The sequence below is a fragment of the Meles meles genome, chromosome 8 (assembly GCF_922984935.1).
Source record: "Meles meles chromosome 8, mMelMel3.1 paternal haplotype, whole genome shotgun sequence".
Lineage (NCBI taxonomy): Eukaryota > Metazoa > Chordata > Mammalia > Carnivora > Mustelidae > Meles > Meles meles.
Genome location: NC_060073.1, coordinates 29,745,537 through 29,816,530, shown reverse-complemented (window position 1 = coordinate 29,816,530; position 70,994 = coordinate 29,745,537). Strand labels below are relative to the sequence as shown.

General features: G+C 48.2%; 1 protein-coding gene across 2 annotated transcripts; it reads left to right on the top strand.

Annotated features, from left to right (window-relative positions):
• The first annotated feature begins 25,259 nt into the window (after positions 1 to 25,259).
• Positions 25,260 to 67,171, top strand: EHF (ETS homologous factor). 2 transcript variants are annotated; one of them, XM_046016389.1, is made up of 9 exons: positions 25,260 to 25,412; positions 46,137 to 46,236; positions 49,919 to 50,164; positions 52,619 to 52,681; positions 55,369 to 55,437; positions 55,558 to 55,626; positions 61,032 to 61,091; positions 62,521 to 62,716; positions 62,807 to 67,171. In XM_046016389.1, the coding sequence occupies exons 2-9, from the start codon at positions 46,140 to 46,142 to the stop codon at positions 62,904 to 62,906; spliced, it is 900 nt and encodes a 299-aa protein (XP_045872345.1). In that variant the 5' UTR covers positions 25,260 to 25,412; positions 46,137 to 46,139; the 3' UTR covers positions 62,907 to 67,171. The 2 variants fall into 2 exon arrangements, with proteins under 2 accessions (XP_045872345.1, XP_045872344.1); XM_046016388.1 differs by having other exon boundaries at positions 61,029 to 61,091.
• The last annotated feature ends 3,823 nt before the right edge of the window (positions 67,172 to 70,994 follow it).

Genomic DNA, 70,994 nt, shown 5'->3' with positions numbered 1-70,994 from the left:
AATATAAGCTCTCTTTCTCTTGCCACATGTCCAACTTCACTAGCCCTCCTTCAATTACGTGCTTTCCCCTGGACCAGGCAAGAGCCTAAGATTGTGATAGGATAAGCAGAAGGGACATGGGCTGTGGGATGAGAGGTGGGCAGCTCCACAGAAGGGTACCCCATGGCAGGAAGTTGGGGGAGAGAGCTGAGAACCCTCAGGTCTCTGTGGGTGGGTTGTAGCATGACCAAGAAGAATCTGTCGCCATTCGTCATCCTTATGGAAATGCTCTCTACTGGGCTCCTCTGTCCCAAGAAATGGTGATTAAGAGAACCAAGGCTCTGTGTGGTTGCTTGTCTACTTCAATCACTCCGTAGGTCTCTACTGAGTTCCTACTGTGTGGCCTATGTCCTGCTGGATGGCTTGGGGTGGGGGTGGAAATAATACAGAGAAAACCTGTTTTCATGTCTGTAGTCACTTCACACAGAGCAGGAACTTAAGGGAGGAAAGGGACAAGAAAGCTTTGATCTTTGCAGAGAGAAATGTCTAAAAGAGAAACTGCTATGGGGAGGGGTCAGAGCTGTGTCCCTTAATGGCAGGAGAGGGGGCTGGATAGTCAGTAGGCCACAGGTGCTCAGAGGAAACACAGCATCTGGGAATGGAAGCTTCTTGATCACAGATTTTGCCTCTACTTGAAGTTTTTGTTTAGACCTGAAAAATGAAGTAGGTAGAGCGCCAAACGCAGTACATGGCACATAATAGGTGCTCAATAAAATCTTGTCTCCCTCTTCTCCTTGTTGTTTCTCTTTTCCTTTCTCTCTTATTTTTATTCCTTTCCCTTCCTCCACTCCTTCTTGAATCCAATTGGACTCCACCCCTTCCTCCCTTTTTAGTATTAGTTAGAGTAGAGGTGGACAAACTTCTTCTTTAAAGGCCCGGGCAACAAATACTTTAGGTTTTGCAGCCTGCGCAGTCTGTCACCATCATAGACACACTCCCGAGAACACATCAGTGGGTGATCGTGGCAGTGTTCCAATATGACCTCAGTCATGGACAATGTAATGTGCATTCCATATGTATTTCACGTGTTCCTAAGTATTACTATTCTTTTGATTTTCTTCCCCCATAAGAAAACATAAAACATAAACATAAAAAAAATTCTCAGCTTGTAGGTTGTCCAAAAACAGACCATAGATTTAATTTGCCTCGAAGGCTGTCATCTGCTGATCTCTGATGTAGAGCCATAGTTGTTAAATTTGGGGGTTTACAACCAACTGCTCTGAGAACCTGAGGACAGCTTCATGTCCATTTGTTCAGTCTACACACGGTTTGAACCCTAAGTGCTCCGCCAGCCACTGGAGTTACAGCAGTGAGAGTCGCAGAGTCCTGTCTTTGGGGAGCTTATATTCTGCACCCTCAACAAACAAGCAAAGCAAGACCTAGTCTGTGCTGTGGAGACATGGCGGGGGGCTGTGGGGAACTGAGGGTGGGGTGGGATGAGGCTTACTGGGTGAGAGCAGTCAGGGCATGCCTCTCTGAAGGTGAGATATTGACCCTGAACCTGAACTTTAAGAAGGGGCTGCCATAAAGATACAGATGTAGTGAAAAGAAGGGCCATTTGTACCCCAATGTTTATTGCAGCAATGGCTACGGTCGCCAAACTGTGGAAAGAACCAAGATGCCCTTCAACGGATGAATGGATAAGGAAGATGTGGTCCATATACACAATGGAGTATTATGCCTCCATCAGAAAGGATGAATACCCAACTTTTGTAGCAACATGGACGGGACTGGAAGAAATTATGCTGAGCGAAATAAGTCAAGCAGAGAGAGTCAAGTATCATATGGTCTCACTTATTTGTGGAGCATAACAAATAACATGGAGGACATGGGGAGATGGAGAGGAGAGGGAGTTGAGGGAAACTGGAAGGGGAGATGAACCATGAGAGACTATGGACTCTGAAAAACAACCAGAGGGTTATGAAGGGGCGGCGGGGGGGGTGGGGGGGGTGGGAGGTTGAGGAACCAGGTGGTGGGTAATAGGGAGGGCACGTACTGCATGGAGCACTGGGTGTGATGCCAAAACAATGAACACTGTTATGCTGTAAATAAACAAATAAAAATAAATATAAAAAAAAAAAAAAAAAAGAAGGGGCTGCCATGAGAAGAGCTGGAAGGGAGCTGGAGGCAGAGAGAGAGAGAACCACAAGGGCAAAGGCCAGGGGTCCGGGCAGAGAGGGAGCCAATGGGGCCTAAGCATCGTAATCCCAGGGTTCACAGGCGGGGTCCCCTATGTCAGGGGAAGGGTTTGCCCTCACTTGCAGTAAAAATGATGGAACAAACAGGAAGTGAGTAAAGGGTTTTAGGGTGAGATGTGATAAGGTCTGATTCATATCCCCTGGACTGAGTATAGAAGCCCTTTCCTAGAAAAATGTGCTTACACGTGTACTCCCGATCATTCTGCTTACTGTGTGTGTTAGGGCCTCCTAGATCTCCCTGCAAGTCCCTTTATGGAGGTACAACCTCAACTCAAAAGTCCTAGCATTAAAGAAAGGGAAAGGCAGAGGCAGGACCCACATTATGGAAAGGAATGGTCTTTGTGTCTTCTGGAAAGTTCTGGACAGTGCTCATCCAAATCAGCCTGGTCTCCCTGGTGGGTCATCTGAGGTGGGGCTGGCTAAAAAGGAGGGGAAAGTGGTGTGCTCCAAGCTTTGGGGATGTCTGCGAACGTATCTCCTTTCTGATAGATGCCCCACAGTCAAGGTTTATACTGAAAACTCCGGGGGTGGGCAAAGGCAAGGATGGCGGATGGTGAGAGAAAGACAGGTTGCTCTTTCCTGGGTCCTGGTTGTCATCCACCTTTCCCCCAAACACACACACAGAGCACCTGCAGACACGCCTCCCAGGTGCCCTTCCCAGCAACCCCTGTTAGGGCAGCACCAAACCTCTTGGCTTTGCCCCAGTGGGCCCATGACCCAGGGGCTGTGCCTCTGGGTCCTCCCTGTCTCTGGCAGGGAGAGCTGGGCCCTGAGTCAGGCTCTCTTGCTCCAACCCAGTGGCCACCTGTGCTCCCGGGGAACTCTGGAGGCTGGGAAACCTTCAAACAGCAGTTAATCACTAACTAGCTGGAGATAAGAGAGAATGAAACAATGGAGAAATGCCCAACCCAGAGCTGAGCGCTTCCCTGCCTGCACACGCTGGGACCTGGCCTCCCCGAGGAGCGGGGATCAAACCAAGGTGCTTCACGGGGGAGAAGTGGCAGGCCAGGCCCGGGGGTCTGAGAACGGCCGCTGCCCCTCCCTCACTGGACCCTCTCCCTTCAGCCAAGCCTCAGCCCTGAGGACAAATGTGGGCAGGGAGCCAGGGAAGGCTCTCTTTATCTTGAAGTTCAGGGTCTGGAATTCAGACTGGCCCATTTATTATGCCAGTCTCGCACAGGACACAGAGATCCAAGATCAATCAGACAGGGTCCCTGCCCTCGTTGAGGTCACGGTGAGAAATGGGGAAAAAGGGAACAGACACGAAAAGGACTTCCGGCCGTCCACCTGCGAAAATGGCAGAGTGGATGCCAGGCGGGGATCTAGGAGGGCAGGGTCAGCCCGAGCTGGGGAGGTCATATCCACGGTCGTTAATGGAGGGTGCCGGTCGCCGGCATGCTCCTCGGCACTTCCTGTGTGTTATCTCGAATCCCACAGCCTCTCTGCACGGGAGGAACTAGCCCCACTTGACGGACGAGGAACTTGGTGACTTGCCCAAGGACACACAGCTGGCAAATGCTGGAGCCTGATTCAAACTCAGGGCTTCCCTACCTCAAAACCACATCACTTTCCTTCCAACTGCCCCTTCCCTGTGGCTGACGTGGAAAACGTTCTTAGTGGAGTGTTTCTCCTTCAGCCGAAGACTTGGATTCCGGGGGAAAACAAAAGTCCAGACTTTCACTCAGGCGGCTGACAGCCATTCGTGCCTCTGTGCGCATGATGTGGATGGGAGGCGACTCGCTGGGGGACAGGAAAGCTGGGCGGGGGTGTGGTGGGGGTGTCAGGAGTGGAGATAAGGAATCCCCCAGCCAGAGAAAGAGCAACCAACCTCTGGGTACCTGGTCCCTAGTTTTTCCCAAGACCTTGCTGAGCCGAGGACCCCAAGGACTCTGAATTTATGCCTTCCGAGAACACCCCGGATAAGCACGCCCGCCTTCTTTTTGACGCTATCAGCAGGGTTCTGCAGAGCTACCGCATTGATCTCTGTTACCGGCTGGCTCTTCAGGATCTTGGAGATAAGAATGTTCCGCCTCCTGAAAGCTCGGAGAGGCTTTTAGAGAAAACAGATGGAAACGACTGCCAGCTGGGACCTCAGCCCTCCAAGGGGGAAGCTCTCTGCTCTCTGCCTGCTGGGGCACTGTCCTCCGCTCAACTCACACCAGCCACAGCCACGGGGGGGGGGGGGGGGGGGGGGGGGTAAAGGGGGAGGGGCGTGTGGTGCCCTGGGCTGCCAGACCACTCTGTGGGCGATGCTGGCTTATCCTTCTTGGCCCAAGATTTGCTGGATGTCGAAGGAGAATGTGTTGACTCGTCTGGGGTGGGAGTCTGGGATAGAAAGCAGGGCGATGGCCTTATGATGAGAAAGGCTCCCCTCTACTTTCTGATGACAGTCAATGGTTTCTGATGCCTTATATGTGCCAGACACGGAGCAACGTGCTTAACATGTGCTAACTCATCACCCCCACCCCTCCAGTGACTCCGCAAAGCAGGCACTAGTACCACACCTCGCCCCTTTATAGGCAAGAAAACCAAGGAACAGTAAGTGGCTCAAGTCTGCACGGCTGGTGAGAAGAAGAGTTGGGCTTCCAGTCCAGGCAATCTGGCTATACGATGTTCAGGTTACGGTCCGGGGCTGGCCGTGTTGGCATCACCCAGAAGCCCACCGGGATTGCAGAACCCCAGCCTGCCAGCACTCCCGGAGTCAGCATCTGCCTTTCTTGCATGATCGGCAAGTGAGCCCCGTACATGCTGCAGCGTGAAGCGTGGCCCCCACCACATCCCATACTTTTCTCCCTGCAGTAGATTCGGTTCCCCAGCCGTTCATTCATTCACCCCGTGAGTAGTTCCTGAGCTCTGGACGTTGTTCCAGCGACTGATGGCGTCCGAGAACCAAATGTCCTTGCGGAGCTGTTGCTCGTGCCTCTTGGGTGCACAGTGTGTGCGGGGGTGGGGGGGGGGGAAGGCGTGCATGCCGGGGCTTGGATCCACATCCTGGTGCCCCCGTGTGCTGGCTGGTGGCGAGACCAAGGCTGAGTCATTTCACCTTCTGGGTTCCAGGTTGTACAAAACGAGGCAGGGGAACCAGAAGTCTCCCGGCCGCGTGCTGAATTCTTGATGCACAGGCCAGGCTAGCCAGCAGGCCATGTGCTGCAGGAGGGAGGGAATGAAGGAAGGAGGTGCTGATCCCCAGCATGGGCTTTCTGTTTGTCCCCCAGTTTCCAAGTGAAGAAAAAAGTACTTCAGTGTAAGAGACCCAGGAGGGCCCCCTCTGTCGGTGAAGAGGCAGTCTGCTCCAAGCCTCCCATCCATGACATGGGGTCCTAGGTGTCCCCCTCAATGCTCCTCGATCCCTCCGTGTATTTCTCTCTGTGAGATGCTGCTTCACGGGTCACTGGGTAACATTGGGCACACATCACTGTGGGCAGAGAAGTGAGGAGGGACAGAGAATCCCGGCCTCTGTCTTTAGGGACCTCACAGGGGGCAGGGAAGGAGCAGGGGCGTCTGGACTGCAGCAATGGTTTGGGCTCTCTCCTACCTCCTTCCCACACTTCTTTCTCTTCCGCCCTTGTCCTCTTGGCGGGCTGCTGTGACTCCCTTTTGGTTACCAAGATAAAAACCCAACCCCCTGTTAATACTGGCCAGTACTGGGGCACCTGGGGGGCTCAGTCAGTTAAGCATTTGCGTCCTGGGATCGAGCCCTCCATCAGGCTCCCCGCTGAGCAGAGAGTCTGCTTCTCCCTCTGCCTCTGCCTCTCCCGCCCCACCGCTTGTGCGCGCGCGCTCTCTCTCTCTCTCTCTCTTTCACTCACTCTCTCTATCAAATAAATAAATAAAATCTTTAAAAAAAAATACTGGCCAGTATTTTGGTAGCTCCTACTTGAAGCCAGTCACTGAGCAAGGCACTTTTCATACGTTACAATCCGAGGGCGCACAGGAGCCCCTGCTACCCCCGGTTCACAGCCCAGATGCTGTGGTTCAGAGTGGTCGAGCAGCTTGCCCGAGGCCGCTCAGCCACTGCCTTGTGCTGCCTGCAGGATTTGAAAAGAGCTCTGCTCAACTCCAAAGCCCACATCAGTAAACCTCTCCACTTACTAACTTGTTAAGATAATTGTGGGTCCTTCCTCAGCCACACCACCCAGCTGGAAGGCCAACTTGGAAAAGCCCAGCATGCTGCTTGCCAGGCCCCGCCCTTGGGTGACTGACTCGGGGAGTCTGTGTGGGGCCCTAAGGTGCCTTCATGGTGCGGTCACGCTCCCCAGGTGCTCCTGATACGGAGCCGGCGCGGGACCCATCCCCCCCCACCCCCGACACCTTCCCCTGGGAGAAAGCCGGGTTCCCCCGGAGTCTGGCGTCAGTTCTTCTGCCGGCAGAGTAGGAGAAGCACCCTTGGCTTCTAAGAACGAAGGCCAATTACCTTCCAGAAGCTTCCTGTGAGTGACCCTTGGCCTCAGTGAAAGTGTGGAGATTGAGATAAGGGAGATAAATTGCCAGCGTCGCGGGCGGTGGCGGGAAGGACAGGGTATTTGCTGTCGGGCTCCAGGCCCAGCTCCCGTGGCCTCTCTCCCGGAGACTGTGCGGCGAGCCCGGCCCTGGCAGCAGGGTTGGCAGGGGACGGCGGTGGCAGGTGCAGCATTCATGAGGGCCCCAAGCCGTGAACCTCGGAGCTCTCGTGGTACCGGACCCTCAAAGCCCAGGAGACCGGGACCAGGAGGGCGTGTGGCTCCTGGGAAGCAGCAGGGCTCCTGGCCACACGCGTGGCGCTGTCTGCTTCCAGCCTCCCCCACGCCCAGGGCTCTGTCCCTGCCGCCGACCACCTGTCCTGGCCGCCTCTCAGGTGCTTCTTCAAAAATGATGTACTGATCAGAGAATTTACCTTTATTTAAAAAGTGACCGTATCACTACCTTTCATGGAAAATTAGCATCACTTGCCCCCCTGCCACGTTAACTGTTAATAAGCGGGATGAGAACCCACGGATGGAATTAACTTCTCACGGGTTCCTGCAGCTGCTCCCTTTTCCTTGAAAGGGGTGTCAGCAGACTGAGGCCTCCTTCAAAATCTGGAAAGGATCGAGAGACAATTGGAGAGGGCACACCTTTCTCACCCGGTAATTCAATATTATTGAATTCCAGGCCCATATGTCATCTAAAATCATGTCATTTATAGCTACTTATAAAAACCGCAGCACCGGAATATAAGCTCCAGGAGAACTGGGTTTCTTTGCCTTTCTTCATTTTTCTTTCTTCTCCTTTTTCTCCTCCTCTCTCCCTCCTTCCTTCTCCTTCCCCTCCTCCTCCTCCTTCTTTCCTCTTCCTCTCCCCCTCCTCCCTTCTCCTCCTCCTTCTTCTCCTTCTTCCCATTCTTCTTCCCCTCCTCCTCCTCCTCCTTCTCCTCCTCCTCCTCCTTCTTCTCTCCTCCTCCTCCTCTCTCCCTCCTCCCTCCTTCTCCTTCCCCTCCTCCTCCTTCTTCTCCTTCTTCTTCCCATTCTCCTCCTCCTCCTTCTTCTTCCTCCTTCTCCTCCTCCTCTTCTCCTTCCCCTCCTCCTCCTTCTTCTTCTCTCCTCCTCTTCTCTTCCCCTGCTCCCTTCTCCTCCTCTCCCTCTCCCTCCTCCTTCTTCCTCTCCTATCCTTCTTAATTGGGTTTAGTCGCTGCTCTAGTCCTAGAGTCTGGAACAGTGCCTAGAACATAGTCAGTGTATTTACTCATGTATTTACTGTGTTTACTGAAAACTCATGTATTTACTGAAAACTTGGACTGCGGGCCATGTGGGCTGGGGGGGTCCCATCCCTCACTTCTTCCTGGATGGAGAAGCGGAATGTCAAAGCGTGGATGATGTCAGACTGGCAACTAAATGTCCTGGTTCCTTGACCCTAGCCCATCCACCTGTTTAGGATTGGGAACTCTGGGAAACCAAGCCAAAGCCTGCCACAGCCTGAGCTTCTTCCTAGTCCTAGGCCGCACGCAGCATCCTGGTTTCGTGGGGACCCGATGAGATCATGGGTGGAAGAGGACTTCAGGTGCCATAAAGTCCGTGCGTGGGGGAAGGGCTGAGGTGGTTGTAACTGGCGGGGGCGATAGCTGATAGTGACACTGATGACTTTGTGTCCCTAGGACCTGACTCTAGAACATTTTCTTTGCCCTCTTAAGGAGACCCCACTTGCTTCCCTTTCCCTGGCATTGGGCCATCCTGTTAACATCACAGATATAGTCAGACCTCACACAGTTGAGACCATGTTGGGTCCATGGTCCAATGACTACTGGGAGGTTGTGACACCATTTTCCCTGTGAATGCTTATTTTTAGTGGAGCCATTACTATACTGCTAATAATAATAATAATAATAATAATAAACGCCTATTAGTAATACAAGGAGGCTCCCATCTGTCTGTGATTGAACCGGTCTTGCCTGGAGGCAGGGGAATGGACTCTTGACCTCCTGAGCCTGGTCACAGGCATCACGTTCTATTACCACCTTGTAAACACGAGGGTGTTCTGTTTTTACCCCCAACGAATTGTGGTTGGAACCTACCAGAAATTTCTCACAGCCCACCTCCTGACAGTTGCTGCCCTTCATCATAGACCTTGTCATTCAAGACTCAATATCTCCTCGACAATGGCAGAGAGGCGCTGGCCATATGCATCAAGGCAGCAGGATCTAGGTGATGCCTGCCAGGGCTGCTAAGGCCAAGTTCCACTGCTAAAGGCAGGCACCTGCCATCTACCATGGGGTGACAGCCACACCATGCCACTCTTCATTCATTGATTATGTAGGTAGGGATTCCTCTAACGCAGCAGCCACGCGGTGCTAGTCCAGCCAGGCAGAGACACAGGCAAATAAGCCATTATAAATGCAGTGTGGCGAGTGCTTGAGAGACAAAGACTCAGGGAGAATGGGGGCAACCACTCAGTGTGTGTGTGGGGGGGTGGATGTGGGCAGGGGAGGCCTATCTGGAACTCTCCCCAGAGGAAGGCAAAGTCTGAAGCAGGCAGAGCAGTTAGCCAGCAGAAGGGGGAGTCGAAATGCTCTGGGCAGATGGTACAGCTTATGCATTAGTCTGGGAAGGAGGGAAGACAGAGCAGGGGAAAGCAGGGGAGGAAGGCCTGCCTGTTGAGGGTACTGAGTGACGTCAATGCGCAGAATGCCGGGGGAAAATACCTAGAGATGTGGCTTAGAAGGGGATGGCAGATCACAAGAGGTCTTATGAATTACGCTGGGGGAAGCTGGACTTTATTCCAAAGGGCATGGGGCCACTGACGCATGTGAAACAAGTAAGTGCTCGTTATAGAAAGGCCTCTGAGATCTCTTCTCTGTGGGTCTCTTGAGCAGCCGTTCTTGTGACATACCTAGGATGGCAGTGGTCCCACCACCGCACTGGGGTTTGGGCTTGCCCCCATCCACCTTCGAGCAAGGTGGGGATAAACGACTCATCCCCAAACAACGGAGCCGTCCTGGGATGGAGGCACCTGTTAGGGGTGTGCTTACCTGGTTTGCAGATGGAATTATTAAACAGGAGTATTAATCAGGATGCCAAGCATCTTGTCCTTCTTAAACCTTTTTAATCTCTCCTCTACTGCCTTTCCCTTCCCCCACTCCTAACACCATACCCTTCAGCTTTGTTAGTAATGCCGAGGTACTCTGGTTTTCGCCCTGTGCTAGAGAAGATGGGAGACCGGCGTCATCTGATTTGGGCCAGGGAAGGAGTATTACAGGTCCGGGCTGGGAGGGCTGGGAAGGTGCTGCTGTTTGAGGCGGACAACCTGGGCTTCTCGTCCTACCACCAGCTGTTTCCCACGCCGCCGAACCTCTTCTCCTCTAGGAGCCTGTCTAGGAAAGATGGGGATAATCAGATGGGGATAGTGTGAGATTCAAAGGAGATTTTGTTTGTGAAAGTACTTGGTAAACTACAAAGCACTGAGGAAGTGTTTATTTGCCGGTGATTATGCATTCTTTGCTAGAAGAATCTACCAGAGGGATGGCGGGGAGAAAAACTGAGATCCATTGTATTGGAATATTTTTGTCATGTAGACATAAATACACCTGTCACAAAATCTAAACGAAGAAGAAAGTGAACTTTTCCCCAACCCCCCCCCCCCCAGCAGCCACTGTTCCTGCATTTGTCACATATTCACCCAATGGTAAAAATACATGTGTTTAGGGGCACCTGGGTAGCTTAGTGGGTTAAAGCCTCTGCCTTCGGCTCAGGTCATGATCCCAGGGTCCTGGGATCGAGCCCCACATCGGGCTCTCTGCTCAGCGGGGAGCCTGCTTCCTCCTCTCTCTCTCTCTCTGCCTGCCTCTCCCCCTACTTGAGGTCTGTGTTTATCAAATAAATAAATAAAAATCTTTAAAAGAAAATACTGTGTTTAAACAAAAAGAATGCATCGTATTTTAAGCTTGATGCTCAAGCTTTGTTTTTGCACTGTTTCATGTCATAGCATATAGCTCTGTCTTCCCGACAGGACTTCATGGTGTAAATGGACCATAGTTTATTTTAAGTATCCTACCGATGAGCACTAATGTTATTTTTGATTTTTCATCAGATATTTCTGTGGCCTTACGTACACATCTCTATGGGAGAAATTCTAAGTAACGGGATTGCCGAGTCCAAGGATGTAAGCATTGTAATTTTGATAGATTCCCCCAAAGTTCTCTCTATAAAGATTACACAAAAATACCCTCCCACAGTGTTCCTGCCTCTTCCTGCTCGAACTAACGCTGGGTGCTGCCGGTTCTGTTGGGGGTTTTAAAGCTATGAAACCCTCCTGCTCCCTGCACTGGTCACGTGGGCCACTGGCCAGCAGTATTCCTAGCTCCTCTGCTGGAGTGTTATAGGACAGCTGTGGACAGGTGCCATGCGACAACGGGTCACCCAATAAAATGGTAGGCACCAGGCCTGAGCTTATCTGGAAGCCTTGCTTTTAGGGTTAAATGGAGTATCTCCATTTCCAAACAGAAAGTCTAGAAGCAAAGGGTAATCTACTTGAAGTACTTAGCAGTATATTACTATGGTTTCTGTTATTCTAGAAAGTTCTGACTTATGGATCTCTGTTGTGCTCAGTGGGATAGTAGTTACAAGAGGAAGATGTAGAGAGGCTGAGGTGTTAATTTTTGAAAAGTGTCACTTTGTCAAGCTGTGCTGGTCACGTGTCCTGGTCACATCCAGGCCTGGGGTGTCACAAAATGCAAAACACCAGGTAACCAAATTGCATTTCCATGGAAAGAGCCCGTGACCTCTGGGAGTGAGCCCTCACAGTGAGGGGAGGGGCAGGAGAGTGGGGGCAGGGGGAGAACAGGGAGTCTTTAGCCTGTGAAACCTAAAACAAGGGGCCACTGGAAATTTCCAGGACTGGATTACCAACAGCACAGGCCCCACGGCTGGCATGTCTGGGATAACCAGAGACTCAGCAACCCGAGACCCGGGTTGATGACGAGTTCAACTGGCTCCATTTTAAAACTCACCCAACTCGGGCAGGGAGTCAAGCCCAGTGGTCTATGGGGAGACGGTGACCAGTGGCAGTAGTGGACGATGGATGGCTAAGTACCGGGAACAAGGAGGCAGAATTCAGCATTATAGGAATAATGCCGAAAATAACTGACAAAGTAGCTCTTCACAGAGGCTATCTAACGTAATCCCCTGAGTGACCCAACACAGTTAGTACTGTTACAGTCTGCATCTAACAAATGAGGCGGAAGCTCAGAGAGGTCAAGTCACTTGGTCAGAATCACACAGCTGCAAATAGCAGCTACGGAACCAACCTCATGTCTGTCAGACTTAACAACCAAAATGCCTGGTAGAGCCTCTATTTCAGCGTGGCGGGGCTCACCTGGCGGGGAGGGTGATGCTGTCCCAGATTGTCCGATATGATAGCGGCAGGTTTTCATTTTCTATTTTGAAAAAGGATCTATTTCTGCCCATTGTAGGGCCGCACGAAGAACCACGCCTTCCATTTTTCAACCACATTGCTGGTTTTTGTGTATTTGACAATTCTGTCACACTCCCAACAGTGCGATCCCAGCCCTCCTCCCACACTTTCTGAGAATATTGTGTGAAGCTGTGTGTAGGGAGGAGGGGTGGTTGGCATTAGATTCTTTGGCACCAACTTCCAGGGAAAGAGAGGCAAGAGGGTTGTGTGGTGTGCCGGTCAGGATGGGGGAGGTTTTTACTTTTAAAATTCTTTTTTTTTTTTTTTTAAGATTTTATTATTTATTTGACAGGCGGAGATCACAAGTAGGCAGAGAGGCAGGCAGAGAGAGAGAGAGGGGAAGCAGGCTCCCTGCTGAGCAGAGCCTGACGCGGGGCTCGATCCCAGGAACCTGGGATCATGACCTGAGCCAAAGGCAGAGGCTTTAACCCACTGAGCCACCGGGGTGCCCCTACTTCTAAAATTCTAATGGGGTCCCCAGTGGCTAGATGGAGCCCTTGGCCTCCACAGTGCCTCTCCTGACTGTAATTAGCTAATTAGCTCTGCCACAGGCTGCGGCCTGCCTTCCTCTGTAGTGAGGAGCTCATTCCTGAGATGCAGGTCCCTTGGGATTCCTGTCACTCCCGGGCTCCGACGTACCTACTGGGACTGAGGAGTCAGTTCCTCGCTGTCACTGGGGAGGGCGATGCCTTTGGGAAAGAGTGAGGTGCTCCCACGGCAAGGGTGCTCTAGTGACGAACCCCTCTCTCCTCTCTGGGCACTTGTCAGGAGGCGGGGCTGAGAACTGGGGAAGGAGGACGCGACCACAGGGGGCCTGTGAGTGGGGCACGTTCACATGGGGCACCACATGGAAAGCCGTGGGGTACATGCTACAAGAGATAGGGTGTGGGGGTGAGGAAGGAAAGGGAGAGAGGGCAAGGGTCTCGGACGGCCTGGCTTTCAGACCCAGGCTCGTTTGTCTACTCCATGTTTGACTTTGGCTCCATTTCCTAAATTTTCTGAGCCTCGATTTCCTCAACTGTAAACAGAGATTAAAACAGTGACTGCCTCAAAGCGTTTTTGGGAGGAGTTGAGGCTAAGATGCCAGTATTGTGCTTCACTTAGTGTGAATTCTCCATGAGGGATGATGTTATTGCTGATAATCCAAGGGCAAAGTTCGTGCCCACTCTGCAGATGGGAAAACTGAGCCTCAAGTTGTCCCAGGTGGCATACCTACTAAATGGTAGAGTTAGGATGAAAACTCTCTGTTTCTGGAGTGCCTGGGTGGCGCAGTGGGTTAAGGGTCTGACTCTTGGTTTTGGCTCAGGTCATGATCTCTGGGTCCTGAGATTGTGCCCTGGGTCAGGCTCCACACTCAGCGGGGAGTCTGCTTCTCCCCCTCTCCCTCTGCTATTCCCCATGCTCTCACATGCTGTCTCTCTCTCTCTATCAAATAAATGAATAAATCTTTCAGGAAAAAAAAAACAACCCTGTCTGTTTCTAAGGCAGGAAACCTTTCCCCTGTGATGGACAGTCTTCAGGAATGCGTCTCTGTATGAGACTATTGAGGACTGAAAAACAACCCATTCAATCTGGCTTTCATTGGCGTGAGTTGGTCTTATGTTCTCTCCTCAGTCTTAAGCCAGGAGCCATGTAATGAGATTATGGAAATATTTATTCGGGGTTCTGGGAAGCCCAGCAGGGTTTAGGGTAAGCCATCCCCCAGCAAGCAAGGGCTCACTTGCTAACTCCCCTTCTCCCTAAGGCTGATGAGATTGCTCGGTGCCCCGTTTCCTTCTCTGTGCTGGTGGAGAACAGTAGTCCACTCCTGCCGAGGCACAGCAAGAGGATGCTTCCTATGTACGGGCAGGGGACAGCGAGGGATCAGGTTCCGAGGTCAGACGGGCTTGGTTTCTGTCTGTCCTTTCCAGCAGTGTGACCTTGGGCCAGCTACTAAATATCTCTCAGCTCCAGCTTCTTCATCCTTAACATAGGGGGTTATAACACTACCTTGAGGGGCTGTGTGAGGATTAAGTGAGAAATCGCATGGAAATAAAGCGTTTTGTATCTGGCACATAATAAGTACTTAAGAAAACGAATAAGGCAGTGCCGAGTGGATTGTGGGTTTGGTTTACAGTGCTTTGCCAGCAAGTCTCTTGTTTCCTGCCCAATCAGGGACGCTGGTGAGACGCTATCTGTCTTTTTTTTTTTTTTAATTTTTTTTTTATTTATTTGTCAGAGAGAAGGAGAGAGAGAGAGAGCACACAGGCAGGCAGAGGTGGAGAGAGAAGCAGGCTCCCTGCCGAGCAAGGAGACCATGCGGGACTCGATCCCAGGATCCTGGGATCATGACCTGAGCCGAAGGCAGACGCTATCTGTTTTGGCCACAAGGTCCCTGGCACGCCGGCTCATAGGTCCTTCGACTGAACTGCAGCGATCCCTTTTTACACAGCTTCTAGTCCACCTGCAAAGGTATTCACAGCAGCACTTTATGGTACACTGGTGGCTCCCTAGACCTCTTACATCACCTCTTTAATCCCTGTGGCGGCCCTGGGGATCGTATCTCCATTTGCAGCTGAGAAAATAGGGACTCAGAGATGGTAAGTACCTGCCCAAGGTCACACAGCCATCAGAGAAGAGCAGAATGTCTGTGTGACATTCAGCTAGGCTTTCCTGGGCTCACGGGTTTTCCTGCTAAACCTGGGGGAAGTCTGGGATGAGTGGGTTACTCTACCTGCAGCCTCCCTGCTGAGGCTTGGCCATGGTTCTGGAAAAGAGATGGGGGTGAGACAGAGGATGAGCGGGAGATGAAGGGAGAGAACAGGAGGAGCAACTCTGCACTGTTTCTGGAAAGATGTCCAGGGCTTTTCCTGCTCCTGACAGCATTCTTGGGGGCGGGGGTCCTCCCTTTCAGCAATTGCTAAAGAACTTTATACAGAGAGGCTCAAGACCCCCATAGGGTCATCAATTCAACTATCTTGGGTGTGTCACATGCCCCTGGATGTTGGGAAGATCTAAGGAGTTACACAGAGGGAACAGTTTCTAAACTACCACACATCCATAGGGTGTGGGGGTTATATCACTGCTTCTAGACACCTGAGCCCCAGGTCTGGAGTTGCAAGCTCTGGGAACAGCCAATTCAAAGTCCCGCTGCTCGAGATGGTATCAGGTCCAGTCTTTCTGGGGATAGGACAGTGAAAACCCTGCTGTCTGCATAAGGCAGGCTGGCTGGGGGAGGGGAAAAGCAGAACCCCAAAATGGCCTGGCAGAACAGAATAGGGAACATGCTGACATCTTGCTTCATCAGATTCTACATTCTGTGATGGCAGGAGTTATGCCTTTTTCTCCCCTCCTATGGCTGCGTCCCCATTGCCAGCCCAGAACCTGGCACATGGGAGAACCTCAGTAAACTTTAGCTCCCTGTTGGCTGTTGAGTGGTCCCAAGTACAGCTCTTCTTTGATGCACGGTGGGATTACATCCTGATAAACCCACTGTAAATTGCAAAATGGTGATGTCCGTGATATGCTTCATAAGCCTGACCTACCAAACCTCCTAACTTAGCCTAGCCCACCTTAAATGTGCTCAAAACACTTACATTAGCCCACGTCAGGCAATATCATCTAACACAAAGCCTCTATTATAATAAAGTGTGGAATATTTCATGTAATTTCTTGACTACTGTACTGGGAGTGAGAGGCAGAATTGCTGCGTGGGCACACGAGTGTTTTGGGTGTATTGGTTGTGGACTCCTGTGGTCATGGGGCTGATGGGGTGGCTGCCCCGCCCAGCATCACGAGATAGGATTGGACCACATATCACTAGCCGGGGAAAAGATCCGAATTCAGAATTTGAAGTATGGTTTCTATTGAGTGTGGATCACTTTTGCCCCACCACGAAGTTGAAAAATTATTTGACTGAACCATGGTAAGTTGGGGCCATCTGTACAAACGAACTGTTCCGGGCGATTTCAACCTCGATGAAGCAGTTGTAGGAGACCGAAGGGAGGAAATGGGATACGTCCCACCAGGCAAAGATGGGGATGGGATGGTGCAAGGGGTGGGACATGCCGGAAGCTGATGAGCGCGTGACGTATGCGCAAGAGCGGTGGGAGGCCTCCGCGCCTGGGAGGCACCCAGTGAGGTGCAGCTGGGGGCCAGCGGACTTCAGGCATCTGTGGGGACCAAGTAGGGGAGGGCTGGTCAGTGGGTTGCCCTCAGGGAGTTAGGGCAGTGCATCTTGAAGCCACTGTTTTTCCAATTTCCATCTTACATTTTCTGAACACTATTTTTGCCATGTCTGTGTACTTCCCTATTTATTCACTTCGTAATTTTCACATTGACTTACATGGACTCCCTTTTATGCTTTACTAAATTTGACTTCACGTCAAAAACACAGAACTGTTAAAGATTATGATTTGCCCTGAAAGTCATCTCTCGCTCACTAGCCTCTGTAAGGTAGACTTCTCTCTGAGGAACACCTCCAGGGAGTGGAGAGGTGGCAAAGGTTGCTGACTGAGGGAAGGATCTAGTGGCTTTCTGAGAAGGCGGCAGACATGAAGAATGGGAGCGTGGGCATGAAACTCTGGTACAGTTGTGACCAAAATGGTAAGAAATATTACCAGAGTGAGTTTGGGGGGCATTTCCCAGTCTGTCTGCGGGCGTCAGGATAAAACATGCAGCTGTCTCTTTCCTTCTTGGTCTCGCTTCACCCTTTTTCCTAGCAACTCAGCTCTATGACCTAACTCTGGCTGCCTGGAGCTCTGGAGAATGGCGCCTGCAGTTAGGGGAATGGTGCACTCTCAGTGAGGCCGTGGGCCGTGCAGTGATCCGTGGTGGGTCTGGAAGCCTCTTGACTATATCCACACTGGCATAGTGTTGTGACTTCCTTAGACTTGTCTTACCTGGTTGTTCAAAGAATCTTACCCCCAGCCAAGGCTTGCGGAGCGTTGACCCATCCCTTAACCAGCCTATTTTCCCTAGCTGTGCGTTCAGCTTCCAAGTTAAGGTGACCTGCCAAGCTGGAAAGAAAAGAGATCAGCAAAAATCAGACATTTGCCAAGGGTACCCCCCCCCCTCCACCTCAACCCCACACAATTGTGAGATCTGGGGTTGGAGTCCCTGAGGCTTTCTGCTCTGGTGGCTTTGGCAACGTGGAGACCCACAAACTGGTGAGTTTGAGGACAGTGAGGCTTGGGCAGACCTTGAAGTCTTTTGGAAAAAGTCCATCAACACCAAATTTGCTGTTGCTGGAGAACCTCCCCAGGAAGATGACCGTGACTTTCTCACACAGTCAACTTGTCAGAGGTGGTTCCTGCCCCTCCCCCCTGTGTCCCCTTCTTTCTAGCTTAACAGAACTCGATGGCTTCCATGTTTTCCACTGTAAGGAAGTGGATAGACTGTGGCTGGTTCCTTTTAAAGTAGGGCTGCCCCCCCGCCCACTGACAGAAGTTTTCAGATGAACCAACAGTACAGATTTTGGGTTCAGTTTGTAGAGAAGGAGTTCCTCATTTCAGTTTTACTGTACACCCACCTACACAATATTTTTTGGTTCTCAGAATTTCAGAGCCATTAACCTCAAACCTTAAATCGAGATTCTCATAAAACTTTCCTGGGGCACTGTCATAAAAGAAACTAGGTCTCAAATATGACTGTGTGGTACACTGTCCTTGTCCAGGAACACAGACTGAGTAATTTCAAACCCTGAACTCACATGTAGTTGCTAAGAATGAAGGTGAGGGAGAGATAGGGGAGAAAAATCATAGACATGCCATGATACACGAGGGAAAATTTCATCTGGACTTCCCTCAAATATGGGATAATTATTCAGAAATAATTCCGATGGCTTCTTTCTTGACATTCCACCAGTGTGCAGGTGCACATGTTTTGAATGGACTGAATGGATAATTTATTTATGCAAATTAGTTTTTTGCACAGTCCCAATGGATATGCTTGTCAACTCTCAGATGCTGTTTCCAGGAGGTGTCTAGATGCATTCTTTCCAGAGGCACGAGCAGACCCAGAGTTCCTAATTTCTTTCTTTTTTCTTTTTTTTAAAGATTTTATTTATTTATTTGACAGACAGTCGATCACAAGCAGGCAGAGAGGCAGGCAGAGAGAGAGAGGAAGGGAAGCAGTCTCCCTATTGAACAGAGAGCCCGATGTGGGGCTCGATCCCAGGACTCTGGGATCATAACCTGAGCTGAAGGCAGAGGCTTTAACCCACTGAGCCACCCAGGTGCTCCCCCCCCGCCCCAGTATCTATCTGGAATACACTTAGGGGCGGAATCTGATTAATTAGCATTTAATATTGCCTTGACCCACTCTCAACTGCTTATGAAGAACGGGGATGGAAGAAAACTAGGAATTGATAGCAATTCACACCCTCAACTAGATTCCACTCAAAATTCATATTTAATGGCTTCATCACTGCACTGACTCTTTGATCTACACCTCTGCCATTTCTGGACCCAGATGCCTACGGGCTTCTCACTGTGGTATTTAGCCTGCCCAGTGCTATTAAGCCTGGTGGGTGGCACAGTGACCTTTGTGTCAAAAGAGTCTCGTGATTTCCCAGGCGAGACCAAGTCACAGCTTTTCCAATGGGTTTCCCCTCTACTCTTATTCTGAGCATTTAGCTTTTTAAGTATTTGGTACTGAAGGGAAGGGGTTGAGGACTTTCATAATAGGATCCAGACCTGTTTGTTTATTTCATACTTTTCTCATTTCGACTTTACCATCTCCTTCTTCCTAGAAACATTCACATTTCCAATTGCCTTCTAGGATGGAGCTCGGTTTTCCCTGCCTCAGTAAGGTATTATAGTCCAAATTTCAACAAGCTCTTAAACTTCTCTTTTTTGGTAGAGGGTTGTGGTTTGGAGATCTCGTTTTGGAATGACAACGACTGTGGTCTGAGCTCTAGCCATTAGCTTTACTGTGTGACCTTGGTCAGATTACTTCTCAGGCTTATGAGGCTTAATTTCCTCATCGGTGAAGTAAGAATGGTAATAGCACCTTTCTGATGGAATTTTATGAGGATTCAATGAGCAGATGCAAATTAAATTCTCGGTCTGGTGACCAGGACATGGTTAAAACATCATAAATGTGAGTAGTTATTATCACTCTCTGTTCTTACGACTTTTCCGTCTTCAACCCCCTTTTCCTCTTTTGTCTTTTGAAACATGGAGAATTAGTTTGCTGACCACTGTACACAGCCTCATGTATCATTCAGGGGATCACTGAAGACTGAAGGCTCCTACTTAGAGGAGACAGTACACATTTCCTGAGAGCCCACTGAGTCCTAGGCACTCTGCTAATGCTTTACACAACTTCTCACTTAACTCCCTACAGCTCCCCAGAAGTCCAGATTCCCAAAGGACACCTAGGGAAACTCAGACCTAAAGTTTAAGTAGATGTAACTAGGTTTTCCTGACTCCAAAATCCATTTCCTCTCTATCACACCAACTGCTCCCGAGAAAGCTGAGCCCTGTTTTTTTTTTAGGGTGAGAGAATAGGTTCCAAGCACCCCTAGCCTTCCAAAATGATGGGTTCTCCCAAATCATTAGGCATCTAGACGGTGATTTTACACATTTTCTCCTTGGGTCTGAGAGTCCGCTGTCTCTCATAGTCCCTGGGTAAAAGAGACCACGCAGGGAGACCTTCACCCATGGTCAGGTCCATTAAAATGTCCCTTTAGGTGGTAGGAACCCAGTCTTCTGGTTCATCATGAGTGGAATAATATGCGAGCCCACAAAATATAAATAGATCATGATGAACAAAACATTGCTTATTGTCTCTGCTGTCATCGACCCCTGCATGTGTCACTTGGTAGGCGTGGAGAGAGCCTCCGGAGTTGTGAAGGTGGTTCTGAGGCTCCATCGGCTTAAAGCAAGGATCAGAGTCAGAAGGACCATCTAGCAGAGAGCTGTGTGCTGCCGGGGGAAGCCAGGAAGGGCAATAGACTAGGGGAGAGGCCAGGTATGTTCCCCCCCATCCATACACAGCGGCATCTCTTCATTCCGTTTTCTGTCTGGGGGGCTCCGTGAGAGTGGCACATGGGTTCTTAGGCTAAAACAATATCTATTTGTTCTTATGCTGAAACAATATAAAACATCTGCTATGATTATAAGAAACCTCCCCAAACAAGAAAGAAGAAAATTCTGGCTGCAAGCAGGTTGCCCTGGAAGTGGCCAACTTTTGCCTCGTCTTCCTGCTCTGAGGATGAGAAAAGTGCCTTCTCGAAGTCGCTGACGGGCATACGGTTTCGACACTCAAAGCTGCTGGGTTGGAGAACCGAAGTGCTTATCTCCGCAGTGAAGTTGGCACTGAGCCTCGAGCTGTTCACGAGGAAAGATAAGGTAAGAAAGAGTGCGGTATCTCACAGGTAAAGGAACAGAGCAGGGTGATTTAAGTCGGGCAAGAATGAGTATGTTGAGAATAATTAAATATGAAGGGGGAGTTCTGAAAACTCTAGTCTGTGCTTGGTTGAGACTGGCGATTTACTCCGTGGCCCGAAGGGCAGCTATGTGTACATGCTTGTGGGAAATGGGTCATTCTTTCCAGACATGGTAAGCCACCCTGTCCCTCTCCAGCACTAGGGTTGTCCCCTACCTCAGAGGCTCAGTGGTATGTGCCATTGGTGGAGGATTTGCTCAGCTTGTAGGCACAGAAGTGATGGCAAAAGGCATGATCAGAGGTGCCATGCAAATCTGTTAGGACAACTGTCAATGTCAGACCTCCTAGACAGAACCTTCCGAGCCCAGGAAACTTCTTTTTTTTTTTTTTTTTTTAAAGATTTTATTTATTTATTTGACAGAGAGAGATAACAAGTAGGCAGAGAGGCAGGCAGAGAGAGTGAGAGGGAAGCAGGCTCCCTGCCGAGCAGAGAGCCCGATGCAGGGCTCGATCCCAGGACCCTGGGATCATGACCTGAGCCGAAGGCAGCGGCTTAAACCACTGAGCCACCCAGGCGCCCCCAAGCCCAGGAAACTTCTCCTCGGGACATTCGAAGATTCCTGGGAATCTAATCTAAGTCAAAATGTAAGGATTTGGGAAACATGGCTTTTAGAAGGGAGGAGGCTAAGAGGCAAGATGCTATTTATGAATCCTAGTTCTTTATTTGCCTCTAGCCAGGGTAATTGGTGATCACGTTCTGCTCTATGCAACCATCTTCCGCCATAGACAGAACTTCTCATTGCTGTCTGTCCCACAGTGATGTTCTCGTGTGGCTCTCACTGCACAGTTGTCAGGTTCTGCCCTGGAGGTAACTCAGTGTCACGAAGAGGGGATGATAGACAGAAATATACACAAACACACACTTGCCTTCAAAAATAAATATAGGGCCTCTAGTTAAAAGGTGCTTTGTAAAGTAAGCAAGCATCTTCTTTCTCGCAAAGCAAGCACGGAACTCTCATTAACCTTGTAACCACAGCCTGTGTTAGTATTAAGATTCAGACCCCTTAGGGCTTGATACTTGGCTTGGAGAGATTCTTTATCTTGGCCTTGATTTAGGAAGTAAGGTCTCCTGAGGTTCTTTGGTTCTATGTCTCCTAGAAAAGGGGAGTCTTCTAGTAGACAACCCAACTGAACTCAGGGTCCTGGGCTATTGCTCACTGCCTGGTCTGGTGCGCTCTACCTTCCTTTTCTTCTATGGGAACCAGCATCAGGACCTGGTTCAAGTGTCTTTGTGCAGATCTGGGACAGGGAAATGCGGCCTTGGTCTGCACGGAAGACCAGGAAGAGTAACTAGGTTTGTAGAGCTCATTCCCGATCCCAGTATTACCTGGATCTTGACCTGAGGGCAACCTGCATTTTCTTCCTCTCTCTTAAGTCTTCCCATCTGTAAAGCTCAGGCAGTCGGCTCTGTCTCAGCACTCTGTTCACATTCCTGTGTCTTCTTCAATCTCTCCCCGCTACCCCTCTCTGCCCTCCCAGTCCTGGGAGCACAGAATGGAAGGCATCTGTGTTAGGATTGGAGGACTGACATGATAATGAGAACCTTGCCTGATTCCTCCTCAAGAAGGTTATGACTTTTAGGAAGCAAAGGGCGTATCTGTGTAAAGGTTCTGGTGCACTTGATGTTTTTGTGGTTACACTTGTAAATTTCATATCCAGGAGAGACGTGCTTGATGTATTTTGAGACTCTTGCAACAGAAGGTCTCAGCCCTAAATCCAACTTGTAGCATTCTCAGTAAAAAATCAGGGCTTCCATCCATTTTTTTCTCTATCGATCTATCTATTGATCTATCATCTATCAGTCAATCATCTAATTTGATGCAAGTGCTGTCTTGTTGAAATTGATCATAGGTAGGGTAAAAGACCTTATACTCTGAAGAAATTTCTCTATGGATTTAACATGCCAAAAAAAAAAAAAAATCCAGGTTGGGTGTTTTTTGGGTGGGGGGAGGGAAAGAGGAAGTATTGTTTTTGTCTTTCTTCTAGAAGGTTCAGCTAAGATCCAGGTAAAGAAAAGAACCAATACTTGACAAGAACCCAGTACTAGATACATCGCTAGGTACTTTATATACATGAAGACTCCACAAATAGAACAGCTGGTGAGTATGAGGTAACATCTTTCCATCCCTTTCCACTGCCAACATCTCCAAATGGCTTTGCTGGGGACTGCCTTGTGGGAGCAGTCCTTTGATGGAATATAGCAGGAGAAGAGCAAATAAAGGAATGCAGATGTACCCAGAACTCTTCAGCTAGGAATGAAAGGGACTGTAAATTGTAAGTGGTTGGGCCTGGACCAGTGAGCCACACCACTTTTGGGATTGCCTTTAAAGTGTACCCTCTTTTTTTTTTTTTTAAAGATTTTATTTATTTATTTGACAGAGAGAGACACAGTGAGAGAGGGAGCACAAGCAGGGGGAGTGGGAGAGGGAGAAGCAGGCCTCCCGCCGAGCAGGGAGCCCGATGTGGGGCTCGATCCCATGACCCCGGGATCATGACCTGAGTCAAAGGCATCCGTTTAACCACGGAGCCACCCAGGTGTCCCTAAAGTGTACCCTCTTCACCACACAGCCCCTCGATGCCACCTGCCCCACTGTGGTCTCAGGTTCATCTCAGGCAAAATGGTAAAGAAGGCCAAGTTCACTTCCTGGAGTCACACTGGCACTAATAACAGCCCACAGCACCCCACCCCCAACACACACACACGCCCTCACACACATGTGCACGTGCGCGCACACACGCGCACACATGCGCACATGCAAGTACTCCCCGTGGGTGGAGGTGCTCCTTGAGATTGCTCCTGATTCATCTCTCAAGCCAAACGTCACCAGTCTGTTCCCTCAGGGCTCTGCTCTCAGATCTGGAGCTGATAGACTAATTGGGGCTAATGTGATAATGCGCAGTAATGACATTTACTGGTTTTATCAGACATTTGCATTTTAACAGGGCCCTTGGGAAATAGACAGGTGGACAACAGGGGAGGGTGGCGAAGTTTGGTGGAGGCTCAGAGGCAAAGGGGTTTTTCAGGGCTGCCTAAATTGCACTCCCCAAACCTTCCAAATCTCCGAGACCTGCCTGAGATCCAAGATCCTGCCGAATGCACCCCTGCTCTCCCACCAAGTTTTTCACACATTCCCAAACCTCTGCATTCAGGTTACATAAACTAGGAACACAGGCAAGGAGGGAATGTTGCTTCCCCTCACCATTCCATCTGAATAGCACAAACACTTACTTCTTGTTCTTGCAGTCTTTGCCCACATACACACTTTCTTTTTTATAGAAGGAACTTCTTGGTTTTGATCACAAAATCTTTGTTTCTTTGCCAAAACTCAATTTCCCTTTTCTTTCCCACAAAGGGGAGTTCTGATGAGTTAAAGAAGTCTGCACGGACCCTTGGCTCATGTCAGGCCAGTGTCCAGGAAGACCCAAGAGAGAAAGTTAATGGTTAGGGGGTGGTATTTTTCCTCGCCAGCAGCCGTCACTCACCTACATGGCGGGAATGCATTTGTGACCCAGTGAAGCAGGCCCTTGGCCCAGGGGAATGGGGGTTGCCAGGGCACTTGAAATTCATGGATCTTCTCCAGGATTCCCCCTTGTAGAGACTGGGACTGTATAGTTCTTGTCCACACTGTTTTCTTTTCTTTTCTTTTTTTTTAAAGATTTTTAAAAATTTATTAATTTGACAGACAGAGATCACAAGTAGGCAGAGAGGCAGGCAGAGAGAGATGGGGAAGCCAGCTCCCAGCTGAGCAGAGAGCCCGATGCGGGGCTCGATCCCAGGACCCTGGGATCGTGACCGGAGCCGAAGGCAGAGGCTTAACCCTCTGAGCCACCCAGGTGCCCCATTGTCCACACTGTTTTATTTCCAGTTTCAGCTCTTTTTCTCTCTAGTTCCTTCCTATAGGGAGTGTCAACATAAAAAAGACCTTGTAAGTGTCAAGAAGGGATAAAGAAGTTGGGTAATACCCCAACTGGATCGTCAGCCCTTGAGGGTTGACTATTCCGCCTGAACAGCTCAGAGTGGACCCTCTCTCCCTCTCAGGACCCTTCCTTCAGATTTCCCAAAGCTCTCATCTGGAGCTGGGGTCGGGGGAGAGTGACTTTTCCAAGTCCATCGACATTGCCAAGTGTCACTGTCAAAGACGCCATCATGGCGCCTGGGGAGAGCCCTGTCAGACCCTGGTACCTGCACGGCCAGGACACAGGTCTTAATACCAAAGCGGAGTCGACTAAATACAGATTAGTACACGAGATAGGTGTTTAAGAGGGCCCCCACTCCCCACTCCCCACTCCCATCATAGCCTCCATGGTTGAACCTCTGCTTAGTTCGCTTCTCCGTGTCTTGGGGGAGATGGTGTCTTTGGGGGGCTAGCATGGCACTTTTCCCCCCGAAACAGTCTCTAAGCTGAAAAGAACAGTCACCACCAAATCAATTCCTTATCCATTAACAGGTCGTTTCTCTGTTCTTGAGACACAGGCATAACCTGGTTAGACCTGTTTTGTTTGAACACTAACGTGTGAGTTGGCCAAATGCAAATGAGCCAATGTTTGTAATCCTTTATTTTATTTTTTTAAAGAGCCCGGCAGCCAATCAGAAGAGGGGGAAGTGACTTAGGGAATTCCCGGTTGGTGGCTTATTGCTTAACATCCTACAAAATGATTTAAAATTATTGTCATATGCATTTATCTTCACTCTGATGAGGGCTCAGACGTGATAACACCCGTGGCTCCCTGTCCCCGTGGGAGCTGGCGTGCGGGCTGCCTGCTGCCTCCCCTCCATTCGCCACAGCTATTGGATTTCCCACCCAGAATCTTTAGGTAAATGAGGTAAGTCTTTTATTTTTAAACCTTCTTTGCAACCCGGAATTCAAACACCTGAGTGGAAAGGGCAGCCTGCCTTGAATCAGATGAAAGTAAAACAGGCTCCCGGAGGCAGCTGGCAGGAAGTGCAGCTCGTCTCACCTGTGCTCACCTCACTGGAGCCGGCTAGAGTCTTATTTTGGGAGGCAGCTGGGCTTCTTCGGGTATTATCTGTGAATTTGCCGCATTGAGTCTGGACTTCCAACCACCACGAATTTAAAGAGCTTCCTGGTTTCCCTCTCTCTGCATGGCAAAGCCATGTCCCTGGGTTGAGTTCTGAAACAAAAAGGCAACCAGGGACAGGTGACCGTGAGATAACTCAGTGAAACACAGGGTTGGCTGAATAGCCATTGGGGCTCAGAGCACATGTTCTCACTTTCTAGAGACGTCTTCTCTTGGTAGTTTTTCTGAGTCATCGGTCGGAGAGAAAGGCAGATTTGTCTTTGGTGTAATCTGTTGTTGGAAAATGGCTGGAAACGGGTGATGGTGTCTGCCCTCACACTGGAAAAAGTGGTCAGGCAGTCCAAGGAGGTGAGGACCCTGGGGAGAGCTGAACACTTCAAAATGGCTCTTTCCAGAAAAAAAAATGACAAAGGATTTTGCCACATCGCAAGGGGACAGACTAACCCTTCGTTTGTGCCATCATGGGCTACTAAGACCGGACAGGCAGACGTGAGTCAGCAGCACCAAATGCCTTCCAAAACAGGGACTCTTTTCATTTGTTTGACCACCATAGAGACGCGCCGTTGGTCTCAATGTGGGTAGAACTGGGAACAGTGTGGACTCACTTTGGGAGTAAATAACAACATCCAGTCAGGAAAGTAACATTTTCACTGCCTGCCTTTGAGTGTTGTGGAAAGATTGTGTCTTTCTAAGATGAACTGGGAGACCCCGTGCGTCTCTGTTCACAGGTGTCTCTGCTAGTCATCTGCGCTGACCTGAGTCACAGGGAGAAATTGGGGGATTTTGGATTGAGAACTTTTCGATGGGAGGACTAATTCAGGAATTGGTTCTGCAGGCATGGGTGTGAAGATGTCTTCAGATAGAGCCTTTCAGTGTGTAAAAGGGTAGACAAGGACCAGGAGTGGCCACGCATTAATGCCATGGAGGTCAAGGGACGTGTTGATATCCAATAGGGAAGATGAAGTCATTAGGAAGCACTTCATGGGTAAGATGTCCCACCAGAAAAAGGCTCTTCAAAGATTTCAGGAGTAATTTTAACAGCTGTATTTGAAGTTGACAGAAGGCTTCACTTGTCCTCTTTTGGAGATCAGGCATTCTGAGACTATGAAATAAGTCATCCATTCTGTGTTCGTATAGTCCAGCGTGGTGTAGGACCTGTCATTTCTACACTAACTGCTGATGGCTTGTGTGGATGGATGTGAAAAACCATGGGAACCTGAAATGAGGGCCCCTGGGAAGTCTGTGATCACAATGGAAAAAGCATATATAATGGAGACAATCCTTCTTCATGTTTTCAAAGTATTTTATAGAAGTCTTTTAAAAGAAAATAACTTGGAGGGCATGACTGCTGTAGGTTCTCTTGCATTGCTGTTCAGGATGGTGGCATTAGGCCCCTTCTAGAATGACTGTGGGCAGAGCAAGGAATTTGATTCAGGTCTTGTATGTACAGAAGATCGCAAATTCAATTCTATTTGTCCTTTTGTGTTAGGAAGTATCTGTTTGTTAAATTCAAACAATAGGTTTTTGATCATTTTTCTCCATTTTTTAATATATTGTGAGCTCCCCCAAATGGAAATGTCTTGGATCTTTCTGGACCTCTGAGGAGCCCTACATTCACACTTAATGGTTCCATGCCCTTTCGGCTCCCACTAAATTACCTCTTTCAATATCTTTTTGACCCTTGAGACGCTGAGACAAAAAGGAAATTGAGAGGTTAAGATATTTACTCAACTGTATTCAATTAGCTAATTGGAAAGTGGAAGAAACTCAGATTGGGTCCCAGGTCAGAATGTGAGTGCTTTGGGCCAAAGTTCACTTCTAGGAAGTAGAATTTAGCTTTCTGGACTCTTGTAATGTTTTATGTTCTCCTCTTTCTCCCCCTGCTCTGCAAATTAGGGAATTTTAGCCCTGGGCTGTATGATTTAGACCTCCTCTGCTCGATGCAGAAGCTGATGCAAAAGCATCAGGCACAGACAGAAAAGGTTAAACGAATCATTTGAAAGCCCTCCACTCTGTTCCCCTTTCTCCAGATGGAGGCCTCTCTACCCCCTTTCCAACAGATGTGATTTTCAGAGACCTCTGGGTGGTGGGGTGGGGTGGATACCAAGAAAGTCACGGCAGAACCGGCTAGCACATTTGAGGAGTAACGCCACAGTTGTAGGAAACCAAATGTGAACTTGGAACTTGATATCGGTGCCACCTTTTGGTGGCTGTTTCAGCCCATTTCCCTTGTTTGAGATCTCCTTCTGGTAAAACTGAAGTGATAGTCATTCCTGCTTGGGTGGGGCTCTGCTTGGGAGGCATGGAGTCCACTGTGGGCTCTGTGTTTAGAACTGCGAGTTGCCACCCTGGTTTGTTACCGGGTAACTGATGCCGTGTCGAGGCTTTCAGCTTGAGTAAACCGAGTCTGCGGTAGGGAGTTGCCCTCTGAAGACGGAGGGAGGACGGCAGGCACAATCTTGCCAGTGTTGTCTTAAATCTGTTGCCGAACAATGGAAGAGATGAGGACGACAATAAATTTTATTTAGTGTTTTCTTGTCTCATTTTTAATAATATGATTTTAAATAATATGATCTGTTTTAAGATGCAGGTGACCGGGCTCTCACTAGACATAGGTGACTATCATGTTTGTTTCAGTTTGATGGGGTTTTAAAAGACCAAGTTACTGGGGTGTGCAGGGAACAAATAATGCAGTGGGGATATTGGCTCCCACGGCAGCTAATATGAGGGTGAGGCGTATGTTCGAGCCAAATGGCATTAATGTCAGGAAGCCGAGAGGTGCTAGAATAGAAATTTCCATGGATCCCTCAGAGTTATTTGATACAAATGTATCGGGGCTGCTGAGGAGAAGAAAAAAAAAAAGATATTTCTTCAAGAATCTTCCCCCAAAGAATTTCAGACTTACATTTTGGAATGATGGGAGTGGAGTGTGCATAAGGCAGGCCACAGGACTGGCAGTCAGGAGACCTGGTTTTCTAGTCCTGGCAAAACCGAGTGCCCAGGGAAGCACACCCCACCTCTCTGGGCTTTAGTTCCATCGTCCAGACAAAGGCATTTGAACTGATTATTATTATTTTTTTAAAGATTTTATTTATCCATTTGACAGACAGAGATCACAAGTAGGCAGAGAGGCAGGCAGAGAGAAAGGATGAAGTAGGCTCCCTGCTGAGCAGAGAGCCTGATGTGGGGCTCGATCCCAGGACCCTGAGACCATGACCTGAGCCGCAGGCAGAGGCCTTAACCCACCGAGCCACCCAGGCGCCCTGAACCTGATTATTTTTAAGATCTGTTTCCACCTTCAGATTCTGATGCTGGGAGAAGGCAGGTAAGCCTAGCAGTCAGCAGGTGTTGCTTGAGTCTGCAGCAGCTGAGAAGGGCTAGGGGATACCCTGGTAAGAATGACACAGGCAAGAAGGTCAGCGGGAGCCCTTCCTTAAGGTCTTTGGAACTTGGCTGAAGGGATATCCCTGGGGGAGGTACAAAGCCCAGATTCCCGGAGTCTTCATTAAGGGTGTCAGCATCTGCTTGCGTGACAACGTCTCATCTCTATCAGTGTGCCTCGGGCATCCGAGGTGGGTGGGGTTGTGCAAGTAGACCAAGGCATGTGGCCATGGGGCGCTCTGATGCTGTCTTCTGTAGGACACCAGAGTAGCCCGCTGAAAACATTCAGGCACCCAGAGAAGCCCACTCTGTTTGCGGGGTGCTGATCAGCTTGCTTTACTGGCTGCCCAGCGATTATTAGCCAGAGATGGGCTCCCATCTCCTACAGGAGAACTGAGACACAAGCAGAAGGAGAGTATGTCTGGCCCGGCTGCTGGACAGCCCCCCTGGAGACTTGGTATTCTCAGAGGGCCTCAGCCTGAATCTGGAGTACCCAGAGCTTGCAACAGGGTCAGACAGAGTGGCCCATTTAAGGAGGATCCAGGGGGGTTAATTGGTCTTGTTTTGAAAGAGACCCCCTGTAAAATACTCCTTTGAAAATTCATTTCACTAGCACCTAACCGCACTCTGTCTTCGGTTTGTTTTGTGGGCTGGGCGCCTTGTTCTGGTTCATTGGATTCACATTATCTCTCCTCTTCCTATTTTCTTCACACCTGACCCTTAGAGCCTCCTTCTCTGCCTTTCTTAGAAGCATCTTCCTTATTATTTAGGGTATCTACCTGTTTATTTAAAACACGTTTTCTGAGGAAAACAAAGCCAAAAAATAAAAAGGAACCTAAATGCTTATCATATTTTTAGACACCTCCTCATTAACCCCATTATTTTACCATCGCTGCTTATTTTTACTTTTGTCTGACCTCATCTAGATGCCCACTTTTTTTGGAAGTTGTCGTGATTGTGGTGACCTTAAAACTACATCTTTTGTCACCTCCCCCTCACTCTGTGTCATGGACACACCACAAACAATCTTGGGGGCTGGGTCTCATTGGGTCAATCGTGGATAAGAGAAGTTTCTTCCAGCTTGCCTGCCCTTTCTCAGCTTGATACAAACTTCTGAGTCTATCGGGTCTTTCATGGAATACAGAGAGGGCTTTCTACGTGTTGTATATGACAATGAAGCTTGGAGAATATGGTTGTCTTGTAGAGATTATTTTATGATCCCTCTCAGGAACCTTTGAAAATACTCCCTCGGGAGGACCAACAATAGATTCTGGTAGATGAGGTTAGTGAGGTCTGGCAGATGAAGGCTATTTTTGGCGCAGTCTTCATGATGACCACTCACAAGCTTTGTTCTGTCTTTGCAGGGGGCTTCAGACTGGGCCCCAAGTTCAGCCAAACGTCTCAGCTCACCTTTCACCTGTCTTAACTCCACCAGCTGGAAGGCTGTGGGTGGAACGACGTTGCCGAACAGTAGTAGACTTTGGCCCCTTGTGTATCTGAACCAGGCAGGAGGCTATGAGTTTTTGGTTGCCTGGAAGCAGCTGGAATGTGTTACAGAGAATACCAGGTCTAGAGTCAGAATACCTGGGTTGAGTTTTGACTCTGCCACCGAGTAGCTGAGTGAGTTTGGGTGAGTTATGTAAGCTCTAGATTATAAGTTTCCTCATCTGGAAAACGAGGTTAATGGCATCTGCCCATGCTGTTGTCAGGATTAAATTATTACAGAAAAATCTGAAAACACCCAGACAAATGCTTGTGAGTAAATAATTAGTAATCTGTAGAGTGGAAATTGAGGATAAGTCCTCAATATGGGTGTTCTCAGAGGACCTCGTTTGGGTCAGACTCGATGTATAATTCTGGGATTCTGTTTTTCAAGGTGATCGACGTAGGTTCTGCACTGTGACCTTGGGAAAGAAATGCGATAAGGTTTTTACTGGGGAAGACAGGCAGCATGGACATGGGATGAACCATCTTAATGGGGGACCTTGGGATTGAGCTTGTCTTGAGCTGGCTGCAAACCACAGCCCGGAGGAGTACCAGGGAAGACCTGATGTGCGCACCCAGCACGTTCCTGTCTGTGTGTTTGATGCCTGGCATGTAAGGGGCTTCCAGAAGAAACTGATTCCCCCCCAGGCAGTTCACTTGACTAATCACAACATCATATACCATTGCCCACCCTTAAAATTCTTGATAGGGTCTCCAGATGTATACTGACTACTACCCTCGGGGTTCTAGAGGCTTTGAAAACAAAGTGCCAAGACCCATGGGGTCTGCCTCTTGGTAAATTGTTCAAATGATGCTTGTAGTGTCTGATAGTGTGTTTTAGTCATGGGGAAGTGGTTTCTAGCAGTTGAACAAACAGTCCTTGCGGTTAATAAAAGAGCCAGATTCTAACCTAGGATCCAAGAGGCTCCTGGTGTCCGTAGAAAAAATTCAAGGAGTTGGTGAACTTGTATGTGTAAGAGAATGATGTTTTTATTCTTAATAATCTAACTAAAATTTAACATTTTCTCTCGATATAAATATAGGCAAAAGTCTGGGATGGCATTAGCTGTGACTGACTGTCCCCAAGAGAGATTAACAGACATTTTCCTGTCACATTATGCCTATTGACGATGTCTCAAAATATCAGTGTTCATCACTACTTTGATTTCCTGGACGTTATTTGACCTGCACTAGATATTCTTGTTTAATGCGTTAATAAAGAAGCACCTATATTATTATGATTTCACACATTAATTTTAAGAAGTATACTCATAATTGTATTTCAATATAAACTTCCTTTCTAATCTTGCTATTTTAATTTGTCATTTAAAAGCATTATTTTGAGAAGGGGTCCATAGGTCTCAGCAGAATGCAACATGGGTCCATGTATATAAATAAAAGTCGAGGAAACCTTAATTTATATCATTCTCTTGCATAGGGCCATTGAAATGATTTGTGAATGATGTCAGCTAATAGATGGTCTCTGTTAAAACAAGGGTATATGTTCTTCCCACTCATTGTTTTTGCCTATGGGTGGCTCTGGAGTTGTGGAGGGATCTTGGCATAATAGAGATAATGATTAATAATAATTAATAATAATAATAATAATAGTAACAGCTAGCATTTGCTGGGTGCCTGCTGTAAGCCAGGTGTTATTACAGGCATGTTCAATGTCATACTTTAATACTACCAACTACTGTGGGAGGTCATTTATGGGGCAGAGACAAAAGATTCCCCCCTGCTCCCCATGGTGACAGAGCGTTGCTGCAGGTAAAGAGAAGGGATGGGACTGACCCCCTGGACAGGGTCAGTGTCCTGGGTATACAACCCATGCAGTAACACAGGGCTCGACACTTAGAAAGGTCTTGGGCATGGTTTAATGCTCTGCTATTGTGGTCTTGAAATTCTTTAAAACTTTTGAATGCGGGACACCGAGCCCTGTGAATTTCGAAGCTTGGTCCATCCCTGCATGTGATGAACTCGTTGTAATGTATGACAGCTCCTGATATGGGGAAGCTGGGAATCTGCTTGGAGATCCCCCTTACTCATCTAGCTGACCTTTGGTGGAAAGCTGAGGGATGCTGCAGTTTCTGAGTTGGTGAATTTTGTGATTTTTTTTTTTTTAAATATCAAAGATTTCTTTCCTCCAAAGCAACTGGAGGAAAGGCTGAACAACGGACTGGAAGGTACCTGGTTCCTTGGAAAGTCTTTCTGGTAGAAAGTTGCTTACCTTGCTATGGGTTTTTCATTTCTTATTCTCCAGGGCGCTTACTACATACACAGGGAGCTAGGAGAAGCAGAGCAAAGCGTGTTACTGGAAGGGGAAACGAGACCGGTGATGAGAGTCTGTCATTCTTGTTAAGAAGGTGATGTGCATGAACTTGGCCTTCTTGCCCATTGTCACTTAACGATGATCTGTGCAGAAAGAAGACCCTACTTCTTCTAAAGAGGAGATCCTCTAATCTATGAGGAAATTCAGATAGTAGTTGCTTCTCAAGTTCAAAGATGATCATGGAATAAGCCTTGTGAGGTTCCGTCTGCGTTCTATAGCTATGTTTTTACAAAGTGTTCCAGGGTCATGGACGTGGTGGAAGAAGGAGGGGGGGAGCTTTCCTGATCAATTGGTCAAAGTGATGGAATTCAGGCTCCCAAATGACACATCACAGTCTGTCTGTCCCCAGTGTGACGTCTACAACACGACACAGCAAGTCTGTCATCAGGATCCCCATGTGACGGCTTAGATGCCTGGAGCTCTTCTAAAGGAGCCATAACTTCCCCTTCACTTCTCAACAGTTTTTTTTTTTCCCTTGTTATTATGACTGCTCTTTTATCAGGCTAATATGTCTGAGGTGGCTTCAAGCAACCAAGCCCAGCCCCTGAGTCAATCTGGGGCTTTCAACAAGAAGTCAGACCAAAGTTTTTCCAGGTGGGTTGGAGTGGCCATGATCTGCTCTTTCTGTAACACTGGGACGGTTGGACACCTAAAGGAAGTTTTATAGTTGGGCACAAGGAGGATAGGTGTGCTTCCTACTCACATGAAGGGAAAAAACGATAGGAATCATTCTAAAAGGATCTCATTTCCCAAAACGGAAGTGTGAGGCTCTAAAAGACATCCTCTTCCACTTCAGAAATACAAGGATCCATTTTCAGTGACAGAGAACGATGTTGCATTTCCTGTCATTTCCACCCTCCCCAACTCCCCGGGACAGTCATTGTAATATATCCAGTCCATTTACTAGCTCTGTGTCCCTGGCTAAGTCACTTAACCTCTTGTGCCTCGTCTGTAAAATGGGGGTAATATGAGTACCCGTGTCCGGGAGTATGGCAAGGATTCAATGAGATCATTCATGTAAAGCCTAGCTCGATCAATTCCTAGCACACTGGGGACGCTCCAAGAATAGAAACTATCATCGCTGTCGTAGTTTTGGTTGTTATTTTGCCATTAGTCCGTGAGATGCCATGTAGCTGATATTGATGTTTCTTTGGCTGGAACATCTTGATTTTTTCTTGGAAAGAAACTTCAATCTCAAAATGGTCAAATCCATTGTTCCAGGCCCTCCCAGCCCCTCCCTGGCTCCAGTCCCCACCTCTTACCTCTCTCCACCCTTCCCGCATTCCTGCACAGTTGGTCTTGTTTATTTTTCAGTCAACGGAAGGTGTTGTTAAATCTCTTATTTTTCTGGCTGCCCGGTTTGGTTCCGAGGCTCTCCACTCCCTGCCCTGCTCACTACAAGAATGCTGGGGACTGCCCAGCCAGCCATACCCCTCCTCTGTCGGAACACTCTGTTCTTCACGCTCCTTGAGAAGCGGCGTTTCGGAGGCCTCCCCCGGCTGCCGTGACTCCCCCATTAAGCCAGTGGTCTGGTGGTAATGAAGACCCGAAGGCTGAGAGAAAGCTGGGGGAAGGTGGCAATCTAGGGGAACATGGCACATTGCCTACATCCTGCGCTTTCTTCTCAGGGCTTACAAAGAGGTGTCGGGAGGCTTTCTCGGACTGTGTGTGTGTTGAAGGCTGAGTGATGATGCCATTGCTTAATCTGTGTTGTTGTGATCTGCATTGGAGTGATTTGTTTAGCACTTTGTGGCCCTTTTTGGCTTGAGCTCATCATGTGATATTGACAAACCGATGAGAAAGGGAGTGTGGTGATGCTTGAGTTAATGCAGAAATCACACCCCGAACCCGGACATCTCAGGTCCTTTCTACCTGGGACGTGGGATCTCAAGTCACTTGGCAGGACATGAGCGAGTCTACACAGTCCACCTTCAAGGTAGGTATGGCTAGCCTTGTTTCACTGATGGAAAAACTGGTCCAGGGACCGGAGGTTTTCAAATTATGCTTGCTGCCCAGGGCTGGATGTAGGAAGTCTATGGGAGAGGCCGGACTGAGACTGGGCACAGCACGCTGAGTCTCTGTTCTGGGTTACCTGTAGACCACACCTACTCCCTGGGCCTTGTTGACTTTCGGAAGTCAACCATTGGGAAGGGTGTGGTTTGGGTTTTGATCATATCCTGGCAGCCCCTTCTCTGCCCCTGCTGATCAGATTCATAACTTTAACCTGGGCTGACTGGAGCCTGGCCATGTCATTCTGCAGCTCTTGGACACCCCTCAGTGCCCTCACAGGACCAGCCAATGGAAAAGTACAGTGTCTTCCGGCTTCCTGGCCCTGCCAGCTCTGGCGGGTCAATTCGATACCTCCTTTTCTTCTGAGGGAGTGGGAAGGTAGCATCCAAACTGAAAGCACAGGTTTTTCTTCGGTTTTTATAGGAAAAACAAATTGGCATGAATGCTCAGCCGAACCAGCTCAGGCTGTTTGGGCAGATGCCTTTCTTTGCTTTTTTTCTGTTTATTTTCCAACAAATCAATGCTTAACTGCGTTGTTATTGGAACAGAGCAACAGGTGCAAAAAAATAACTCTGCTGCCAACTCAAATGAAAAGGTAGGGCTTATACCCTCTGGGAGGGATTCAGAAGATAACAGAAGACCCTGCCAGCAACTGAATTAACAGCTCTGTTTACGGTGGGTTTTGTGTTAACAACCTGCTCCCTACCCTCCCACACATAAACACGCCATTGTCTCGGGAGAGACAATCAGCCACCCAGACAACGAACTACTTTATCCTGTCCCGAGTGGAAACTGGTTTTGGCTGAGGTTGCTTTGTGAAACTCGGGGGCATGATCCTGGCTGCCAACTCGACAGCTCAGTAAGGGTTTCCCGTGAAGGCAAGGCCCTGGGGTTACTGGACAGAAGAGGACTGGTCCTGCTTTTCGACATAGTCGCAGTTCTTTCCAAGGTTGGTCGCTTCCAAATGCCAACAGGTGGCCTGGCCCCCTCTGGGCAGGCTTCACTCTGTCCACAGCAGGAGGTGGGGAACGAACTCAGACAACTTTGGAAAGAGCCAGCATTGTTTGGGAAGCGGTGTCTTTGCTGAATTAGTCCCATCAGGGCAAGGCAGCTCTGTGTTTTGTTCATCGTTGTGTCCCCTGCCCCTAGCAGACTGCCCAGCATCTGGTCGACATTGAATAAATATATAGTAACTGGAGGGGGATGAATGAATATTTATATTAGCAAGACAAGCACGTCTCCGTGACCCTTTCTCTCCACTGAAGGCTAAGACATCAATTTTCTGGGGTATGAAGCCTGCAATCCAGGGGGGCTAAGTCATCTTTTGAAAGTCTAAGATGGGGGTGGGAGTGGGGTGGGGGTCTAAGATGGGGGTGGGGGTAAGTGGTGACTTGGCCAGGCATGAGATTCTCTGGATGGAAGTGATGGTCATAGAAATCCTCGGCAAATGCTGTGTTCTGAGGTCAGGTTTGCTCACTCAGCAATCAGAGTCTTGAGGAGGGGCAAACCTACCTTAAGGAGGTACTTGTGAGTAACTGAGTCCTGGTGAATTTCACAGTTCAGTGGTACTGAGCCCTGGGAGCTGATCAATTTCAAGTTGGCGAATAAGACATCGATGGAGTCTCCACAGATGATTTGGAGCTCCAGTTCTCTGGATGGGATGTGTTGTCTCTGGCTTTACATGGATTTCCATTCATAGATGTTTCCTTCAAGGATACTATCTCCTGGAGTCGGTTATCTTCTTGTGAACATCAAGGGAAGGCAAGGAGGTGAGGTTCTCAACCATGAGAGTGCTTGAGGACTGATTAAAGGGAGTTTCTAAAAAATGAAGATTCTGATTCAGAGGGTTGGGGTAGGACCTCAGGAAACCTGACGTTTTGCCCCTCCTCAGGTGATGATGATGGTGGTGGTCTATAGATCCAACCTTGAGAAGTCCTGTATGGCCTCTTCAGCCTGGATGGAAATGAAGCATCCTGGGAATCTTGGATGCTCCCATCTCCGTATCTGTGCCTTTCCAAAGACCTACAGAGACCTATGGGTGTACAGGAAGCAAGGCCTCTTTTTCTTCTCCTATTCATTTTCCTCTCTATTTTATGATTACTTGGTTTTAGACTGGAGAAGGGGGATTAGCAGGGAGACAGTGATGTGGGGAAAATGGTGAATTCATTACTGCATTGCCAAACAGAGGTCCAGAATGGCCCTGCTGGTCGCAGTCTGGTTCCTGCTTCACCTATCAATGAAGAGGGACAGTGGGGCTCTTCCCGGTGTCACTGTAGGGGAATAAGCCATGCCCATGCTAAGAAAGAGGACAAGAATAAAATCTCTGAGGCTTTCTCTCGTAAGTTGGAATAAACTTACATCTCCTAACCCTGACTCCACTACAAAGTTTTCTTTAGATTTCAATCCAACATGGGTGTAAGAGAGATTTCTTAAAGATTCATGATGTAGGGGTCAATGATCTGTAGAGATGGTCTTCAGAGGGCCCGGCGCCCCCAGAATATATGCAAAGCAAAGTACGGATGAGTGTAGATGAGAGCCTCAGTGTCAAAAGGCTCTATGACCTTTTAGTCAAACTTGCTTCATTCTTCTTAGTTTGCCACGTCTGAAAGGGGCTGATAAAGGCCCTGAAAGTCATGTAAGGCGATCTTGTCTTTTGATCGACTTTGGTGCCTGTCCTCTGTCAGTATCTGCGTCTCGTCTGGGTCTGGCACCAAGAATGATAACGATCGGCATAACATGTATATTTCCAGATGGCTTACCGTCAGGAAAGTGTATCTATCATGGATCAACACTTGGCTTCCCGACACAGCATCATCACTCACGAAAACGCTTGAAAGCCCAGGAATAATACTTCAGATGTTGCCCCTGGGAACATGAAATGTCTATTTCAAAACACATTATGAGGGTATGAAATTACCTGTGATGTAATCCCGAGAGGATCAAATGCATTCCCTAAGCTTGATTCACATTTTGATTCATTTGGAAAGCATGAATTATTGCCTGTCTTAATCCAGTTAAATTTCACATGTTTGTGGATTTTCTTTTCTCCTCTTTGTGAGTAGTTCTTTTGAAATGATAGTCATATTGAAACAGGAAGTCAGCAAACTGTTGCAATATCCTTAGGGCAAATGCTGTGAATTCACCTGCTGGTAACTTTGATTAAGGCCTGAGAGTGGTCTGGATATCGTTGTCATCACAAAAGTAATTATTTAAAATGCCTAATTGCTCCTCTGGCTTGAGGAGTAAAAATACCCACAAGATAGCCAATTCTGTGACTGTTCGGGGATGATGTGGTTGAATGAATAAAGGAGTCAGGAGGAAGGCAGACCGTGACTTTGACTCACAGTCCTCTGGACCTGGTGACAGGGAATGCAGGCCAAGCCTTGCTTAAGATCTACTCTGTGACCCTGATTGCTCCCAGTGTATTTTCACCTTCACAGCGAACACCAGGCTTTCTGTCCTGAGGTCTAATTCAGCTGAAGAAAATAATTATGGGTAGTTTGTTTCCAAAATATAAAATAAAAATAACTTTGAGTCATAGGAAAAGTATTTATATTATGTATGTATGCATGGCATATATGTTCATATATATGTCTGTACATATACTGTATATACGCAGAGATCTATTCTAATGGCTAAAGGAGTATCAGGGCCCAGCTTTTAAGCCAGTAACGCTTTCCTACCTGCGCATATCATGAAGTGGCGAAATGAAGGTGACTTTCTATTCTTTCATTCTGAAGGCTCGCTCTGAGACATTGCCAAGAGAGATGGCTTCAGGCTGATCTGACAAAGAGGGAGGAGGGGCTCAACCGGGGTCCTGGCATAATTGAACGAGCCAGAGAGTTTTATAATTTTGGAGAAGCTTGGTAAAGGTGTGAGGCCCCAGATGGCCCAGGGAGAAGGCTGTGACTATGTATGGACAGCAGGTGGGGGTGAGGATGGATTGAAGGCAACTTTGTGCTCTGGCAAAGCACCCCCTTCTCAGCAGGAAGTGGCTCATTCCCAGGGTTTGTTGCTAGACAGTCCAGGTTTGAAATCTCTTCTAGTTCTAATTCTTGCTAAGCTGTGTGACCTTGAATAAATTACCTGACCTCTCTAAGCCTTAGATAGGCCATCTATTGAATGATATCAGACCTTACAGAGCTGTTGTGGATATTGACTGAGATAATGCGTGTAAAACTCAGCACAGAGCTCACACATCTTAAATGTTTAACAAACCCCAGCTTCTATAGTATAGTTATTACATACGTATGTGTGTATGTACGTATGTATTTTTATAGCTTAAAGCGTCAAGTCCTCCACACCATGGAGCAAAAGGCATACCTCCCTCCCGACCCAAGCTGGTTGTGTTTGTCTCTGCTGGCAGGTTCTCTCTGTATATTTAAGAAGAGAGAGCGGCCAAGCAGTCCTTGGCCTTGGCCGGGACCCTGAGATGGGCAGAGCCTTCTAGGTTCTGGGGTGAATGGCTCCAGCAACCTGCCAGAGTCCCAGGGGTGCTTCCTTCCCACTGCTTTTCTGTCCCTGTGAGCTGGAATCCCAGCTTTGCAGTTATGGAGCGCTCCTTGTGCTAAGGGCTGCCTGGAGGACAGAGAAGCTCTCTGGCCACCCTCTGCCAGGAACCCCCATTTTAGACATGCTGCTGTCCTTTGCACCTGCAAACCAGGTGAAAGTCCAATGTGGAGGCCAGAACACAGAGCCTGTGGGGCTGTGCTCTCCCACCGTTCCTGCCAGTCCCAAGCATGGTATGTCTGCTGGGAGGAAGGGGACCAGGAGGGATGGCTGTTAGTCCCTGAGCTAGGACCATGCCCAGAGGACCATAGCACGGCTTCTGTGAGCCGGGGCCAAGAGGGGCGGTTCACAAGTGAGCCTAACAGCATTTCCACACAGAGGCCCCAGATGAGGGGTGGGGAGGCAGGAGGTCCAACATAGACTTGACTGTGCCAGCTAAAGCTAGAATTGCAAAACATTGTGTAGATGGTAGAAGTTCCAGGTCTTGCTTGAAAAAACTTGGCTGTCAATTTCGTCCTTGGAGATTCAATAAAATTCTAGTAATAACACAATAAATAAATAATAATAATAATAATTATAAAAACCAGCTAACATTCCCCAAGTCCTTACTATGTGTTGAACACTTTTCCAAGGATTTTATAGGTATCATTTCATTTTGTCTTTCAACAACCCTTTTCACATCATCTCCAGTTTATAAATGAGAAAATTAGGGCCCAGAGAAACTGAATAACTTGTCCAAACTTGCCCTTTTAGCAAGTTGGCAAAGCCAGGATGTGAATTGTGTTTGACCCCAGAGCCTGGCGCTCCCAACCATTGCACTCTCCAGTCTCTGAAGGGTCTACCCTGACCCCAAGACTGTTCTTGAAGCCAAGCAGCACACTTTAAAGAGAGACGAGACTCACGGACTTCTAGATAGTTCGTCTAGAGACAAACTTCTAGATAGCTGACGCACGGGGAGCCCTTGTCACGCACAAGCTAATATGTGAGAACTTAACAAACATTTTCACTTTTCCCACATATCAGCTCCATGTCCCCCCACTTTTTGTCATATAGGGAAACTGAAGCTTTAGAGAAAATAGTACTTTCTGGAGGTCAACACAACTTGCCAAGGTTCAGAATCAAGATTTCAACCCCAGGCACCTGGGTGGCTCAGTCGTTAAGGGTCTGCCTTCGGCTCAGGCCATGATCTGGGGGTCCTGGGATTGAGCCCTGCATCAGGCTCGCTGCTCAGTGGGAAACCTGCTTCTCCCTCTCATTCCCCCTGCTTGTGTTTCCTCTTTCGTGTGTCTCTCTCTGTCAAATAAATAAATAGAATCTTAAAAAAAAGAAAAAAAGATTTCAACCCTTACCATCGGAGGCATGAGCTCTTCCTCTTACGAGCCATTCTTGAGATGCAGAGCAACGCGAGGCGAGGTCTGGAGCTCCGCACACTTTGAATATATAAGGGACATTCAGTCTCTGTGGCTAGGTCCCACCATCTCCCATTTGTGTCCCTGAGCAGTAGCCAAAGTGTGAGACTCTTAAACTTCAGGGCCAGGCCAGGTGCTGGGTCATCCCGTCAACCCTTTGGCTCCCCCCTTCCCCAACCCCCGCCACCCAGCCCACCCTGTGTGTGGGGGCCAAGCTGATATTAAAGGGGAATTTAGGTTTTGAAGGAAGCCTGGAGGAGGACTGGCCACGAGGATGGTGGCTTGTCTCTCCGTGTGAGTGATGCAGACATGGTCCAAGTCCTTAGCGATCAGGGCACTGTGGGGATTGTGATTAACCTGCAGCTTTCCATGAATAAAGTGGTGGGGGGAGCAGAAAGTGGCCTGTCTCTCCCCCCCAGAACATGGGCTGTGGCTACCCCAGCACACGGCAGCGCTGTCTCTCTGCAAAAATGCCTTTGGGATTGGCCAAGCCCTAGCCCTCATCATCTGTAGGGGAGTTGATGCCTAAGGTCGAAAAGGTCCTGACTGGAAGCCCGGCGTGAGGTAGGCGTCGGTTCCGTCTACTGGCAGGGTGCGTGCCTCCCCCTCTTCGGATGAAGAGCAGATTTCTGTCTCCAAAAGTGTCGGTCTTAGAAACTGCTGTGCAGGTCGGGGCGTCTGGCTGGCTCGGCTGAAAGAGCATGTGGTTCTTAATCTCCGGATCTTTAGTTTGAACCCCGTGTTGGGTGCAGAGATTACTTAAAAATGATTAAAAAAAAAAGTCTTTAAAAAGAAAGAAAGGAAGGAAGGTAGGAAAGAAAGAAAGAAAGAGAAAGAAAGGGAAAAGGAAGGAAAGAAGGGAGGGAGGGAGAAAGAAAGAAAGGAACCACTGTGCAGAGGCTGGCGAGATTCTGGCTGAGTGTGGACCTCAGGACAGTCACTAGGGGCGCAGAGTCAAACACCATTCTCCCTGATGCCTCTTGTGAAGGGAGGGGTAAGAGAATGCAGATGGAAAAAACCTCTGGATAATCCACATTTCATTTCACTTTGGGTTTGAAAGAAGTTTCTGCTCTGTTCCCAGAACGCACAGCACCTAGGAAGAGACAAAGGTGGCCCGGATGCCCGTGCATTTTCTTCACCATCACTTACCAAGCAATTACTCTGTATTTGTACCAAGCACTGCATGGGGCAGGGGCTTTAAAGCCCCTTATCTTTCTTAATCCTCTAGCAAACCTCTGCGGTAGGTCCCAATCCCAGGAGAGGCTACAGCAGCTCAGAAAAGTTAGGGGACAACCCAGGGTCACCACAGCAGCATGATCAAAGCCTGCGGCCACCACAGGCTCCCTTTTAACCAGTGTGGGGGAAGTGTGTGTGATTTGGCCCCAGGGGACGTTTTGGGGGGAGGGGCCAGGCGGGGGTTGTGTCTGGCTTGTAGTGGCTAGAGTCTGGGGAGACAGCTACCATCCTGCGATGCCCAGGACAGCCACGGAGCCCCTGCAGCCCAGGATGTCAGTCTCACAGATGCTGAGAAAATCGGCTTCTCACCCTGAGCACGTGGCCAGGGTCATTGCCAGAATTCCCCCTTGAGCTAGAGATGAGGAGATGAGGGTTCTTTTCTCTGCTTGCTTTTGACTCAAAGGTGGAATCATTCTTATTGAGGCTCCGAATTTACTTCTTCCAGTCTTGGGAACAAGCTAAATGTGGTGGAGAAACACCTTCAGAATTGGTATTTAAAGAAAGGGAAAGAAATTAATTTTTACGGGAGGGCACATGTGTCGTGCTGGACTAGCCCTCTTTCCAACCAGTAGGTTATTCATCCTTCAAAACAGGACATCGACCTTCCCCTCCATGCCCTGTTGAAAACCAGAGAAGAAACTCAGTTTGGAAAGCTTATCTTGCTCAAGTCACGTGGTGTATGGATGGGGTGTCTGCTTTCTAACCCAGACCTCGAAGGTTCCAAAGTCTCTACCTGTATCTAAGTGATGCTTTTTTCCTCAAGAAACAATAAAATCTACTCTGATGGTAAACTGGGAAGCTTACAGAGGAGCATTAAAAAAATCCCCCTACTTTGTAATTAAAAGGATCGCTTTTTATACCCCATAAAGTAATCCCTACGTGTCATAGAAAGTGTACTTTAGTATATGGGAGTGTGGGTGAGCTGGTTATAATCATGCTTTTTTACAATTCTCCAGGGACATTTATTATCTATTATCTCATTTGATCTCAAGACGCTTGGGAGGCTGTGGATGGGAGGCAAACGTCCTCATTTTCCACCTGAGGGACTGGGCCTCAGAGGGAGTAGGACTTGGGGAGAGGCTCTGAGGGACGCTAACCCCGGGCCTCCTGGGTCCACCCCCGGGCAGTGGCCAGGCAGCGCCATGACGGCTGACCTCCTTTTCTCAGGAGCTTGGGTGAGCTCAAGTGAACTCTGACTCAGTAAGGGTTAAGATACATAAAACTCTTTTATGAGTAGTAACCATTTACTGTGCCCTGTAAAAAAAAAAAAAAAAAAAAAAGGCCCTTCACTGAGCTGGCTGCTTTCCCTGAGGGGGGGGGACGGGGGAGGGGAGCACAAGGGAGCAGTGCGGCAGTGTTGGGGCTGCTGGGGCCTCCTGGTCCTAAAGGCTTCTCTGTGGGTTGAGAGTAGTTCCAGAGGCCTTCAGGAGATGGCAGAGAGAAAAGATCACCTGCCCCAAGGGAAGGGGCTTGTGGGCGTTTGGTCACAAGTGGAGAAGTGGCCTGTGCTATCCTGTGACATTTATTGAATTCCTTGTTCTAACCTGCTAAGCTTTCCACACGCACGACCTCGTTTGATTCTCTCAGCTTTGAGTTTGGGGTTGTTCTTATTTTATGGCTGGGGAAAGGGAGGATCGGAAACTTTTGGGGGCTATACAGGCTTGGGACTGGCTTGACCTCATGCACGGCAAGTGTGGGATGTAGGATCTGAGCCCACCTCTCCCCAGATCCAAAGCTGGGGTGCTTAGCCCTCATATCAGCCTGCCTTCTAGATGTGGAGGGCGGGGAGGAATGGAAACCCTGAACTGGCTGAGGAGTAGCTGGGGCTTGACCCAGGGCCCGGCCTGCTCCCACTGAACGCCACTTGGAAACAGCGCTGTAGGCAAACCCTTCCGAAAGCCTTTCAGGGAAGGCTTCCCCACCCCCAACCCCAGGCCTAAGGGCCGGTCCTTTCTCTCTGCAGAAGGGCGGGGCTCCGAGCTTCAGCTCTTTCAGGGTTAAACAGTAACCTTTCTACTGCTTGTGGTTGAACAAACTGCAGGCAAGGAACAAGCCCAGCCTTGAGCAAACAGGACACCGGCCATGCCCCTCCCCTCCCCCAACCACCTCTCTGGGGGACCTGCAGGTTTTCTTTTGCCCTGGAGTACCCCCAGGAATACTTAGCTGAGGGCAAGTGTTCTAGAAACCTCGATGGGAAAAAGGAGAGGAAGGTTTGGCTTGGGTTGGTCTCCCTTCTCCGGGATTGAGAAGCAAAGAGGCTTCCGGACCAGGCACGGAAGAATCGAAGTAGTCACCTTCTTTACATTTTTGTGCTGGGAAACTGAGGCCCATGATTGTTTCTAGTTTGGGTTACCAGAGGGGGAACAAGTCTCCTCCTCATCACACCGGCCATAAAGCCGTGCCTTTCTTTGAGCTGAGCAGTCCAGGCATAGAGACCCACTTAACCTCCAGCCAAAGCACACAAGTACGGCGACTTGCAGTCTGCATGGGAGGAAACAGGTTCAGAGAGGGTAGTGACTTGTCTGGGTTAGTACTAAGCAGCTGGTAAGGGGTAGAGCTTGGAATCAAGCTCTTTCTGGCTTTGAAGCTCACACAGATGATGCCACCACCCAGAACCCGGCTCTGCCCTCTTCCCAGTCCGTGGTCTGCTGGGGTCCTATCTTTCCTTCTCTACCTGCTACTTAGGCAGAATTCAGGCCTAATTACTTGCCAAACAACCATGACACTGTTAATAATCATCACGAATGTCCTGTTTGGACTAGCTTGACTCCCAGTCACTGCTCTGTCCCTGGTCCCTGGAACAGTACCCAGCCCATTGTAGGGCAGGTAAATATTTGTTAAATAAATCAATACACGAATGAATTTTTATGCCTCTGCCAGACCCTTCTTCTCCCCTCTGAACCCCTACCTAGAACCAGAGAAGTAAGAGCTAAGTTAGAGGGAGGGGTTTGGGGGGGCTGGAACTGCCCTGTTTGATCAGTTTCAACCCTGGGGACATTGGTGACACCCAAGGATGCAAGATTTCCCCAAAATAGGAGAAAAATTTCCATGAGCTGCTGCTATAAGGTTACTTCCTCTCCCTGCCCCAACAGCTTAGAAAGAGCAGGTTATCTTTACAGGCCCTGAGGGATGCTCGGTGGCCTTCTGGAAACAGGCAACTCTTCTTTTGAGTGATTGAACACATTTCTAGGGCTTGAGTCTGAAAGGAGGAGGGTGGCCGGCCTCAGGGAAGGGACCAATATAAACTCCGAGGACAGAGGTGACTGTTCCTAAAGTGTAACATTTTTACGTCGTTTCAAAAAATCCAAATGGCCCCATGTGAGAAAGGCTCTTCCTCTGTGCCCTTTCCTGCGAAAATGAGATGAGAAAGTCACGTCCAGGTCGGCTTCGAAGCCTCTAGTGTTCTCCAGGGCTCTAAAAGGAGAGAGAAAGCTTGTCAGAATTTTCACCAGGAAGGAAGGACAGGGGCAGTGTCTTGAGGGAGAAACAGACTGATCCCTGATGTTATCATGGAGCCCAATACTGGAGGCGCTCTAGGGAGGTAGGACTGAAGTCTTCGGAGATGCGGCTGTGGCCGTGGCCCTGGGCCGTGGCGGCTGTCTGCACTAAGGAATCTTAGTGTCTAGGTGTCTGAGTGCAGGGCTGCTCCGCTGTGGGGACTTGTGAACGTTGGATTTCAGATCCGAGCTTCCGCACAGGTGCCCAGGGTTGGCCGCTACAGGCTTGGATTTTTATTGATTGCAATTCCACTTCACACAAAATCTCTTTGGCATTTTCACTTTTGTAAAAAGAAAAAAAACAAAACAAAAAAAAACCAACCAGCCCCGTGGCTGCTGGCCAGACTCGCCCCGCGAGCAGCGATTGCCTTTCCCTCTGCTTCATTCCTGATCAGAGATTATTCATTTATGAATAAGGGGCTGTAAAAACTTGCCTCATGCATATGAAAGTTGAACCTGGAAATTTTTAATTGCCGGGGAGTTTTGCTTTTACTGAAAGCGCTGTGGTAACACGCTTTGGAGGCAATGGATGGAAGGACAAATTCTTTTTTTTTTTTTTTTTTCTTCCTGGGTTAACTCTATGATCTGTGCTCTCAGACGACGTTTGTCCAGGAGGCCCTGACTGAGCGCCCTGTCTGGTCCCTTACAGATCATGATTCTGGAAGGAAGTGGTGTGATGAATCTCAACCCCAGCAACAACCTCCTTCACCAGCAGCCAGCCTGGACAGACAGCTACCCCACGTGCAATGGTAAGGGGACCTGATGGGTGTCAGTGTCGCTCCCCCCGGGGGCTTTCCCCCTCTGCTCTCATTAGGCTTCATTTCCCAACTTCATGTTTGAAAAATACAGGTTTTATTCAGCAGGGGTGTGGGGATGCGGGGAAATGGAGAACACATCATGCTCCTCGGGCTCCAGACAGAAGCCCGTTGGAGAGTTTCCATCGTTTCTTCCCAGTATCCGAGGCAGCCTGGCAGAGAGGGTGCTAGAAGATATGCCAGAAGGGAAGGCCACCTGTTGATGCTTTTAACAGTGTTTGGCAGGGATATCAAGATAGGATATCGAGAAAGGGGTGTGTGTGTGTGTGTGCGCGCGCGCACACGTGTGCACGCACGTGCATATTTGCATGCATGTGTGCGTGTGCACCTGTGTGCGCGTGTGTTGTGCGGAAGCATGGAACTTCGGGAAGACAGGGTCCCAGCATCTTATCCTTTCTGCTTCATCTTCCGGTGGCCTCCCTGTGTAAAGGGAGAGATTTGTTAGGAGACCATGTGCCTCCCTTAAGCGCTTTCATTTAGAGCCCTGGGTCAGAAAAGGGAGGACCTGCTTCTGGGGCTTAATAGAGGGTTTGGGGATCAAACTGTGGCTTACTGTGGACGCGAACAGAATGCAGACATTGCTGAATCTGGCCCCACCCCCTGCCGTGAAGGCCTTAGGTCTAGGCAGACTCCCAGGCCTCAGGCTGCCCTGGGTTTAAGGAGCGCCAGGCCCTCTCCTTCCCCAAACTTGCTGCTGATCTCCTTGAAGGAGGTCCTGCTGCTTGGGCTTCTCCTGAGGAAAGAAGAGGACCTGTCGCTGAGCACAGTCTGTAAAGCAGGAGGCGGAGGATAATGGAAGGGTTGTATTCTCCAGCGGAACCCCAGTCAAATAAAGCTGGGAAGCGTGGCCAGGTGACCTTCCCTTACTTGGTCACCTAGCCACAAAACTGCTGTCCTTTCTGGGCAGTGAACTTTGCTGTGGCAGGCCTCCGCTTCCTTGTGAGGCTCTCAAAGGGGGGTTCCCAATTGGGTAGGAAGTTTCTTCAGACTGGAAGACCTTTGGCATCCCCAGTCTGGGCCCTGGATCATGGCAGCGTTCCTTCTGCATGCTTTGGAGAACGCTGGGGCAGTGTGCTTGTCAGGGAGTGGAATTTGGGTTCCACTTGTATGTTTTAACTTCCAGAGGCCCCAAAGAAGACCCAGCTCCCAATCATGATTGATGCTGTGAGGGCGGTAAGTTGATCAACAGACAAGAGCTGAACTCAGAGGCATTTCACAGCTTCTCCTAAATCTTTGGGAATGTGAAGAGCCCCCCGGCAGCTGGAAGAATCCCCTGGTCAATTTGAGACAAAATCCTCTGGTTCTCCCAGGTTCTAACAAGATACGATATCGGGAACTGTCCTTTTGTCTGGATCATGTGAAGTTGGAAGAGGAAATAGAGAAGCTTATTGTCGGGTTATTGAGAGTTATTGTCTCTCGTTTGCAGACTCAGAGCTGTACTGTCATAGTCGTGTAATTATTTTGGAAAAAAAAGATCAAAGCCTCAGGGAGCCATAAAACCATATCCTATCCTTAAACAGCTCTTTTTGTGAGACACCCCAAAATTGGAGGGACATGGAAGTATTCAGTCTGAGTTCCGTATGTTTGTATATTTGGGAACATTTCTGTAGGATTTCTATAAGGATTGTTCCGATCCTTGCCCCTGTTCCCCACCACAACTGGCTTCTCCTCCAGGCCCCAGGCGGAGGGTTTTAGGGCTGCTTTTGTCTGGCCATGATGTATGAGGAGTGAAGACACACTGAGTGGTAAGCGTGACCTATGGCGCTCATCTTTGTCCCTAAATGACCTCCATTTCCTGCTGTTAGTGCTCCCGAGGTCTGGAAGAAGGGGATGGATTCATAGGGGATGAGCACAAGTGGGACCGGGTTGGACACATTCCCCCTTCAGCCTCTCTGGGGGTGCTGAGGGCTAGGGAATGGCCATTATGAGACTCAAACCTTTGGAGCTCTTTAGCTCCTTGCCACTCAAACCATATTCATGGGTCATCATCTTCATCGTCATCATCGCCGTCATCATCATCGTATGGAAGCTTGCTAGGAATGCAGAAACTCAGGCTTCACCCCAGATCTATGGAATTTGAATCTGCATTGGAACAACATTCCCTGGTGATTGACGATCACATTAGACTTTGAGAAGTACTGATCTAATGTGCCTTTGAAGAAAAAAAAAATCAGGGACAGTTTTCTTGCCCTCTGTTTTCCGCTGTTGGTCTGTCCTTAAGTTCAGTTCCCCACTTCAGCTCAGTGGGCTCCAGGAGTGTCTTTCCCTCATCCCTGCCCCTCATCATTCCTGGACGAGAGTTCCTCCTCTGCTTTCAAGGGGTTGGCAAGATCTCAGGTCCGTTACCATGTGCCCAGAGGATGGCTCTCTCTTCTCCGTCCCCTCCCAGCGCTGTGGGCTGACTTTGTGATGTCCTCTGAAGGAAGCATGGGAAAGTCCCTTATGTAGAAGTTTAGCCCATCTCCAGTTCAGCAATATCGATTGGCTTCGACGAACTTGACTTCTTCACTGGTATTTAATTTCATCAGGTTGTTGAATGCACCTGGAACTCCTTTAGATTTCTACATTATCTCTTCTTTGGCAAAAAATTCCACCAAGAAATATACAGAGAGCACCTACGACGGCATAGCCTCTGAGGTGGTTTTTGTAGGAGAGGCAAAGATGACTAAGAGTCCATGACCTTGACTTTACAATTTACAAAGGAAAATAAGCCAGAACCTAGAGATACGTAAAGCAAAGCAGAACATGACAAAAGTCATTAGGAGAAATACCAAGAACATCTGTTGGAGATTCAGGGGACATCAAGCCCTGAATAATAATTTTTTTGCGGGGGTTGATCTGTGATGGGTTTATGGGGTGGCCGGAGTCTGCAAGCTGGGTAAGTATTCAACAGGGAATGACTGGTAGGATATAAACCAGGCTGAAAGAACCAGAGAAAAACGGCAGAAGTGATGGGTCACTTGGAGCCTCAATGCCTGGCTTGGCCATTTTTTGCCTAATTTCAGTGAATAATGGGAAGCTCCTGAAGGCAGCAGAGTAGGGAAGTGACGTCACAGCGGCTATAATAACTGGTGTGGGGCTGGGGTAGATCAGCACAGTTAGCCGGCGGCTAAGCAGGACCACTCTGGGAAGGAGCAAAGGCATCATGGAGAAAAAGAATCTTACTCTCAGGCCTCGTTTTTGGTTGAAAATGGTCTGAATTTGGGGTTGTGTGTGTATGTGTGTGTGTGTGTGTGTGTGTGTAAGAGACAGTTAAAAATGGGAGTGAGAAAAGAGAGGAAGGGAACTGTGTGGGTGTGGACGATAGGTAATAGGTTGGTGAAACTGTAACGATGTGTTAGCCTTCTCTGTACTTTGTGGGATGCGCTCCTAATCTCAGGGCATTTCAGGTCTGTGTCCTCCTGAAGCGCCGAGGGCTAAGTACTCTGCTAGGGAGGGTGCAGAGAGACAGGGAGGTACATTCCAGACAGCGTCCTCTCTAGAGCCCGTCTCACGCTCCAGCACCCACCCACTGCCTTTGTGCCCACACCTGGCAGCCAAGCGGTGCCTCCCCATGTCCGAGATTATGTCCCGGAAGAACCACGGGTCACTCACAGGACCGCCCCCTGTTTTACAGTTGCCAGCGGGTTTTTCGGAGGCCAGTGGCATGAAATCCATCCTCAGTACTGGACCAAGTACCAGGTGTGGGAGTGGCTCCAGCACCTCCTGGACACCAACCAGCTGGACGCCACCTGCATCCCTTTCCAGGAGTTCGATGTCAACGGCGAGCACCTGTGCAGCATGAGCCTGCAGGAGTTCACGCGGGCGGCGGGGGCGGCGGGCCAGCTTCTCTACGGCAACCTGCAGCACCTCAAGTGGAATGGTGATTACCTGTCTCTACCCCGCTAGACATCCAAGGCTGGGGTGGGGGGGTATGTGTCTCACCACCAAATCACTGTCTCCCGAGGGAGGGAAGGAGAGAGGAGGCAAGAGAACAGGTACAATCTGGGGTTCCAGGTGTCCAAACCCACAGGAACTCAAGGTCATTGCATTTCTCCTTCTGGTTAATTTTTAAAGAGACAAGGCTAGTTGGGCATTCACAGAACACTTGCTCTCAGAAAACATTTTCTTGGGGCGCCTGGGTGGCTCAGTGGGTTAAGCCTCTGCCTTTGGCTCAGGTCATGGTCTCAGGTCATGATCTCAGGTCATGGTCTCGGGGTCCTGGGATCAAACCCCGCATTGGGATCTCTGCTCAGCGGGAACCTGCTTCCCCCCATCTCTCTGCCTGCCTCTCTGCCTACTTGTGATCTTTCTCTGTCAAATAAATAAATAAAATCTTAAAAAAAAAGAAAACCTTTTCTTCTTCTTCCCCCTCCCCCACCTCTACAAATAGGTTTGGATAGCCTAGTTCCCAGTCACTTGCTTGTTGAGATCATCATGGGTGCTTTTTCTTTTCTTTAAACGTCTAGACTGAGGTTCTTAAAATGGGACCTACGTGCGGTAAGAAGTGATGGAGGATTAATAAGGTCTGTGTTTGTTCTGGGGAGGAGAAGGTTCTCAATATTTCAGCAGATTCTTAAAGAGCCCAAAACTCAAGAAGAGAGAGAGACGAGAGGGAGGGAAAAGGTTAGGACCAGTGGTCTGGACACGTGTGGGATGTTTCTGCAGATTTCTGGAATTAGTGCTGCCCTAGAGCCCCCTATGTGTCTCTCTGGAGGCCCCACCTAGCGCAGAGGCAGGCTAGCACCTCAAACGCTGTCCGTCCGCGGTAGTTTCTTCACACACGTTCTATCCTGGCTTCTAAGACACGACAGGGCAAACAACCAGTCTTGCAGAATGTCTTTGACACTGACATAAGGTTCTCCTGACAATGCTGGTAAAAAAAAAGTAAGTTCTTCTGGGAGCTTCGAGCATCTTGGAAGACAGTAATATTATACAGGAGTAGTGAGCTGTCCTGTCCATATCAGAACAGGCATGTCTGAGCAAAACCTATGTTTGGGCAGGTAGCTGGAACTTTGGGAAGCATGAGGTCCAGGGCTATGAACCAGATTCTGACCCTGACAGCTGTATCAACACTGAGGAGGACCCAGGGTCTGGCCGTGAAGCTGGCAGCTGGGGTGGCCATTTTGGATGACCTCATTCAGCTCCCGGGCACTCCCTTCTTCCCATCCACCTCACAGAGATGGTTGCTCATTTTTCTTTTACTAGAACCAAACCAAACAAGGCTCTATAAATAACCCCCAGGAGTCTTCAGAAGGAGCAGACTTACACTTGAAGATGTAAATATGCTTACCTCCTTACCTTCAATTAGAGTCACTCCTTTAAGCTTTGCTCTGATTGAAGCCAGGGCTAGAGGCTTAGGAGGCAGAGAGCAAAAGGGTGGTGGCCATCTTTGACCTTCCTTCTTTGCCCTTCCTTAACTTCTTTGTTCTCACTTCATGCTGTCGGTGGCTCTGACTGTCTAATGACCAGATTTCTCTCCGTTTCATTGTTCACCTTTTTGTAGATATTCTATTAGCTTATATTCATTGAGTGTTAATACTGGACACTCTAAGTGAATTGATTCATGTAATGACCTTATGAAAAAATAAACATTGTACCCATTTTACAGATGGGAGACGTGAAGGTCAGAGAAGTTAAAGTTATGACCTCTGCTCCCAAGATATTTGTAAAAATCTGGCTGGGGAGGAAAAAACTTGCTAAACTCATTCACATGTGTGGTGTATATATGCTTTTATATTTGATATATAAATATATATATCCAAGAGAGGAGTTGCAAGGCATGAAAGAGGAGTATTTCTTCATTTATCCAGATATATCTCATAGATTGGATCTAATCAAAATGGGTTTGATTACGTTTAAGATCAAAGAAGAATCAAGCTGGTGAAAATGATTCTTCCTGGATTTTCACTCCAGGAGAAAGCACCTTGGAGGCCTTTACTCACTTTATCTGGTTTAATCCCCTCCATTTCCAGACGAGCTAACCAAGAGCCAGAAAGGCCAAGTGCCTGTGACTATCAGTGGGAAAACTGGCCTTCTAACTTCTTAACTTCTATTTCTACCATCTTGGGATGGCTTCCCTCGACATGGCCAAATAATTGCATCGGATGTAGATGCCCCCGTTTCTGCTTTTCAGGGCCAGGGGCTCCAGGCTCCAGTTTATAAACGCTGAGAGGGAAGCCCGCTGACCTAAGCACACAGAGATGGATAGGCGACTGGCAGGACTGGCAGAAACCCTTCCAAGAGGCCACCTTTGTCCTTGTTGGACCTTTTGCGGCTGGTTTTAGTTCTGACTTCATATGGTCCGGCTCTGACTCTCCCCATCTGTCCTCTACAGGCCAGTGCAGCAGCGACCTGTTCCAGTCCACACACAACGTCATCGTCAAGACAGAACAAAGTGGTGAGTAGCCAACTTGGGAGGCCCAGCCTGGGGAGGACAGCTGGGAGGGCGTCAGGAGAGGGTGGGAGCAGGGCGAGCCTAGGGCTCTGGCAGGAAGCCAAGGGATGCTTCCTCCCTGGCTCTCTCCAATGGGCCACCCCACCTTGAATCTCGTTCCTTGCCTTGGAGACCAGGGACTGCCAACTATTTCTGATCTGGACTGAAGCTGTCCACACCTCTGTCCACACCTCCTGCTGCTGGTTAAGGCATCATCCAGGCTGGAGTCCAAGAGCTGGGGAAAATGCAGGGTTTGGGAGGGCCTCCTTCTCACACAAAGAGAGTCAGGGTCCTGGGCTGGGCCAAGTTAGGAGAAGCAAGGGGAGAGGAGAGAAAAGTCCAGCGTCTCCTCTCCGCTCGTCCTTTGTTGGGAGTGCATTTCCCAAAAAGGAGGAAACTACAGACTTGCTGTTGCAATTTCTGTAGCTTCTGGAGGGTCTGGGGGACATCCAAAAGCAGCTGCGGAACCCACTCCCTGCCTCAGGTGCACTTTTAGACAAATGACACTATTCTGGACTCCGAGTAGGGTCTGCGGTCTCATAGGATCTACGTTTATTTTTTGTTCTCCTTTCCCGAGCCAATCAGTCCTCCTTTCTCTGTCCCAAATCTTTCTCCTGGGGACCTGTTGGACTTGTGGTGGTGGTGAGGGGGAGGGGGAGGGGCAGGCAGTACTGCCTGGAGAAATGTGCCCCAGGGCCTCGCCTTGCACCCATCAGAGCTCCTTGCATGTTGACCTTTGACCTATGACCTCTCAGTCCGGGGAGAGAGCTCCGTAAGTCCCCCAGGGCCCCCTGGCCATGATAAGACCACCGCTGCCCCAGAGTCGCTCCCCACATCCACAGCAGTGAGACTGGGAGCCATGTCAGATGGCCGAGGTCACCACAGGCCTCCTTGAGGCATGCATGCTGGTCACCACGGACAGAATTTGACCCGGGGTGGTTTGAGAGTTGCTAGGGGCTGAAATTGGCCCCATGCAGTTATTTACTCTTTTATGAGGGGCTAGTCACCATTATTAAAGAAAAAGCAATAGCTGTTAAGCATGTTCATTAGGTCTTCCTGGCCTTGCCCTTCACCCTGCCCTGCACAACCCCTCACCCCCACCCACCGCAGAAGCCAGGGGTTGGGTTCCCTGGATGGTCTGTGTTTCTGGGTCTGACTGCCCTAGAGGCAGACACAGGATTTGGCCCAGAGGCTGGGGCTCCACCCCCATTCCCACCGGGACCTGACGGATAGCCCCACTGGAGGAGTCTGCTGGTGTTGGAGAGGACCCAAATAACTCGGTAATTCCTCCTTGACCGTCCAGACATTCTCGTGTTGCCAGTTCAGAAAAGCTGAGCCAAGGGGTGGAGAAGAAGGTCCACCCTAGGAGGAGGGGAGAAGAGGCTCTTAGAGGGGCCAACACCCCCCAAACCTTTTCGGTTCAGTTTGTTTTCAGAGAAAACAACAGGTGTACGAGGTGACCCAATGAGGAGAGAGGGTGTAGCCCCAAGAGATTGAGCTTGGGGTGCCCAAACACGTAGCTATTAGTTAAAATACCAGCTAAATCCCTATGTCGTAAACAGGAGGACTTAGCTGGTGAGTCAGGCTTTATATTATTTATGCTATAAAAACAAAATGAAACTCGGCCAGTGGCTTACCACCCTGACCCTGAAATTCAGAAGGCAGACAGGAGGGGAGCTGAGGGCAGCCTCCGTCTGTGAAGGGGGGAAAGCAGGAAGTTCCTGGTGGGGACCAGGTGAGAGCGCCTGCCCGGTCTCACAGCTCTTGGACAGGAAAGAATGTGCTTCTGTCGGAGATCAGCCCAGACGTGGGGGTTGTGTAGGAGCTGGGCTTCATTTGGGGTAGGTGGACGGGAGTTTCCTCGGAATCCGACACCCAAGGAGTCATACATGCTTCCCCAGCCCTCTGCAGGGATGTGGTGGGGGGAGAGGGAGCGCTCTTCTTTTCCACGATGAGGCAATGGGGCTTCCCTCTTAAAAGTCGTCTGCTTAATTTGGTAACACTCTCTTCGCCTTCTCCTTTGTTTTGTTTTGAGAATTTTATGTCATCGCTTGAGTTAATTGGAGAAATGCTGAAGGCAGGGGGGGTTTCACCCCACTGGAGGGAGAGCTTCCAGAATTTCAGTCATGAAAACACCATGATAAAGACTGACTAGACTTTCCTGAGAGAAACATTAATTCTCCCAGGAAGATATTTCTAGGAAACGATGGTCATTAATTAAGAATTATTTGACCATAATAATTTCTTTTCCTACTGTAAGAATATTCTGGTGATTATACAATAGCAGGCAGGATGAGGCCCGCTCCAGAGCCCACTGCCTGCTGTGTGCATGCTGGGAAGATCCCCAGGAAGCCAAAGCATGAACCTAGGACAGGGTCTCACTACAGTGTTCCCTTCACCTTTCTAAAGGGGCGTAGGTGTAGAACACACGATTGGGGCCAAAACAAAGCCCATCTCCTGTTGGACACTGGAAGAAAAAGGAGTTAAGATTCTTATAAAATAACATGTGGTAGAAGCAGAATGTTATCCCGCCTCTCGGAGGACCACCCTCGAGGTCCAGCACCTCTCTGGGGAGCAGTGAGTTAGAAAAGGCAAACTCGTCCCCTAGGAAAATACGATGGCTGACCATTCCCATTTTCTGTCTTTTCTAGACCCTTCCATCATGAACACCTGGAAAGAAGAAAACTTTTTATATGACACCAACTATGGTAGCACAGTAGGTAACTAACTCCCCAACACTTACGGGCCTCTGACATTCTTTTTATTCTGTTTTCTAACAGCCGCAGAATTGCATTCTAAAGAGGGGGCTCCTAATGTCGTTTGCCATTTCATTGCTACAGATTTGTTGGACAGCAAGACATTCTGTCGGGCCCAGATCTCCATGACGAGCGCGGGTCACCTTCCCGTCGGTAAGCTGTCCTGACATCAGGGGCGGAGGGCGCCTCGTGCAAGGGCTTACTGGGAATTAATGAGAATCACAGCATCCTATGTTTCCACTTTGCTGGAGTCTTTCTCGTTAAGACACTGGGAAGGGAATGGAGTTATTGTTTTTAAAAGGTCTGTTTTTTGTGTTGTTTTTTTTTTTTTAATTTATTTTCAGCGTAACAGTGTTCATTGTTTTGGCATCACACCCAGTGCTCCATGCAGTACGTGCCCTCCCTATTACCCACCACCTGGTTCCTCAACCTCCCACCACCCCCCACCCCGCCCAAAAGGTCTGTTTTTGAGCCAATATCTGTACATTGAAAAAGACCAGCAAGGAAGCCGCTAGGAAAAGTGTTTATCCCCTGTGAAATCAAGTCACTCTCTTTTGACAACAAAAAATCCTTTCAGCAAAAGCTTGCTCTTAGGGAATTATCTGATGAAAGTGTTCCGGCTTGGGTCCATGTATGGGGGAAGAAGGCTGTATTGAATCTTCAACAAACTATGTCTGACTTCAGAGAAAGAAAACCTAAAAGTGGCCTTCAGAGGTCAGAGAGCCTGAAGGGATGATCTCTGGGTAGTGGGGTAGCTGTTGGAAATTTCTAGAACCCTGCCTATCACAGATCAGCCTTTAAACCTGAACCCTGATGGCTCATTAAGACTCCGATTAGTCAGAACCCCCGTGCTTTATGAATGACGTTGACGATAGTTGTGCTTGGTTAAAAATGGATGCAAGTGGGGGCTATCCTTGACTCCCAGTCAAGGTTCCCCTGAGAGGGTTGGTCCCTCGGGGGTCCGGAGAGGGGCTTTCAGATGACAGTTCCCCCTCCCCTTACAGAGAGGCCCATTGGCACGTGCCCTGTGAGCATGAACGCACAGGGGAGGTGAACAGAGGGTTTTGTGGTGTCCCTTGACCTGGGTGCGAACTTGTAAAACCGCTTGGGTCTATGAGATTTGGAGCTTAGACTTGTCATGAGTCAATTGCTGTTTTCCTGGAATTGAAGCCGGGGCATCTTCAGAGTCGGGATTGAAACGCATGCCTGTGAAGGAACTTGGAATCACACAGCCTCTCCTCCCCGGAAACCTGCCCTTTTTTTTTTGCTTTTGTTCAGTGTGTTTTTAAGAACCGAAATCATGAGGTTTTGAGGTTTTGAATGGAACAGGGCTGGGAACCCATGTCAATGGTTCTAGAATTGAGGTTAAGAATGAAGGGCAATTTGTTTCTCGACTTCCCCCAGTGGGCACCGTGTTAGGTGTCACTCCTAGTATTTGTTCAACGTTGGAAACAGATCAGATACTGGGAAGGCTCTGCGGTGGGTCTGCTGTTCTGGGGGAACTGAGCCGATTGTGGGGGGGATGGATTTCTGCAACAATCATCGTCACCCAGTCAAGACCGAGGATTTCAGAACCAAGGAAGCCACCAGGTCGCACTCTGACTTCCTCTCCCACCTCGTCAGGTGGCACCTCCGGTGTCCTTCCAGTTCCGTCTCTGGCTTATGGCAAAAAATTGCAGCTGAGAATAAACTTGCACCAACCACTTCCTGAGCCTCGGGGCCTGTTGGGTCCTGAGGTGCCTGGAAAACAGAAAAGCCACAGTCACAACCCTCCTGCCCTCTCTGCCTGGCCGCCCTTCTCTCTTCTGTGTCCTGACTTACCCTTCTAGAATCTCACAGTCCACACGGGACTGCTCTGTTTTCATATCTGCAGGAATAGGGAACTCACTGTCCCCTTATTCCATTTTTAAATAACCCTTAAAATGGGCTTTGCAGATCTGCACTCCTTTATCTCCCTTGACCCTGGATTCCCTTGTCACCTATTCCTATCCTTGGTTTGTAACACGGTGAAGAAACTGGGGACCTCTCCTGGAATTATTCCTTATAGAGTCAACTCAGTGTCTGGGGCTGGCAGCTTCTTTGGAGTAATTAGCTAGCCCTGGGTCCTCCAGAAGGCTAGTTAATTACAGCCTTGCCTGGGGGTCCATTCCTTTCGGAAAGGTTTAATTTCTGCTGGAGGGGACCAGAACACCACCCCCCCCTAAAAAAAGGACCTTTGTCATTTGTCTGAGTCTGTAGATTTCAAGTTCCCATGAAATCGGGTGCAGTTAAACATCTTGCTATGCTCTAAAGCAAGTTACAAGCCAAGCAGGCGAGGCTCGGCGTAAACTGATGCCCTCTGTGATAAACGCAGGTGGGGAAGCGGGCTTTGTTTTGATTTCTCTGTCATCTGCCCATTTCACAAAATGGCTGCTGCCCATGTTCCTGATCTGCCCGATAGTCCTCGAGCCAATCACGCCAACTCAGGCTTGATGTGTTTATTCACTGACTTGTTGAGCCTAGAGCTAGGGTGTCATGGTCTCTTATAACACTGACATTTGTATATCCCGTAAAGAAATGGCTCACAGCTGAATCACATGCAAATGCTTCTAATCTTCGCTTCTTGCAAAGTGGCATAGCTGAAGTCATGCCCTGGCACTTGCATCACACACCCATGGCTTGGTGCTCCCCTTGCCCAGACTGGGCCTCGGCCTCAGGTGCCTGGGAGCAGAGGGAGAGAAAGCCGGGGCGGGCAACCTCCCCAGAGCAAGCCATTATTTTACAGGAATGAATCACTTAACCACACGGCTAACTTCAAAGCTTTTGGCTTTTATTTTAGGGTGAGGGGAAGACACGGGGGGAGAGGCCATCGTATTAAGGGGAGGTTTCAGATCAAAAGACTTCAATGCCAAGGCAGGTCAGTGATCCCACAGCTTGCCCACACACACTGGGGACGGAAAGAGGAGGCTGGGAGAAATCTGAGTTTTCTTTTGCCTTTGGCTGCATATTCCTCCATGTGATGACGGAAACATTTTTATTGGGGGATTTATTTTGTTTTCTGTCTTGGTTTTCTTGAAGCTGGTTGGAGGTCCATGCTGGGTAAATGGCTGGCATCTCACAGAGAACATTCCCTCATGGTCTGTCTGGTCTGGGGTCTTTAAGTCTAGAGTCCATGGACTCGTTGAAAAAGCCTAGATCCCCGAAGTTGCTTACAGATTCTCACGAGGGTACATATACGTGCGTTTTTCTGGGGAGAGGGTCCACGGTTTCTGTCTTAGTCACAAAGGCGCCTGAGCCCCCATAGTAACTGATTCTATAACAGCTCGAAATGCCTGAATAGTGATGGAGGCCAGTATGCTGAAAACCCTTGAGTTTTTCTGAATTCAACCTTGGCTCTGAAGTAATGGCCCTGTATCCCTTCTGGATGCCTCTGGAAAATGAACTTTGCTTGTGGCCTCCTGGGTAAATGCCACCCTTTGTCCGCAGAACAACGCGGCCCTGTCAGAGTGATGTATCACTTGGAAACCGGGGTGAGTGCCAGACCTGTCGCAATATTGTCACATCCTGACGGGATGTCGCAATCTCATCCTGAAACCTACCGGGCGGGAGAGCGGAGTCTCCTTGCCTTTCCTGCGAATTTGCCCTTCCAGATTTCAGAGAAACCCAAGTCAGGTGCAGGCCCGCCTGCAGACAGTGCTGGGGGAGAGATCCTCCGCCGGAAGAAGAGGTTTCTCAGCTGACCAGAGCTTATGACATCCCTGTCCTCCTCCTACCTCCTCCTACCACGGCGGAGAAACTGCCGGGAACGCTGAGCCGTGAGGAGCCAGGTGCTCCTATAGGTGACTGTGTGTGAGGATGTATCCATTCATGCAGGGGAATCCAGAATCATTGAGCTGGAATTACTTTTTCCCACGAACTCAGGCATTAGAGAACTGAGCCTGATTCTCGGCAGGAAAGACTTCTGTGAAATCTCTTACGTGCCATCGTCTCTGGGATTGGTTCCGAATGGTGGTTGTGACCGAAGCCTCTGGATTCAAATAGTGCGTCTTCACATCGTGGCACCACTTTCAGGCTGTGTGACTTTAGACAAGTCACCCGACCTCTCTGTGTCTCAGCTCCTGCACAGATCTTTGGTTCGTAATAGTCCCCACCTCAGAAGGCTATTGAGGGAGGTGACTAGGTCATTCTTGTACCAAGCCTAGCACAGTGGTGGCACATAGGAAGGCCTCAGTAAACAGTAGCTCTTCTTCTTAACCTCGTGTGTAGGAGCTAAGGGTTATTCTAACTTTTTCGAATCATCAGCCACTCTTGACAATGAAATGAATGCCACGGGTCCTCTCCATCTAAATGCAGTTTCACTCAGTCCATAATGCCCTTGAAGGCCACACGGGGATCGGGGAACCCTAGCTTAGGAAGCGCTGATGTACTATGCACTGGGAGATGCATTTTACTGGCCTTGTTGCTTAAGAGGATTGGCTTGCATTTAGGGACTGCTCTGTATTCAGATTGCTGGGTTACCGATGGAGAGATTTTTTTTTGGTAAACTATGCCTTGGTCTTCCTGACGCATGAAGTACCCACTCACACACACGCATACACACGGTACCCACTCACACACACGCATACACGTGGTACCCACTCACACACACGCATACACATGGTACCCACTCACACACACGCATACACACGGTACCCACTCACACACACACACATACACACGCGTGTGTGTGCACAAGCATCGCTAGACCACTTATTTTTCTTTTTAAGAAGTTTTATTTCACCAGATCTGCCTCTGTCATTGTGTCTTTGGTGATACTCACAAGGGTTACCATAATGAGTCATTTGTTAACTAATCTGTGTTTCCATAGTCCACTGGTGGCCCTCTGTACTGAGTGCAGACCAGTCAATGGCCCCTTTGTCAGACTGATTAAAATATAACTTTGCATGCCAAAAAAGGGCACTCCTCTGGCTTAAAAGCCATTTTTCTTTGTTATAAGTGTTTACATTTTGTATTATGTAAAAACACACACACATATACACACATACACACACACATACTTCTTTCAATGTCCTAAATCCTTCAGTGGCTTCCTATTTCTCTCAGAATAAAAGCTAAAATCCAAAGAGTCCCACAAAGCCTTACTGATCTCAACCTCTGCCCCTTCTTTACTGTCACGTTGGCATCCTTCTATTCTCTGAATGTGCCAAACACATACTGACCTCAGGGCCTTTGCATTTACTGTTCTTATTCATTGGCAGTTCTTCTGCAAGCTCTCTGCATGGCTGGGTGTCTTCCTCACATCTTCTGGTCCCCTTCTCTGAGATGTCTTCTGTGACTACCTTATATTTGATGACAAATTATTTCCACCTTCACACTCCTATCCCCATTTCTTACCCTGCAAGATTTTTCTTCACAGTACCTATCATCTGTTTTGTTCTGCTCATATACCACACACGCAAACAGGGCCAGGCATGTAGTAGGTGCTCAATAAATATCAATTAAATGACTGGATGAATGAGTGGCATTGATGGCTGTAGGTGACAGGTGAATTAAGCAGCTGTCACTGTTCCTTTCAGCAGAGTCACCTGAGATGAAAAAGGAGCAAGACCACCCTGCAAAGTCCCACACCAAAAAGCACAGTAAGTCAGCTGGCTTTCGGGTGGCAGTTGCCCATTCCCTTCAGGGTGGGTGTAACCGGAGGCCTCTAGTTTTTATGCAAATATTGCCTCTGCCTGTCCCCTCCTCTTATTTATCTCAGCCTGTGTAGGGTGAGACAGTGGGAGCACCCCTCACAGGCACAGTGAGTCTCTCTGTTGTTTCTCGAAGTGGAGATTCCCTGGATATTTTCTCCCTGTACTGTTCTGTTTGTTCGAAAACTGAGATACCCAGTGAGTGAGAACGGTTTGCAGGCACAAGGCTAGCCTTTTCCCTTCCTCCAGAAAAATGGATGGGAAGAGAAGATGAGCAGAAACAAGGGAGATGTATTCTTTTTCTCTTTTGTTGACTGTTGGCTTCCTACCTTTGTTGAGCGATTGATCCAAGAAAGGACTGTTTACTCTTAATAGTCAGCAGTGTTCTTGGGAAGTTGTCATTCCCCCCGTAATAAAACTTTATGAAAATATAGGAGCTGGCAGAGACATGGAGGGGAGGGCTCAGAAAGAAATCAATTGGACATTGTTACTATTTGTTGCTCCATGTCATTCCCCAGAATTGTATGAACACAGCGCAGTAAATAGCAGGGAGGGGTTGTGTAGGGTAGGTCTTGTGGGGGTCAAGTAGAATGTGGTTGCTAATCTTACTGTAGTAGCTGCTTCATTGTCAAATTGGCCCCCTCAACTCCGACCAGACCCTGTGCCAGTATAATCTAGGAGCTCAAGTTCCAGAGCCCTGCTGACATGCATTTGACTGAACCGCAGTTGCTGAGTGAGAGTGCTTTACCTGGGCTGAGGTTCTAAACGAAAGTGGTTGAAATTTGTTCTTCTGCGAAAGGACAGATGGCAAGGAATCCTGAGCAAGGAATCCTCCAGTAATTAAAAGAGACTTCCCTGGCATAGGAGGTCTAAGATCTATTCCTTTGTCTTAGCTTTGCCACTAGCTAATTGGGTGATCTTGGTCAAGTCATTTGAATTCTCTGTGTCTCCGTTTCTTTTTTTCTTCTTTTTTTTAAAAAAAGATTTTATTTATTTATTTGACAGACAGAGATCACAAGTAGGCGGAGTTGGGGGGAAGCAGGCTCCCCACTGAGCAGAGAGCCCGATGCAGGGCTTGATCCCAGGACCCTGGGATCATGACCTGAGCCGAAGGCAGAGGCTTTAGCCCACTGAGCTACCCAAGCACCTCTGTGTCACCGTTTCTTGATGTATAAACTAAACAATCGTGTCAGTTCGTTCTCAAATGCCCTTTTTAAAGATACAATATTTGGCGAATCTGTGATCTGACTGTGCCGGTGGATAGGGGGAATTTGAGCGTGTTCTCCTTGAGAGGAGATGCGGCAACTCCATGCTTCCTCTCCCCCTTCTTTGCTGTGACTTTGGCCCTTCATAAATTCCTTTTCCAACTTGTCCTCAGATCCACGAGGGACCCACTTATGGGAATTCATCCGTGACATCCTCCTGAACCCAGACAAGAACCCAGGGTTAATCAAGTGGGAAGACCGGTCTGAGGGCATCTTCAGGTTCCTGAAATCAGAGGCTGTGGCTCAGCTATGGGGCAAAAAGAAAAACAACAGCAGCATGACCTATGAAAAACTCAGCCGAGCGATGAGGTGAGGCGTTTCTAGCCCTGACCGTGACCGCTTGTTTCCCCTGGTGGTCTCGGTCTGAGCGGCCACCTTATGTGATGTGCTTTGTTACAGATATTACTACAAAAGAGAAATTCTGGAACGTGTCGACGGACGAAGGTTGGTATACAAATTTGGGAAGAATGCACGTGGATGGCGAGAAAATGAAAACTGAACCTGCCAACACTTAGAGCACGAACCCAAACATTCCCCCGCATGATAGCCAGCCAAGAGCTCCTGGACATAAGTATTTCAAGGACTACTTTTCTCTGATATTTATGTACCTTGAGGGGGAAAATCATCTACTTCTAATGGGAAGAAGGAACACTACAGTTGATAAAATTATTTTGTTACTTTGAAGTATGTCCCATACGGGGGACAAACGTACACAGTTTTCTGTGGAATATGATGCTGTATGTGGTCGTGATTTGTTTTTGCCTCTATTGTGAAGTTCCTTTCCACGGCAAGAAGGGCAGGATTTGTAGCCTTGTGCTTCTTGCTAAGAGAAAGAGAAAAAATTAGAGGGCATTAAATGTTTTTATATTAGGAAAAGGTGACATGTCCTCTGCGTGTCAGCATCCATGTGGCCTCATCGGGAGAGGCGGGAGAGGTCACTAAGGTGAACTCCAAGGTCTCAGATAGACAGGATGAACCCAAGGACGCTGGGAAGTTTAACCTGACCTTACGGAGCCAGTGAGGGGAGCATGAAGACTTCCAAAATCCAAGTGGACTATAATCACTTCGTAATCACATGACTTGCCATGCTTAAATCAGCAGAATAATGGTGAAGGCTTTCTACTCATTCAAGAATGATTTACCTGACGCCAAGGCTGTCTCTCTCCCTCCCTCTTCGATGATTGGGGGGAAAAACTTCAAATGCCGGCTCTGATCCCTTCTAGGTATTTAAGAGAGAGCTTAGTCTCGGTTGTTTTCAATCCCAATTGTTTGAAAATAAATGGGAAAAAGGAAGTGGTGATGAGTTTGCTCTTGTATTCCTACAGCCTATCATTCTCGATGAACAAAATGGATGTTTTTGGCTGAGTAATCCTTTTTGGTGCATTATTTGGCTGTCTTGTGCTTGTAGGTTGTTTAGCGGGATCTGTGACCTTTACCTACTGGATGCCAGTTGCCCTCCCTTCCCCAAAGTTGTGACATCTTCAGATGTTGCCACATTTCCCTTGAAAAAGGGCAAATTTGTCCTTGATTGAGAACCACTGAGGTAGCCCGCTGAGACGAAGACGGCGATTTACTCTCAGAACAAAAATATGTGTAGATCTTTCAGTTCCCAGAGTGAAGTAAAAGTAAGACTTCAGAGTCGATCAGTTTTTACGTGTTAAAATATTAGGGACAAAGGGAATGTTAGAAATGGGAAATCTAGAGGGAATTTTCAGAATCCCAAATGAGAGCCAAAGTCAGAGAAGTTAAACAGAGTAATGTAGCAAGAATTCTAAGAGAAGATATTTCACTAGAATGACAAAGCAGAGTAGAAATTACATTGCAAAAGGAAATGCTGAGAGAAGAATGAGAGGGGGAGAGAGAGAGAGAGAGAGAGAGAGAGAGAGATCCAGGGAAAATCTTTGCTCTTTTGGATAATTTCTTTCCTGTCTTATCTGGACTCATCCCAAAGTGAATGGTGTGTGGTCTAGATTTGTGTCCCAAGGATTTTTTTTTTTAAAGACAGAAAAGGAAAGGTAGATGGAAGAGAAACAGAATGCTCAGTTCAGGGGCTATGGTCAGTAAGGAGTTGGGGATTTCTCCAGTGGCTTTGCTCTGGGCTGCCTGGAGACTGACTCCTGGGCCGTGCAGCCTGGGAGGAACATGAGCCTGTAGACACTTTGAAAATGGGTTTGAACCCTAAGATCCCTTTGGCACCTTTTCTTTTTGGCTCCCCACATCCTTCGCTTTCTCCCCTCTTTTGCCTCTCGATTTTGAGCCATACGAGGGGGATGGAGACAGCTAATGTTATCAGCGAATAGAACACCTACCCCGGTGTCTCACCGGCGACGGTGAGCGAGTCATAGTCAAAGGCTGCAGAGTGTTTGTAATGTCTTCAGAAGGTTGGAAGTAAGAATGAACAATTTGTCCTGATCATAACAAGAATCATTACAGATGGCGACCTTGGAGCGGCAGCTTAGCGAGATGATCTTCTGAAGGTACGACTGAGTCCGTTTTGGCTTCTGCCTGGCTTGGTCACTTCCACAGAGGTGTTACTGGGTGTCGTCAAGTAACAGTTACTGAGGAACCTGAGAGAAATAACAATGAGCTGCACAGACCCGAAGCACGCTGCCTAAAAGATACACCTTGCTTTCCCAGCGAAGCTGAAGGACTCTGAGGCTTTTCCAGCATTTTACTACGTTTCACCTGGAACAAATTAAACATCCCAAACATCTGAACTGGTATAAATGCACACATGTTTGCATGTCTGTGTGCATCTGAATCGTGTGGAGCTATTAGGGACGTCTGCTAATTCGTTCTTTGTTCTTTCTTCCCTGGCTTTGCCTATTCATCATGGGTGGGGGGAAGGGGGAGCTCACCCTTCCCCAAACCTGCAAATTTCTCACATTCCTCCAAATGGGCCTTTCTGCACCCTCCCCCTGAAGAGCAATTTCTGCTCGGCAGTAAGTAAATCTGGGGAGTACCGATTGGAACGGTTCTGCAGATAATTAACAGATTGTGCTATTTGTTGAAAGTGACGGTTTCTTGGCACCCAGTTCCCGCTTAAATAGGCTGGAGTATTAAGTTCTCAGCATATCTCTCTATTGTCTTGGCTTGAGTTGTTGCATTTTCTATGTGCTGTTCGTGACTTGGAGAACTCAAGGGAATTGAGCCATGCCAACTTGGGGTGTGAACAGAATACTTCCCACCACAATGTTGCAAGGGAGAGCAAAATCCCAGAGATAAGCCAGCATCAAGTGAAGCCTCCCCCCAGTCCCCAGTCTCTTGGGGACTCACAGCTTCTCACTCAAGAAGCTTAGCTCTGCTGGATGTTCATAACATCCCTACACCTGGTCTCCTTGAACTCTAAGGCTTAGGCTTTAAGCCTTATTTCCATTTTCATGGGAATCTGAGGCAAGAAAGGTGTTGCTAAGATTTTACCAGACTCACATAATCTGAGTCTCCTGGATATTTTTCTTGAAATTTGAGCAAGATCCTGGATCCCAGAGACATACACCCACAGATTCTTAAACTTGCCTTCTGAACAGGGCAGACCGAGGTGATGAGTTTTCCTTTGAACATGCCGGTCCTTCCTCAAACTTCGTGCCTTTCTAGATTGTAAGCTCTTAGAGGGCAGGAGCTAGATCTTATCCATATTGTTTACCAGCAACTAGCATGGGCCAGTCCTTGGTAAGTATGTGTTGACTTAATAAATGAACGTCTTCTGGAAGACTTCTCCATATCCACAATCGGTATGTGAATCATTTCTTCACTGGAATAAGATCACAATGGCCAAAACTTCGAGAATGTATTATGTATTAGATGGGCATTCTACTGTGAGACTTTTTATTTTGCCTTCCTACTTGTCCTGAAATGAAACCAAACAGTCAGGTTGTTTGGTTCCACCAGTCAACATATGTTGAATGAGAATTCTGTTCCCTTATTAGGAGCTGTGAGACTTATCTGGTACGAGAAGCCAGTAATGGACCTTTGACCTGTTTTAACCAATGAAGGTTATGAATGTGTTTATATGATGTACATTGCTATTTAAGTGTAAAGCAGTTCTAGTGTTTGGGGATTGGCTTATATATGTATTTTTTTTTTTTTTTGAAAAAAAGGGATCTTTTGATAAGGTTAGTTTTACATGTTAGATTTTAATTTTGCAAGTGTGTTGCTTTTCAAATCTATAAAATAGAGGAAAAAGTAAAATAGTAAGAGGGAAAGGCAATTATCTTATTCTTTTATAGTTGAAAAGATCATTTGTTGAGTGCCTACTGTGGGCACAGAATGGAGCCGTCTATGTGAGGAGCGTCTTTAATTCTATAGAACGTAAGAGATGTTCCACAGGATGCTGTTGCATGGATACATGCAGTGTGAAAGAAGGAACAGCAGAGTAGTCACAATATCAGAGCTGAATTAGCTTTAGCACTGGTTCTCAGGATGCCTTTTCTGGAATAGGAGATAGAACATGTAATAAAAACCATTGAGACTGTGCTTTATGAACCATTGAAATGTATAAGCCCTCACAAGTTTAGCTTAATTGGGATTAATCTTTCTGTGGCTATCTGCATAATTCTTGCTTTTCTCCCATTTGGCTTCTGGGTTGACAATTTCTGGGAAACAATCCTACTGCCATTATTTAAAAAAAAATCAGAAATCTTATCCTTTAAACTACGTGAAATTCAAACTGAGTATTTTTATTGTATGAAAGAATTTTATTTTCAGAAGTATGGTTTTTTTTGTTCGATGGGTCCCAGAAAACATAAATAAAAACTACAGAGATCAGCCTGTAATTGTGTGTTTCATGCTTCAGCAAATCACCCAGAGGAAATGCAGTTGGTCTACAGCAACAAAACGCATGCAATTCTAGCACATATTTATTCCATAAGCATTTATTGAGTGTCTACTATGTGCCAGGCACTATCCTAGACTCTAAACTATGGTAGAAAGTGAAAGCGATAAAAATCTTGACTTTCATGAAGTTCATGCTTCATTGGATAGAAACAGACAAGAAACCAAACACTAACAAGCAAATATCAGAGGTATCGTAAAGCAACGTAGAACCAAGAGGACTGGAGAGCGCTGGGATATATAGGGATATATGCAAGTTTCACCAGAGGTAAGGAAGAAGGATTTCAGTGAAGTCCCGAAATATAGAAGGAAAGGAACCATGAAGATAAGGGGGAAAGATAACATACTGAAGGGACCAGCAAGTGCAAAGGTCCTGAGTTTCCTTCAGGTGTTCTTGACATTTCCAAAGACCACGAGGAAGCCTATTTGCCAGAGCAGAATAAGCAATAGTAGGAAATGATATAAACTAGTCACTGGCAGGCTAGATGTCATAGAACACAGAGAACATTATGAAGGCTCTGGGTTTTCTTCTGAGCAAGGTGGGGAGCCACAGAGAAGTGACATGCTCTCACCTCTGGTTTAAAAGAACCCCTCTGGCTGTTGTGTTGCGAATGAATTGCAGGGAGGCATTCAATGCCGAGCATACGTTCTTACGGAAGGATGAACAGAAGGAGATAGAAAAGCTCCCACTCACACCCAGGCTTAATGTTTCAAGGTAGGCAGTGAGTTCTATCTGTTCATAACATAGGTAGAGCTATGTTGTCTCCTGGGGCCCAGAAAGTCTCAGTCATTCTGTTCTTAACTTCATAACCTATAATATGAAAATAATAATAGGTGAGTGTTTGGGGAACATCCTCTTGTTGCCGGAACCATGATATGTGCTTTTCATACATAATTATATTTAATCCTCCCACAAGTCTCAGATATATAGATATGATCTCCAATTTTCACATGAAGGAAACAGTGATCAGAAAGGTTAAATGATTTTCTTAAGGTCACACAGCTAGAAATTAGCAGTAAGGCTGTCCTTGTGCACCCAGACCTCAGTTCCCCAAAATCCATCTTCCTAATTCTGATGTTCTCTAGTTGATTGCGAATGCTAATTTATACCACATGCACACACATGGCTTCCTGGTTCAATATATTGGAGGAATACTGAGTTACACAAAATCTTACGAAGTTATTCTTTAAGAATTCTTAGAGCCTTCATGATGATGGTGTGCCCTGTGAACTTATAAGAGAGGGGAAAGCATTCCCAACTTCCCAAATGTACGTAAAATGGACCTTTTTCATCAAGGGACACCCAGGGAAAGGATGATATGTAGAGATGATTTCTCTGACTTCGGAGAAGCAGTATTTTCCTGTTTGGGCCAAATTAGTATGCTGGTAATATTCATGCATATCACACTTGGCCAACTTCGAATATATTCTATTTCTTTCTCATTAGGAAGAAATTCCCTCTCTGCCCTGGGTGTTATTTATTTGCGTTGACGCGTTGGTCAGCAATCACAGTGGACTTGCCAAGTGACTCCTTTTGGGGAACTGTGAACCCCCCTGAATTTTTAACTCTTTAGGACCATCTGTCCCAAACTACAGGCACTAGCCGCATGTGGCTGTTGAAGTATCAATGAGTTAAAATTATAGACATTAAAAACCGAGTTCCTTGGTCACACCATCTGCATTCCAAGCGATGCCCAGTGGCCACTGGTTCCAGGGCTGGACGGTGTCGCCATAGAACATTTTCATAATCAGAGAAAGACCGAAGGGACAGCAGGGCTCTAGAATCTGACTGGGAGGAGGAGGTTAAGGGTGGAAAAGGTAGTGAACAAAACTAACCCAGGCTGAAATAAGATCCAGGGAGCCTTGGAAACTAAAGGTGACCCTGAATTGTAGAGAACAATCAAAATAAAGATCCAAAGCAAATCTTTCTGTGTTTGCTGGAATGATGACAGTAGCTGCCAGTGCAAACAAGTTTGATGCTGTCATTGGAGACTTGGAGTGGGAGGATTTTATTATTCTTATCTCCAAACCCCACACATACCCTACAGTCATTAATACGAGTGTTCTGAGGATGCGGCTTTCTGGTTGGGAATATTGGCGTTGAAGGAAGATCACCGAAATGGGCAGGGAAATGAGAGGTCCTTAAGCAGGAATGGCTAGAAACTCCCACTGTCTGCCACAAATGAAACTAATACTATTTCCTTCCTTTTTTTCAAGACTCACTTTTTGAATCATCATTTACCTATTATTGGCTATTGCCTTATAAGTCAATGCTTTTCCATTAACTAGCGTGATCTGGTCTCTGTGCACATCAAGTCACTGAAAATGCTCTGGTGAAGGTCACAGCCAAACTCACTGCTGCCTCAGGGGCTTTGCTTTAGCTCTTCCCTCTGTCCAAAAGGCACCTTTGAGTGTCATGTGGCTGGCTGCCTCCAGTCATGTGGGTTTCAGTTCAAAAAGTCTTCTTTCCGAATCACAGTTAGAGCTGGAGGATCATTTGATGCAAAACCCTGTCCTAAGAGCACAGAGAGCTTAGTGCATAGACCCAACGTCACACAGGCTTTTAGCTAGGAGGGGAAGCCAGTTCCCTTGTTTTCCCATTCATGAATCCTTACAAGTACATGTTACAGGTTCTCATAATCACAGGGGTCTTCCATCCCCAACATGGAAACATCCTCAAGGAACCTCCCTTTCCTCTGTCTCCAAGGCGATGCCATGCAAATTTCTTATGCTGATTCTTTGAATCCAGTCAACATCATCTTCCCTCTGGAGCCTAGCCTGGTCTGGGAGGAAAACCCATACTTCCTCGATGTCAGCGGAAGAGCAGATGAGACCAAGTTAGAGCTGCTCAGAAACTGTAAATGCAAGGGTCCTTGGCACTGCTGAGCAGGGAGCATGGAGAATACAGAATCAAGTAAAGAATGTGATGAATCATCAGCTTTCCGACTTCTCTGCTCAGCGTCAGTGTGTGTGTGTGTCTGTGTGTGTGTGCACCTTCCTCACTCTTACCCTATGTCTCTTTCAGAGTTCTCACTTCTTTCCCATGCCTCTCCTTCCTCTTGCTCACCAGTCCCTTTCCGCCTCCTTCCCGCCTCCAACCCGTCTTTCCAGGTTGCTGCAAGATGAAGAGCTGACAAGAGGACAGTCCTGGACCAGGATTGGTGCCACCTCTCTGAAAGCCTCAGTGGTGACAATAACAAATGGTATTTACCTAAGAGTTATTAACACATCAACCGTTCTCCCCTTGACTGTTTAGTCATGTCATTCAGCATTAATGGACTTTTCCAATGGCAAACAGAAAGCGAAGAAGGAAAACAAACAGTGTATTCACACTTGATAGAGTCAGTGATCCCTGCCAAAGCTGTGAAAACAGAGGTGATCTCTTAAGTTTGACCCGAGGACACGATTCACCTGAATGGGGATACATAGGATTCTGGGGCCATGTTGGACTTTCCACTGAGTTCCCGGTGAGATGGAAGGCAAGAATTAAAGGATGTGGCAGCATGGCACAGGAGACAAAGTACTTCACTGTTTCCAAGGACATAATGATTACAGCCAAGGTGCCAGGCACTGTACCAGGCACTGCCACAGAGCACACGATGGACTCAAGGCAAGATCACGTGACTGGTCCTGGCTCACAGCGCAGATTAGTGTGGGAGCCCATGTCACTTCCGGTTCTATTCTGTGCTGTGTCCATCCATGTCCCTGTTTTCTCTAGGAAGGAGATACCCTTATATCACTGGAACTGGAAAGCAGG

What these genes read in the sequence shown, in the direction of transcription:
- EHF (XM_046016388.1), top strand. Translation starts at nt 46,140, where the DNA reads ATGATTCTGGAAGGAAGTGGTGTGATGAATCTCAACCCCAGCAACAAC. An exon ending in CGCGGGTCACCTTCCCGTCG is followed by an intron (nt 55,627 to 61,028) that starts GTAAGCTGTCCT and finishes TGTTCCTTTCAG; the next exon opens with CAGAGTCACCTGAGATGAAA. An exon ending in AAACTCAGCCGAGCGATGAG is followed by an intron (nt 62,717 to 62,806) that starts GTGAGGCGTTTC and finishes GCTTTGTTACAG; the next exon opens with ATATTACTACAAAAGAGAAA.